The sequence below is a fragment of the Punica granatum genome, chromosome 8, assembly GCF_007655135.1.
Source record: "Punica granatum isolate Tunisia-2019 chromosome 8, ASM765513v2, whole genome shotgun sequence".
Taxonomy (NCBI): domain Eukaryota; kingdom Viridiplantae; phylum Streptophyta; class Magnoliopsida; order Myrtales; family Lythraceae; genus Punica; species Punica granatum.
In genome coordinates this window covers 24,209,649-24,281,381 of record NC_045134.1, presented here as the reverse complement: position 1 = coordinate 24,281,381, position 71,733 = coordinate 24,209,649, and the positions used below count along the sequence as shown (strand labels likewise).

Below are 71,733 nucleotides of genomic sequence, written 5' to 3'. Positions count from 1 at the left end.
AGCCCAAGGCATGGTCGATGACATCCTTGTATGGCTCAATATCTCTCTTTCTTGGTTTACCGGGTAAGTCTATCAGAACAAATGAATTTGACATCGCTATATCGACTCATTTGGGTATGCATACACTTTTAGACTTAACCACCAAGTGGCCGTGAGATATCACTCCCGTTATGTAGGAGGGACAAATTCTATCTTGATCACTCACATTCCTCTCCATGCTCTGTGGTATACCCAATAACTGTCTTTATAACCATCCTGTTACGGTAGCGTTTGACAGTATCAAAGTATATGACATTACATGTAGGAATTCATGGTGACCTCAAGTCAAAGGATCATTACACTATAGTCACTTTGAGATACGCTAATGACAGTCACGTAACAACCCATGTAGCAATCTCATGGCGGGTCAGTCCAATATACATTACTCTTAATGTATACATGTGGTGTGATTTGATATCTCCATATCCATGACCTATGAGATTTAGTCATCAATCAACACCCACACTAGTCTAACCGTATTATCGTTGTCCTAATTAACGATAATACTTTGACTAGGGACATTTAAGAATAATGTTCAGTAATTATAGGATCTCACAATCAAGTCACACTTGATGCCTATTGAACCTACTATTCCAAGGACATTATTGTGTAAAATCATATTTAGCGCAATCTACACAATAACAGAAATGCCTCGTTTTATAATGAAATAAATATCATATTACAAAACTGATTATAGATTGCCTCTAGGGCATACATCAATTCCCAACAATCTCCCACTTGCACTAGAGCCAATCTGGCATCTGTCTAATGCCAATAGATCTAGTGTGAGCCTCGTGCTTGCGCTGCACAAGAGGCTTCGTAAGTGGATCTGCGAGATTCTCATCTGTTGGTATTCTGCATATCTTCACATCTCCTCTGTCGATGATCTCGCGAATGAGATGGAAGCGTCTGAGTATATGTTTGGATCGCTGGTGAGACCTGGGTTCCTTAGCTTGCGCAATGGCTCCATTGTTGTCACAATAGAGATCCACTGGGTCTGCGATGCTAGGAACCACAACAAGTTCTGTCACGAACTTCTTGATCCAAACGGCCTCTTTTGCAGCGTTAGAGGCAGCAATATACTCGGCCTCTGTGGTAGAATCGGCTACTGTCTCCTGTTTGGAACTCTTCCAACTCACAGCACCTCCATTCAGGCAGAACACATACCCTGACTGCGATCTACTGTCGTCCTTATCGGTCTGGAAACTAGCATCGGTGTAACCTCTTACAACGAGCTCTTCTTCGCCTCCATATACCAAAAACATCTCCTTAGTCCTTCGTAAGTACTTAAGGATGTTCTTTACTGCAATCCAGTGTCTTTCACCTGGATCTGATTGGTATCGACTCGTCATACTCAAAGCATACGAGACATCGGATCGAGTGCATAACATGGCATACATGATGGATCCAATAGCTGACGCATATGGAATCCTATTCATGCGGTCCCTCTCCTCTCGAGTAGAAGGACTCTGAGCCTTCGAAAGGCTTATGCCATGTAACATAGGCAGCGACCCTTTCTTAGAATCATGCATGCTAAAACGCCGAAGCACTTTATCTATGTATGCACTCTGACTTAGGCCAAGCAGTCTCCTGAATCTATCTCTATAGATCTTGATACCTAGCACATAGGTAGCTTCGCCTAAGTCCTTCATAGAGAAACACCTTCCCAACCAAGTCTTCACAGACTGTAAGGAAGGAATGTCATTTCCGATCAGAAGTATGTCGTCTACATACAACACCAGGAAGATCACTACGCTCCCACTAACCTTCTTGTAAACACAGGGTTCATCTTCATTCTTAATGAAACCAAATTCTTTGATTGCATCATCAAAACGAAGATTCCAGCTCCTAGAAGCTTGCTTCAGCCCATAAATAGACCGTTGTAGCTTACAAACCTTTCCGGCACTATGTGGATCGACAAAACCCTCAGGTTGTGTCATATACACATCCTCGAGGAGCTTCCCGTTCAGGAAAGCAGTTTTGACATCCATTTGCCAGATCTCATAATCATAATAAGCTGCAATTGCAAGCAAGATCCTTATGGATTTAAGCATAGCTACCGGGGAAAAGGTTTCGTCATAGTCAACACCATGAACTTGTCTGAAACCTTTTGCCACAAGTCGGCCCTTAAAGGTAATCACATTACCGTCCATGTCAGTCTTCTTCTTGAAGACCCACTTACACCCAATGGGTTTTGCCCCTTCAGGTGGATCAACCAAAGTCCATACTTGGTTAGTGTACATGGACTCCATCTCAGATCTCATGGCCTCCAGCCATTTCTCAGAGTCTGGGCCTATTACGGCTTCCGCATAGGTTGTAGGCTCATCATTATCTATGAGCAATACGTCATTGTCTTGAGTCACGAGAAATCCATATCTCTCGGGCTCATGACGTATCCTACTAGACCTACGAGGCTCCTGTGTCATCTGTGTAGAAGATTGTGCCACAACAACTTGTGATACTTGTTCTGCAACATTGCCCGTCGATTGGTCAATGTCATTTTGTGGTAGAACTTCCCCAAGTTCTAATTTCCTCCCACTAGTTCCTTTGAAGAGAAACTCTTTCTCAAGGAATACCGCAGTTCGAGCGACAAACACTTTGCCCTCGATGGGATTATAGAAATAGTATCCTCGAGTTTCCTTAGGATACCCCACAAAGTAACATTTGTCCGATTTAGGGCCAAGCTTATCCGAAGATAATCTCTTCACATAAGCTTCGCAACCCCATATCTTTAGAAAAGACATCTTGGGACGCTTCCCATACCACATCTCATATGGTGTCCTTTCAACTGATTTCGACGGAGCATTGTTTAATATGAGAGCAGCTGTCTGTAGAGCATATCCCCAGAAGGAGTCAGGTAAGTTTGCATGACTCATCAAAGATCGAACCATATCTAATAAAGTTCGATTCCTCCTCTCAGCTACACCATTCCATTGTGGTGTTCCAGGTGGAGTCAGTTGAGATAAAATCCCACACTGTTTAAGATAGTCAGCGAACTCATAGCTCAAATATTCACCTCCTCGATCTGATCGAAGAACTTTAATGCTCCTACCCAACTGATTCTCCACTTCATTCTTAAATTCTTTGAACTTTTCAAAGGATTCAGATTTGTGTTTCATCAAATACACATATCCAAATCTACTGAAATCATCAGTAAATGTAATGAAGTAGAGATACCCACCTCTAGCAAGCTTGTTCACTGGTCCACATACATCAGTATGTATGAGAGCCAGATGATCACTAGCTCGCTCACCTTTTCCAGTAAAAGGGGCCTTAGTCATTTTCCCCATTAAGCAAGGTTCGCATGTCTCGATCGATTCTAAATCAAACGAGTCCAGTAATCCATCTTTATGGAGTCTAGAGATGCGATGCTCGCTAATATGGCCTAAACGACAATGCCAGAGGTAAGTCGGGTTCGAATCATTAGATTTGAGCCGTTTGGTTTCCACATTATAAATAGGCGTATCTAGATCAAGAACATACAGACCATTACTTAAATGTGCACTGCCATAATATACATCATTCATGTACATAGAACAACACTTGTTCTTGATAGTGAAACAAAATCCCTTCTTGTCCAAACAAGAAACAGATATTATGTTTCTACTAATAGCAGGTACATAATAACAGTCGTTAAGATCTAATACAAGCCCAGTAGGCAAAACTAGGTGATAAGTCCCTACAGTTAATGTAGCAACTCTTGCTCCATTTCCAACTCGTAGGTCCACCTCGCCCTTTGTCAACGATCTACTGTCCTTTAGGTCCTGCATATTTCCACAAATATGAGCACCACATCCGGTATCTAATACCCAAGATGTAGAAGTAGTAGATACATTAATCTCTATAACATGGATACCTGAAGTGGAAGTCTCACTTCCCTTCTTCTTCTTCAACTCTTCCAGGTATATCTTACAATTCCGCTTCCAATGTCCAGTGTTGCCACAATGGAAGCAGTAATCATTCTTCGCCACCTTGGCTTTAGGCTTCAACGCACCCAAGTCAAAATTGGATGCACCTTTAGCCTTCTTGCCTTTACTCTTGCTCTTGCCCTTTCTTTTGGTCCCTTGGACCATTAGAACGGATGTCCCCTTGCTGATATCATGCTCAGCTGTTCTCAACATGCTAAGCAGTTCAGGCAATGGTTTATTGTAGTCATTCATATTATAGCTCATAATGAACTGACTATAACTGCTGGGCAGCGACTGTAGGACTAAATCTGTGGCCAACTCTTGACCAAGAGGAAATCCCAGTCTTCCCAGAGTCTCGACGTACCCAATCATCTTGAGTACATGAGGACCTACCGGGCTACCCTCAGTCAACCTTGCTTGAAAAAGTGCTTTAGAGATCTCGAATCTCTCATGTCAGGCCTGCTCTTGATAGAGCTGCCTGAGATGCACGATCATATCGTACGCCTTCATGTTCTCGTGTTGCTTCTGAAGCTCCGAGTCCATGGTGACTAACATGAGACATCCGACGTTTACGGCATCATCATGATGCTTACTATAAGCATCTTTCTCAGCTTGGGGGGCATCGTCAGGCGGTGGCGCAAGAAGAGGTTGCTCTAAGACATATAGCTTTTTTTCTTGGGTGAGAACAATTCTCAAGTTTCGATACCAACCTAGGAAATTATTCCCTGACAGTTTGTCCTTATCAAGGACGGATCGCAAACAGAAAGTACTAGAAGTGCTCCCTGCCATGGTAACTACCATAGAAATATACAAAATAAGTATTATGACACAACAATATTTAATGAGGACTTTATAAATATTGCTCCCACTATTTATATCAAATCAATGACCCTCAACATTGATTCAGAGAATATCATTCTCATAGTAGCTCAAGATCCATATCTCACCAAGCTCTGAGTCAGCGAGGGCTGATTCACCCAGAACTGGCTATTTAGGTAGGGAACTCACTTTCCCAATTGCATCACATGCAACTCTTGATTAGTTGAGTGAATAACTCCTTATTCAAATCTATCTTATAGATCGATGCCCAACTACATGCCTCTGAACTCCTAATCCTATTAGGCTTGCTCAGTTAAGTCCGACCCACTGGTAAACACAACGTCTTACTAGGATAGATAAGGGCATCCTGCGAAGGCAAGGTCTACACACTCATCGATCTTGGTCTTGACGAGCGTTACACGGTGGAAGGATATGGACTTAATATTTTGAGGGATTTGATTAACATTTAATCGATCTCACTATACACTATTATGTAACTATTACATAATAGTCCACATGTATAACTATTATACTAACACAATTAGGACATAGTCCATGTCTAACAGTCATGCACCGCAAATATCAAACATAATCATACCAGTACCAAGCATAAAATCATATTTTATGCTATTATCTACTCAGATTCTAACTAGCTAGTCTCTGATACCAATTGCTAGTTCCACGGGGCGCAGCGAAAGCGAAAAAGGAACAGAAATTCAAAATTTCCTACCCGTGAAACTAATTCCAAGACCTACTAGAAGAATAAGAGTAAATAAAAACGTACCTGGAATATTTAAAGTTGTCGACCGAGCGTCCCACGCGTGACGCCTCTACTGGAATCCACACCGACTTTATCGACGAGTCTTCGAGATCGGCGGTGCTAGCGACCAACACTCGAAAGAAAACACTAATGCGACACCCGAAATTTTTCAGACTAATGGACCTAATTTGGATTGAACAATTCAACCCAAATTATTATATACATACACATATGCACGCACTATATATATCTGAGCACTTATATGAGTGCGTTTTATATATATATATATAAGCACTTATATGAGTGCGTTTTATATATATCTATATATATACTTATGCATACATATATATCACATATATATGCATACCCTGTTACCCATACTTACTGCCATATATATACACATATATATAGGCTTGAGAATGGGGCAATTTGCTTGTCCCACCGATGTGGGATAAGAGAAATTAAGAATTTCAAGAGCCAAGTGCATGGCTAAGTGTCATTATACAATTGGCCCATGTGTTACCATATAATAGACTCCAAGTGGTTCAATAAAAAATAGCCACTTAGCACACTATTAAATCAAATAAATCGGGTCTAATTAATCGGTAAATTTAATCTCATTAAATATCCGATTAATTGGTCGCACCTAAATCATCTAATCTCTATTAGACGATTTTATTTGTTTCAAAATATCTCGTCAATTTAGTCGTAGTGTGTGACCCTGTAGGTTCCCAATTACGTTGATAGTAATATCGAAATCTCTATTTTTAATATTACAAACAGCGAGCGGCATCTAGCAATGCATCACTATTACTCAAGTAATCGGAAAGTTAATTTCTCAACGAACCTTGTGACCTATATTACCGTGTAATATAATCCATTTGTCCTCTATATCTCTATTGAGCCCAAGGCATGGTCGATGACATCCTTGTATGGCTCAATATCTCTCTTTCTTGGTTTACCGGGTAAGTCTATCAGAACAAATGAATTCGATATCGCTATATCGACTCATTTGGGTATGCATACACTTTTAGACTTAACCACCAAGTGGCCGTGAGATATCACTCCCGTTATGTAGGAGGGACAAATTCTATCTTGATCACTCACATTCCTCTCCATGCTCTGTGGTATACCCAATAACTGTCTTTATAACCATCCTGTTACGGTAGCGTTTGACAGTATCAAAGTATATGACATTACATGTAGGAATTCATGGTGACCTCAAGTCAAAGGATCATTACACTATAGTCACTTTGAGATACGCTAATGACAGTCACGTAACAACCCATGTAGCAATCTCATGGCGGGTCAGTCCAATATACATTACTCTTAATGTATACATGTGGTGTGATTTGATATCTCCATATCCATGACCTATGAGATTTAGTCATCAATCAACACCCACACTAGTCTAACTGTATTATCGTTGTCCTAATTAACGATAATACTTTGACTAGGGACATTTAAGAATAATGTTCAGTAATTATAGGATCTCACAATCAAGTCACACTTGATGCCTATTGAACCTACTATTCCAAGGACATTATTGTATAAAATCATATTTAGCGCAATCTACACAATAACAGAAATGCCTCGTTTTATAATGAAATAAATATCATATTACAAAACTGATTATAGATTGCCTCTAGGGCATACATCAATTCCCAACATTATTGTTGTTATCCTCTCTATCAGAGTCCTATGAGAGCTTTGTCAACACCATGCTCTACGGAAGGACAAGCATCACCTTGAAAGACGTCAATGCATCGTTGAACTTGAAAGAGTTGCAGAAGAATGTGATCGGTTACCAGGGTAACGATGGTGAGGGACTTATCCCAACAGGCAAATCGACTAAAGAATGGTCTCATTGCGGGTGCAAGTCAAGGCACCAGAAAAGGACTTGCTGGATATGCGACAAGGAATGCCATCTCAAGCGGGACCGTCAAAGGCGAAAAGTCAAGGCATTGACGAATATAGAGGTGACGGAGCGCAGCAGTGAAGGAGGAGACATTCTCTCGGTTGCAGCGGATAGAGGGACAAGGTCTCTCACAACATCGGGTCGGCCAAGTACACCATGGGTTCTTGATTCGAGTAACTTTTACCATATTTGTCATGCTAGAGAGTTGTTTACCGCTTATCGGTCGATAGAGGGGGGTAGAATTTCATAGCGGATAGTCAGACATATAATATTTTCAGGGTGGGTAAAGTTAGAATTGAGATATATAATGGTATGGAGATAATTTTGTCAGATGTTATGCCTCGGGTATAAGAAAAAACTTGATTTCGTTAGGAAGTCTTGATATTCTTGGTTACAAGTACATGGGTGGGCCAAGTGGAGTTTTGAAGGTCTCAAAGGGAGCTCTCTTGGTAATGAAGTGGGTGTTGCGGGATATGTTATATGTTATGTAAGGTAAAGTTAGTACTATGACAACATTCAAGAGGTCAACTCCAAAAGAAAAATACTTGGGTGATCTCGGCCTTGGCAAGGTGGATGGGTGCAGGTCATTGCACTCGATCAGTGAGTCCTCAAAATTCCTTGTCAATTGAGTTAATGCTTTTGATAAAGTTGCTTTGGTGGAGCAGTGCAGGAGCGGGAGCCGAGGACGGGTGGAGAAACCTGTGAAGAAGGTGGAGTTCGTGGTGAAAGACCCGGAGACTCTTAAAACTCAGCCTATAAAGGTAGATGACGTTCATATGTGAAGGTCTGATGGGAGACAACATTCTCTACAAAATAGTTCGCGAACAAGAAACGCGTAAAGGGAGCATGTGAGACAGCGGGAATGTTTCGGGCTTGCGGAATTAATGGTCTCAGGCAATGTTGAAGTTGGGGATATGAGTCATAGACGAATCAGCTTTGGAGTGTGCACAAAAGGAAAGCTGGGGAAGCTCAAGGGTGGCTTGGACTGGAGCAGGAAACCTGTAAGGTGAGGTGGAGCTCCGTAGGGGCTGTGACAAAGTAGTCAAGTTGGAGGTTAATCACGCTTAACTGAATGCGAGCTAAGGTGGAGATTTGTTGAAGGTGCCCCACATTAAGCCCGAACGATCCAAAGAATCGAAGACTCGATAGGCGGCGACGAGATCAGTCGAAAAGAGGAATGAGCGATATATTTCCTATTTTCTAGGAATTTTGTTGCATCTTTTAAATACTAGAAGAGTGAGCTATTATTAGGGATATTTCTAAGATATATTTTGATTATTTGAAAGGGAAAATATATATATCCCAAAGGGAAGAATTTTCTAGAGAAATTTATGATATCTTTGAGATACGAAGGGTATTGTATCTATATATAGGGAGTGAGTCTTGTACTCAAGTATACCACGTTGTGAGGGATGGTGAGTGTTGGGTGAGATCTTTTCAGAATTCTCTCGAGAATATTTTATCTGTAACTCAATGGTTTTAGAATGAGAAAGGTGAGAGAATTACGAGGTCAGAAAAGACTCTTCTAGTGAGGTTTGGATCGGTAAGGGGACTTGTGAAAAATAAGTAATATCTCGGTTGTAATCTCCAATTTTTTGGTCTAGGGGATACTCCTACTTTGTCCGTGGATGTTTCTCTCCGTTTGAGGGTTTTACAGCGTATATTTGGTGTTATCATTTTTCAATTTTTCATGATTCTAATCCTATTTGGGCGTCTTTGGAACAAGTGGTATCAGAGCTCAGGTGCTGAAATCGAATCCCAAAGATGTCAATTGCGAGATTTGAGGTTGAGAAGGTTGATGGATAAAATAGCAACGAATTTTGCAGATCAAGTGGAAGGTATTGTTAGTGCAACATGGCCTTAATGGAGCACTAAGCGGAGAAGCCCTGACGGTTGTAATCCAAGCAACAACAAATGAGATGGAGCCCTTGAGCGCTGTAGCAAAGCAGGAAGCGCATGGATGTGTCCACATATTTTGAGGCGAATAAGGTTCAAGGTGGAGACTCGGAGACTAGGAGATCCAACAAAAAGGTCGTGACCGCGAGAAGATTGATTGTTGCGATGCTTTGCTGAATGCAAGCCAATGTGGAGAATTGTTATGTGTGTCTTGTAGTAAACCGCAATCTCAAAGACCCGGTAAATGAGGAAGAAATCATGAAAATTATTATTTTCTATATATCTTGTAATCTTAGAATATATTCAAAGGGGAAATATCATTGAAAAGATATTATGATACCTTTATGATATATCTTTTGGATATTATAAATGGAGTATTATACCACTTATAAAATAAGTTTAAGTTGTAAAATCTTTTGAATATCTGGTGTCCAATCTTATTTTCTCTATTATCTCATCACGTATTACAGAAATCTTGTCACAACTGTATATATAGATTAACTGCAGAGGAAATCTGCGAACCCAATATCATATAATTTCTGGGAAGGATTTTCAACATAGCATACAATCTGTGCATTTTCATGAATTCAAGGGACTCGGACGGAGGAAAATGCACGCGAATGATGGCTGCTAATGCAAGGAAAGGCAAATGTTCCCCTCTTTTGCCAATGCGCTCTCTTCGTCGCCAATAAGAGCCAACACTAGAGCTTTTTCCTAAAGCGTCTGTTCCTTCGGGGGACGGATCCAGGAATTCAGTTTAAAACGGGCGAAACTCATAGGTAAGAAACTATAACATCGTAAAATTAAGGGAGGTGAAAAGAAATAATTTCATGAAAAAAAAGAGAATAAATTCGATATTATATATGAATAATTGTAGAATCTTTTTCCGATTTCAAGGGAGGTTTGATGGCAATGTGCGCTCCCGTTAATTCATCCCCGGTGCCTCCCTCCTCCAAAGTCATTTATTTCATTTCCCCCCCAGCCAAACCCCATGTGCCTAGATATGCCGCAACAGTAAGCTGATGGCATATCCTGGAGTATACTCAAACATGAGGGGCAATGTTCTCGTCACTCGTATTCGATACCTTCTCGGAGCATTATTTTCGAAAGGGAAAAAAATTGTTTTCTTCTCAATGAGTTCATGAAAAATTTCTGCCGTCCATTGCTTGGAAAAGGTTCCGTAAGGCGTTCTATCTGTTCGGTCGGCTCGAGACCCACTCTCAGATGTTAATCCAAGAGGCATGGAGGCATAGATCTACCATCCATAAGTTGGATGTTAGATTTTTTTTTTTCTAACCCGAGGTGTTCAGGTTTCGTCCGACTAATTTTCGGGACTCCGTGAACCCCCGGCTACGCACGGAGCGGGTAATCACATCAAATGCGCTCCGGTGGCTCCAAGGGATTTCGAACTCGGAATCGGGTGGATACTGGAGCTCATCCTTAACCACTAGATCAAACCCCTTGGAATTAGTTGGATGTTAGAATTGGTAATGGATCACTGGTGATAGAATAGTAGTACAGCACAATACAAACTAATGAACCTGAACTCATAACAAGGACCAGGCACACACACACTAGCATACATCTACCTCAAACTCAAGATGGTGCATAGGAAAGGAGAAATCGATTACCGGTTAGGTCGACGTGTGCTGTATATGTTAGAAAAGAGTTAAATAAAGGATTATAAATAGTTCCATTAACGAGAATTGATATTAAAATATTTTAATTTTTAGACAACGCAGATAATATATTTTATGTTACATAGCATTTCGTTTATTTTAGATAACATAAGTAAAAATACACGGAATGATGAATCGAGACTTATAAAAGAACTATATACACTGACAAGGTAGGATTGGTGGAACTTGTTGGAACACTTTCACGATATATATATATCTATTTTATCTTCTTCTTCTTCTTCTTTGTGATTAATTCCCACTTCTCCAATAAAAGCGACCCTACACCATTTGGAGACAAGAGCCATCATTCAATTCATAGCCTTATCTGATTAATTCCCTCCCTGTCCTTTTTAAAATAACTTATCCAAAAAATCGTCTTTTTTTTTTTAATTTTCTTTTTATTGCCAACTTTAGGTTTCTTCTTTTTCATGTGACTATGCCACGGGTCAGACGCCACCTGCCCTCTTGTGTTTGGGACTTCTTCAATCTTTTAATCTTTTTCTGTAAAAAACAGGAAAAAAATAAATTTGATTTCAGACAGTACGGACAAGTTCTCTGCCATCACCCGTCACATCAACATCTTACATGTTTCTCATCCTCTTCCCCTTCCCCACCAAACAACACTTCACGTCAACCTCTCCACGTCAACCCCCCAATCCACTCAACCTCTCCAGTCCTCGAGGCTATTGGATCAATGCGTGATTTATCTCTAACAGCTTAATTGAATTACGAAAACTTACGAAGGTGAAAAATTAATATATGAATATGCGCAAAATTTCTCCATATTCCATCATTTCGTGACCCTTTATAATTCACGGTCCAAATTTGGGGTATGCACAGGTATCAAGTATATTCAAAATCGATCGGAACTTATCTTTTAGGATAGAGCTCGAATAGCTCGTATTAAAAATAGAGTATGGTTTAAAATAAAGAACCGATTTTCAGTTCCGATTCATGTATACATAGTATTCAGAATCGAAACCGAAACCGGTATCTTGACCTTGTTAATAGTTACCAACTACAAAAAACCAGAAAAGAAAATGTAAAGTTATTGACCTATGAGCTGCTCCTAGCCCTCCTCTTCCTCTTCCCTTCCTCCTCTCTTATCTCCCTCACCTCTGATGAGTCCACCAGAAGCCTCTTCGCCGCCCTCTTTCCCGTAATTCGCCAATTTGCCACCGTCCATGAAGACGCTGCCTCCATCTTGCTTGCCTCGAGGAAGTGGAAGAAGGCCGCCCGAGTGCACGAACCTGATCTTGGCGGTCATGCTTTCCTCGCAGGGGGCAGAGATCTCTTAGACCCCAATCAGAGTGTCGACTCGTGCATCAACTTTTTCAACATGACGGCCTCCACCTTCGAGTGGCTATTTGGCCTACTCAATCCCCTTCTTGATTATCGGGACCCCCACGGAGTTCCAATTAGGAATTAAGCTCTTCCAATTGGCCATAGCCCACAGGTAGTAGCTGCAGTAACATTTCTTGGCTCTGTAGACCAACTGGCAAGCACCGGATACCCGGAACAAAATAAAAATTACATGTTCCACCGGGTATACGGAACATGTGGTATAACATAAGTTCCGAGTAGATTCCGATTTCATGATTCAATAAGGTAGGATCCGGTTTCAAAATCTTAGAACATGTCCCTTATATAGTAGAATCCGAGTATCATGAAAAAAAAACAAAGTATCTGGAATAGATCACCCATAGTCCAAATAAGTTACGGGTATCGTTTCGCTGTTTCGAATAGCGGAGTCAATTTAAAATTTGAATAGAGTGGAAAATAAAAATGAAAGTTATTCGAGTAAAAGACATAATGAGTAATCTATAAAGATTAAATAAAGTATCACGTAAAATTCATTAGAACATCAAAATTTTTAAGGTGCGGTTTTCCCCTCAACCACATCCTTAGTTCGTTATTCATGTATCCAACATTATTAGTCTACAGTGTTCCAAAGAAGAATGGATAATAATCCTTTTTTCATTTCCAAGATCTTTCGCCTTTCTATTAATTATTAAACTCTTACGAAAATAAGAAAAATGAGATTTGATACAATAGTACCAAAAAATTTTGAATTAGATTCTGGGACTTTTCATAGTATTTTTCCTTTTCTATCTATCCTCTCTTAAATTCATAAATTTCGTTTGATGCTCTAAAAAAATAATATGAAGTCTTGCAGAAATCACATCTTCTTAAACGAGATAGAAAAAATATATTTTATCCCTGAACAACCTATGATCTACCACATACCAAAATATGATCTACTAGTTGGATTAGAGTTTGGAACACTATTCTTGACACTACAATTGGTTGATGCACGCTCGTGTTACAAATGAAGATTTGACACCCGATCGCAGATCTTCATGTTCCAATTTTAATCTCATCGAAAGAATAATGCGAAAAAATTTGAGAAAAAACGTCGACTGTGATCAGTACTTATATTAGGGCACAACGGTCACACTAGCTTCCGCGTCACACGTGATCGGGCCCTTACTGTCCGCCGCCAACACCCCCCGACCCGACGTTCATTTGCCGCGTAAAAGCACTACTCTATTGTATATAATCCTATCTCATTATTTTTATTTACAAAAGAGCCCCCAGATCTATTAATAATTCAAAACAAATCCCGAAAAGATTTTCGGATAAGTTATCTTATTTTTTATGTTTAGCCCACCGGCTCCGCGTTTTATCTCGTTCGTACGGACATGGGGCCGTTGATCGCGTCGTCGAAGCCGACCGCCCGGCACTTGACGGAAGACACCGCTGGTGTCAAGGAACCCGCAGGGGTTGGGTTCACCGTCCGGCGGTACGGGCCGAGCCACTTGTTCTGCATGTACCGGTTCTTCTTCCAGGGCGGGAGGGAGAGGCCCCGGCTCTTGAGCGACCGCTTGGCGGCAGCGGACATCGCCCGCGCTATCCGCTTCAGGTCGTCGCCCCGTCCGACGAAGACCCTAGGTAGGAGGTTTAGGAGCTTGGAGTACTGATCCGTCGGCCGGGCGACCTCGAACTCGCCGGCGAAGTCCACGTCGACCAGGTACCGGATCTGCTCCTGCTCCAGCTGCCGCGGAAGCCCGGACGGCCATCCGGCGGGTTGGATCACGTCGACGAACTCGTGGTTGCCGGCGTTGAGTCCGCCGGAGGCGGACCACCTCGTCTTGCAGATCGCCGCATTGTGTCCGATCTCCCGCAGGGCGATCATAACCCTCCGCCGGAAGAGAGCCTTGTCCGATCTCAGGCACTTGAACGCCTCCGCCGCCGCCAGCACGTGCCCGTGGAGCAGCCTCCCGTAGGAGTCCACATTGCCGGATAAGGCCTGCCGGACGACGCCCTCGACCTCGTCCGTACAGTCGGCGACCAAGTCGGCCCGGTCAGAGTCCGAGTCGTAGTCCGGGGACGCCCCGGCCCCTGACGCCGAGTCATCGTCGTCCTCGAGGAAGCCGTACACGAGCTCGGACAGGCACGGGGAGTCGCACTCGGCCTCGTGCTCGCTCCCGCTGCTGGCGTAGCTGAGGTGGCGGGGATCGCGGCCCCCTCCACCTCCGACAAGCCGGGCCTTTGCCTCGCTGCCGAACAGGTCACTGACTCTCCTCGCCCTAACGTTGACAGCCATTTCGGAATCGGCCTATCGGAAAGCGCTTCTGCGCCACTGCTTTACTATGCCGTTGTCGCCTTCGTATAAGAGCGGAGAGGAGAGGTGTGATGTGGAGAATGGGGAAGGATAGGAGAGAGGCTTATAAAGGATAATAATTCAAGGGGGCGTTTGGGGAGACGGGAAAGTGAAGGGGGAATTATTTTGGGAATATTCGGGAAAGTGGTTTTTGAAAAAAAAGAAAATTGATTATGATGGAGGAGATTATTTTAATATATAAAATGGAAGGGAGAGCGGATCGGGATTGTGGGAGAGGATATGCTGGCGGGATCCGCCTCATGGGAGGGTGGTTGGGGCGGGACGTACCTGGTTTATTCGAGAAGTTGTACTCCCTTTATCAACAAATTATGGAATATAATGTGACATTTGTTGTCGGGCGGCCGTTCACTGCCCGTGAGGCGAGACATATCATGGTTTAACAGGTTAATTTCGAGTATCATTCTCAGTATATAATCGAAACAAATTGCAGTACTTTTATACTTTAATTTAATGTTACAGAGGGATGTCAGATGCCTGTTATGGCGCAGCGACATAAGATGTTTCGCGGAAACCATTTGTATAGATTTCTGGAGCGATAGTCGGGACGTAGCGCATATGCTAAAGATACTTCGGTTACGACATCAAATTAATATAAGTTAATGTAAGGGTCAAGGTGCATGGTCATCTAATATTGGTGTGGAAATCCGACTATAAGTTAATATAAGGGTCCTAAACTTACTTATCCCCAAAAAAAAAAAAACCTAAACTCTAAAGTAATTTGTGATCACATCTGTATGAGTAATTTTATAATATTTATCGAAAAATTACCGATTACACCATTATTAAAGTCCTTTTTTTGTAATATAATAAGCTCATACCTATGAGCTCAATATAAAGAAATAAAATCCATAATAAATGAGCTTATATAAATTTTTCTTAATATTTAAATTTAAAATTTTTAAATTATCACGTGAGAGGGTGCATCATTTATACTTGACCTTTTATCAAAGTCTTTTCTTCATAGAATATAATATAAACCAAACTGACTAGATTATAGAAATTCGAATTTGCTGTCTATCTTTCCACAATCAAGCACATAAAGCAAAAGTTCAAAGAGGATGATTTCCTTTTCATCTTTTTCGTTCTACGGCGTGTGAGCAAGGAAAGACAATGGACGGATAAGGCCGAAAACGCACCATTAATATAAAATACCAAACGTACAACGAATGAGACCGGCGAGCGAGCTGATGAATAGCGCTTACTTGACTTCAATGACTAATAGGAGCTCACAATTTCTAAAAATCCTTTGATAGCATATGATGTCCCTCTTCTTGACATAAACGATAAACCACTGTATCAATGACAAATTAAAGCGAGATAAAAAAGCTGATCCAACGGCTTATGGAAGGGGCAGATGTCTCGACCATAGAAGCTCCCCGCGATCACAGTCAAGGATGAATTTTCTTGTAGTTGCAGTATTGATCACGATCGTTGCAGTACTGATGACCATAAACGATAAATCATCAATGACAAATTAAAGCAAGATAAAGAAGCTGATCCAACGGCTTATGGAAGGGGCAGATGCCTCGACCATAGAAGCTCCCCTCGATCACGGTTGAGGATGAATTCTATTTCTTGTAGTTGCAGTATCGATGGCAAACTACCGTATCGATCACGATCGTTGCAGTATCGATGATCATAAACGATAAATCACCGTATCGATGACAAATTAAAGCAAGATAAAGAAGCTGATCCAACAGCTTACGGAAGGGGTAGATGCCTTGACCATAGAAGCTCCCCGCGATCACAGTCGAGGATGAATTTTCTTGTAGTTGCAGTATCGATGGCAAACCACCGTATCGATTACGGTCGTTGCAGTATTGATGACCATAAACGATAAATCACCATATCGATGACAAATTAAAGCAAGATAAAGAAGCTGATCCAACGGCTTACGGAAGGGGTAGATGCCTCGACCATAAAAGCTCCCCTCGATCACGGTTGAGGATGAATTCTATTTCTTGTAGTTGCAGTATCAATGGCAAACTACTGTATCGATCACGGTTATTGCAGTATCAATGATCATAAACGATAAATCACCGTATCGATGACAAATTAAAGCGAGATAAAGAAGCTGATCCAACGGCTTACGGAAGGGGCAGATGCCTTGACCATAGAAGCTCCCCGCGATCACAGTCGAGGATGAATTTTCTTGTAGTTGCAGTATCGATGACCATAAACGATAAATCACCATATCGATGACAAATTAAAGCAAGATAAAGAAGCTGATCCAACGGCTTATGGAAGGGGCAGATGCCTCGACCATAGAAGCTCCCCTCGATCACGGTCGAGGATGAATTCTATTTCTTGTAGTTGCAGTATTGATGGCAAATTATCGTATCGATCACGGTCGTTGGAGTATCGATGATCATAAACGATAAATCACCGTATCCATGACAAATTAAAGCGAGATAAAGAAGCTGATCCAACGGCTTACAGAAGGGGCAAATGCCTCGACCATAGAAGGTCCCCGCGATCACAGTCGATGATGAATTTTTTCTTGTAGTTGATGTACTTAGTACTTCTTTTGACGTGGATTAAGGCGATTTGCCTGATAACGTGGGACCACGGCCACGTGGCAACTCTAAGGGTCAATTTTTGGGGGGCCCAGCGGCTTATTGGATAGGAGGAGATTTATTCATTACATTATAGTATATTTTTGTGGGGTTGCCTCTTGGAGCCGGGGAAGGGTGAGGGATATGATAGAGGGAATATCATCGATTTCTTATCATTAATAATTGTCATTAATTTTTTTGCTCGAAATTAATTATTATTATGTTGACCAGAGAAAGTATAAATGTGGATTGTACTACCCCGATCTCAAATGTACAAATTGGATAACCTCATAATTAATTAAACCATGTCCTAGTATAGAGATTAATATATGGGATAATTAATTAAACCACGTCTTAGTATAGAGATTAAAATTTGGGGAGGCCGTAATCCATATCAACGTTTTCCTAGTGCCCGAGAATTAAAATATTCATCCTAGGAGAGCATGATTCCGGATATTTTCACCTATCATCGACTAGATAAGATATATTGGATGATGAATGAGACATCAAGCCGGGTTTTAAAACGTGCGTTGAAAAAGCATATGAACGTAAGGCGTGATTCTCATCATATCTTGATTTGTTAAGAAATTTCAATTGGTAATTTAATTTATTAATAGGTTCATGACAGTGATTTAACCTCGGCCTCTTTTCATATTGGTAGGATAATGAATCATAACCGCCAATAATCGCATATCTTAAGAAGAAAATTTACCACGAATAGTGTAGTGAAAAAAATGTACTACAGCTAATGCTAGTGTCCAAAAAACACGATATCGCATGATATACAATATTAAATACCGTTTGATTCCAAATCGGAGAGGCTAAAATAATGTTATTATGTTAAGTCCCATGGGGCCACTCTAGATCTTTATGGTGAATGATAAAGATACGGCACATCTCAATAAAAATTAATCTTTTATTTTGTTTTCACTTTATCTTTTTCATTTCTTCATTTTTTTTAAAATTACAACTTTTCCCTCAATTTTCCTGCATTTTTTGCCATACAACACCTTATATTTGAAAGTTCAATTAACTCACTACTAATGAGTAAATTTTTACCGATCATCATGAATTTTTGACATTATTTTATCAATTATTTTTATTTTTTATTAAATATTTATATTCGATAAATTTTAGTTCAGTTTCTTTGGCTGCTGTGATGAGTTGTAAAGCTGGCTCTGGGACGACTCCCATACGGGCGGCCCTTCCAATCTGGGGCAATCAGCGACTCCCTTCTTTTGTCAATGGAGGCTTTCCCCTTTTGGTATGTCCGATCAGCCAACTCTTGTCAGGCGTGCCTGCGTGCCTGCCCTAAACTTGGTCGCATCAACTTGGCCACTTTGCTCACTTTAATAGATAGATAGATAGATGGTGCTCTGCATGCCTGTCTTCAATTCCCGTGGATCCCTCCGATCAGGAGCGGAGCCAGCTCATTAACAGGGGGGCAAGAAGCCTCCATCGGCTAAGTCGGGCCGAACTAGCAAATAATCGCATTTACGACAGTAGATACAACTGATGATTAAGGTGTTTAAACGTGCTGAAATCAAGTCTCTTGAGCGATTGTATACCTCAAAGTATACTTGGTCGTGTCTGCATCACATATTCAGATAGAATAACGCAAGTTGTCGGATGAAACTTTCATCTATAGATAACGAGTTTTAATGTGCATATCTTTCAAACTTACCTTTTCTTTTTTATAATTAAAATTAGTATGTTGCTGATTGTGCCCCACGGGCATGCAACATTATTTTTCCAATTCATATATGGGCTTTATATTCTCTATTTTTTTATCTCGTTAATTTACTAATGAAATTTTATGTTGTAATTTCTAAAAGATATTTGTTATTTTCTTATATAGAATATGACAGATTAAAAAAAATAAATGTTACGGTAAATTACTTAAAAAAATCAAAACTTTCAGTCTTGTCTCGATCTATCACGTTCTATTATTCATTTTTTTTAATAAGAAAGGTAATGATGGGATCAAACACAAAATGTAAAGATAATAGGACCGATCATTTTGATTTCCTTTTTTACGGAAAATAATATATTTATTTTTAATTTTTACATTGTCTAATAAAATAAAATACATGTACAAATAAAAATAAATTATCGAAATAATGTAAAATTAAATTTTTTTGCAAAAGTACGAAAAGCTTTCGTATCGATAGCCATTATGCTCCTCAAAAGTATGCAAAGTTTTATTGTGCGTTTGGTTTCAGAATTAAAAATAACTTTGATTTTGATTGTGGAAAAAGACAAATGATTGTGTAATATGTTGAGTTAAAGTTAAAGTTAAAATTTTTGTGATTTTAACTGCGAAACCAAATGGAGCATTATGTTCTTATAGATTATTTTTCTTAGTTTTAGATCAGTAAGGAAACTTGTTCCTCTCTAAAAAATCTTGGGCTCAAACCTTGTCGGAGATTATCGGAGTAACTCGCATGAATTTGGCTGGCCCGATGCATACGACGTGATTGGATCAGCTCAGGACAGCCCCGTGCAGAGGGGTTAACCATTCAATTGTTCTTCAATACAGCGCTACCGCCATGGCGGCCATCACTTGGCCCATAATAGAGTCGGGACCATGGTGGTTGGCTCTATCACGAGTTTCGCAGACGCAACTTGGAACTGACCTGGCACGGCCGACCGAAGTCGAAACAGTCCATCCCGACTCGATTCCAACCCGAATCAGGTCGTTTCAAAATCTTGGACATTCTCAAAGCCTCTCTCCTGGGCTTTGATTTAGCCTCGAGGCCAGTCTCAGTTGGCCATTGGTTCCTCTAAATGGCTTTTTAATAAAAATTGAGATGGGCCTGATGGGTTGGGCTCAGCCTGGCATCTGTTTACCAGCCCAAGATATGTCACGAATTATCCCCTCCAGTCCCTGTTTTCGTGTGTTACAGGACGGCCCATGGGCCTCGCAGATGACCAAGGAAGGAGAAATAATTGGGTCCAAAGAAATGCCATTGCTAAGAATCAAACTAAAATCTTTTCAGTTATCAATGTATGTAGCGCTGTGGTGCAAGCCACCGTTCCAGGTTCGATATTCGTTGGAATTACCGGTACTCCTCTATTAACATCTTAGTAAAGTCAGTTGAACGAGAAACATGAATAACTTGTTTGGTTTTACAACATGATTTTAACTTTACTTCACTTTAACTCCACTTATTTTCAATTCAACAACACAATTATTACTTTTCTATTTTTTTTTCAAATTTTTAATCATTTAATTCAAATTTTAATACTAAATTCTCTTAACTATTCATTACTTTTTCTACAATTCAACAATATAATTATTACTTTATCTCTACTATTCATTACTTCCACTTTTTCACATAATTAAACAACAAAATCATTAAAAATCTCAATAATGAAAATCAAATTCTCTGTCCAAAGTAAAGCCCCAATTCACCTGAAAAAGAAAAACAAAAAGTACGGACCCTGCACGACTTCACAGAAACTCTTTCATAATCGGAATAAATTTTGTTTCACGGATTGTGAGGGAAGTCTTAATTATTCGAATAAAAAAAATCTTGTATGGAGGGTTCTGATACTTCAGAGGTTTAATATCAAATTCACATCGAATTATGCGAGTCGAAAAATAGAAAGCATTTCTTAATCGTGGGATGTGAAACTGTGAGAGAAAAAAAGAATGTCAGATATGAAACTGTTTGAATTTCCTGCGCGGCATTTCCTTCTTCTTCTTTCTTTTACCCTCGTTTGCAATGATATGATTCGATAATTTCTTGTTATCTTTTGAATGAATTTGATAATAATGCTTCATTCTTGCTCGAACCTCATAATTATGTCTAGTCAACTTAGAAGTCTATAATTGGCGTCTGATTATATTATTATGTCTAAAGCAGCAATATCTTATAAACATATAATGTAATTATTGTGTAACTTAAGAATATAATGATATAATACGAGTTAAATCATTGTAATCTCTTTATTTCCTCTCATCACTTCGAAGCGATTTAGGTTGTTAAGGAGTGATGATATGTACTTTAATTAATTCGATTATAGTTCGAATGATATGTATATATATATATATATATGTATAGTACAATAATGACTAATGGGATGCATGCATAAACGAATCATGTACTATATGGTGATTATAATTAGTTATCATCACATTTGATATGTTATAATTGAAATTTGGACATTACACGAATTGTTTTGCAATCCAAATGTGTGGTAATTGACTAAGGACGATAGAATATATGATTAAAAAACAGTGCCCCTTGTTAATTGGATTGGGGCATTGTCAAACTTCATTTTATTTCCTTTCTATAAATAATTAATTATAATTGCACCAAATTTATATTTCTTTTTTTTTCCCGCCTAGTTGTATGGCCAAGAAAACATGTATTGTTCAAACTTGATTTTATTTCCTTTTTATAAATAATTAATTATAATTGCACCAAATTTATATTTCTTCTTTTTACCGCCTAGTTGCATCCCCAAGAAAACATGTATAGTATTCAGCTAAAAAAAAAAGCCACATATATATAGTACCCATAGTACTATGGTCAGCTAAAACAAATTAAGATCACTCCTTTTGGACAACCAAATTATAACACATTTGAAAATCTTGCACCTTAGTACTATTTATTAGTTTTTTTTTCTTTTTTTTAGGTGTAAACGATCAGGTTCCCCGAGTTAAGAGCTCAACTTGGCTCTCCTCATACTGGTTCAATCAAGTCATCTATGCTGAGTTTATTTTTTTATGAGAAAATTGCACAATATATCACAACATTTACATGTTATCTTAGTTTTATTCTAAAGTCGATCTTTTTTCTGAGGTATTATAATGTTAGTGATTTGGTGTCAAATCTATCCCGCCGTAAGCATTCTGTCCATTTTTAACGGAAAACGCTGACGTGACGCGTTAATTGCTCAACGTATCCCAACTTAATATTTTCTAAATTTTATCCCAACTTTTTTTTATTTTTTCTCAAATTTATCCCAATCTTTTCATAATTTCTCAAATTTGTCCAAACATGTTGGGATAATATTGAGAAAACAGTAAAAAATTGGGATAAAACTGAGAAACTATCGAAATGTTAGGATAAAATTGAGAGAGCATCAAAAAGTTACGATAAAACTGAGAAGTAACAAAAATGTTGGAATATATGGTGTAATTTTTCCTTTATATCGGTACCCACACGCTCTCCAAGTAAACATTTTCTGTCAAAAATGGATGGAAGTTTTATGATGGGATGGATTTGAAACCAAACTATTAACGTTATGATATCTTAGAAAAAAATCGATATTGGGATAAAACTAAGATAATATGTAAATGTTGTGATATATGACGTTATTTTTCCTTTTTTATTTATAAAAGAGTCTAATATTATAACAAAAATTATTCACCATAGTCTTTGAAAATTTGATTTCGAGATTGTATGGAGATGAACTCACTCTTACTATATCCGAATCAACCTCTTGTTGGTTACCGTATATTAGATTTGTTGGACGGCTGATGAACACCACAAAATACGGCAAAATGAGTGAGCAACCGAACTCCCTTGCAATATTTAAATCTAACTGAGTTTTATGTAGCAGTGGAAAGTGAAATCGAATAATTCTTTTGTGACCAAATACATCCTCAATGATCTGAGCGGAATCGATCCCATATAGAGCTAGATGATCCGAGTCCGAACCGATTCAGGTTAGAGACTTCTAACTGTGGAGTATAGAGCGTGCCATATGATTGATTAAATTTGCTTCCGTACGTAGCTTTCACTCACCGGAGGAATGGCTGTGACTTGCAAAATTTTAACCTAAACAATAATTTATTGATGAATAAAATAAATTAAAATATTTTAATGTTATATCGGTTTTATATTGTCTGGCGCCGCTGATTAAAGAAACCCCTCTGGTTTTGGGGACAAACCCACCGACCATTTGCCTTAAATAATCCGAAAATAATCTCTTAAGAAATTCAATAAATATTTTTTTTTAAAAAAAAGCAAAAACCGTAGAAGATATTGTTTTTTGGTCATATTTTATTGGGGAAAAAAAACAAAGGCGGAAACCTACGGAAACAATTCACCTCTTACGGATTAGAGCTTCTCTAAAATTCAAGTTCACTAACATTTATGCATTGATTAAATTTTATTAATAAAAATTATTGTGGACAGCAGGTGGTCACTTTTTTTTTTAATAAAAATTACAATTGCACCAACTGTAGATCGAAACATTTTCAATTGTATAAAAGAGCCATGTCGATCGGGCACAACGATTTAACAATTTTATAAAACATAATTCCACTGTTTTGTCCCCTGCAGCACGTAAATATCTTCTTAATTTTAAGTTTTAATTTATTTATAAAGATAAATTGCAAAATGTATGTCTGAGTATTTCGTACTTTTTGTCAGGAGTATTTATTCTTGAATTTTATTCAGATGATAGTTTATAATGTAGTGTTCCTCGTAGTTCATTTGGGATCAAGAAGTAATTGGTTCGGCTTTCATCAATGACGTTTACTGTGTCCCATTTCCTTTCTAACAGAAAGAATGAGCTAATTCTCGGACAAGTTATCTGAATATAAGTATAATTGAAGTAACCCCAGTTGAATAATAATAATAATAAAGCTAATCTACAGTCATTACCGGCCCGGAGGTATCAATATAATGCAAATTATGTGATCAAAATCATCCTAAAATGATTATACGAGCGAGATATGCATAAGCGTATAATTAACCCAATCCATCAGAAGTACACATCAAGGAAAAAGAAATCTCGATCATCAGATAGGTTAATAAATTATGAATCGCTGTCGATCGACATAATTGCAAGAAAACAAAAGGCATTTGTTTGATTTACAATTTAAAAACTTGTGATGATGCTTATCAAGCAAAATATTTTTTTTGCTAGGTCTTATCCAGCAAAATATTAGGATGATGTTTAGATTGCTTCCTCGCTGTCGTGCCAAGTACAGGACTGGGTCTTACACAATTAAGATGTAAAACCCAAATTAAACGCATAAATAATGCAAATATTAATGTCAAATTATGATTTAATCATAAAAAATAAACATGGGTTTTGGTCTTTTTCTTGTTGCATTAAAATTTAATGACACGAGGGATGTCACGCAATTGGCCAGCCTATATGTAACCTGATATGTTGGAACTGTTGTCTTATACAAAACAAAATTATATACATACATATAAATTTAAATTAAGGTTCTTTTTTCCTTTTCGTGTTATTCCTGTCGCATGATCATTTGTTCTGATCTAGCTTTATTAAAAATTAATTAACGAAATCCAAAGGGAGTGTAGTGCAGTGATACACTTGGTGACTAAAAGGTTTCAGGTTCGATATCAAGTAGGACTATCTGTGCCCATTTATTAGTTATTAGGATTTCTGATTCATTGTACTAGATCAACAGGCCTCTATTGTAACCGGAAAAAATTAATTCAGGGAATGAATTAAAAATTAAGAAAACGATACATAATTGGGGGCACCTATTTAAAGTGAGCTAATTTTCATGTAGTTCCACTCCACCTTCCGTCGATTACTGTAATTAATTGTTTTCGCAAAATGAACAACAAATAGAGAAAAAGCATATTTTTTCGTTCTTAAAGTTGCTGATGATCTGTCCTATACATGTTCCTCATGATAATTAAATTCTTCGTGTGTAAGATCTAATACCTGATTAATAGTAAATACGCTCTAAAATGGTAATACATAAGAAAATGCAATAAAAGAAGAGAGAGGGTTATATATATATATATATATATATATATATATATATGTGGAGTCTATCTTTTGTATATCATATTCATAACTCGACCATGTAGCAGAACGGGATAAAGATACTATTAACGTATCGGTAGAACGCCGGATGTTGATTTGACTCTCGTTTGTTGGACTTGTCCTTTACTAGTAAGAGGATCCTTATAAAAGATAAAGGTACATATGCCGAGCTTAATAAACTGTGGTGAGATAATAAGACTGATTTTTATTAAGAGAGCTAAAACCGTGAATGAGTTATTACATTTAATCAAGGGATGCATGTCACACGGATTCCTTTTTTGGTTTGAGCGGTTCGACGCTTATTCTGCTTAAATAAGGTATCGAGTTCGAGTCCTTATGAATGCAGAAAATCCACGATAAAAGTACTTTACCTTTTAGTAGGCCTATTTGATTCGCCTAAATTAGTCGGGATCTGATTGGGCTTCTGAATACCAGGTTCACGCCGAAAGAAAATCAAGGAAATATGAGATACTCCAAGCCAGCCTATACTTAACGTGATATGTTGAAACTGTTGTCATACAGATATACAGCCATTCTACATATATAAATATACATAAATATAAATCTATGTAGATTTCAATATATTATGGTGTCCACCAGAAAACAAAAGAAAATGTTCAGAATAGCAAGGTTCTTTTTTTAGTTTTTATTATTACGTGTCGCATGATCACTTGTTCTGATCTAGTTTACTAAAAAATTAATCAAGGGAATGCATTAAAAATTAAGAAATTGATATATAATTGGGGGCAGCTATTTAAAGTGATCAGTGTCTTCATAGGGTAGTTCGACTTTCCACCGATTACTGTTATTTTTGCAAAATGAACAGAAGAATAGAGACAAAAGCATCTTTTTTCGTCCGTAAAGTTGCTGATGATCTTTCCTATATATGTTCTTCATGATAATTAAATTCTTCTTGTGTGTATACGTTGATCTAATACCAGATAAACAGTAAATACGTTCTAAAAGAATAGTTCATAAGAACTAATATAAATTGATTCAAACGATTCGACATTTGTTCCGCTTAAACAAAGTCACAAGTTTGAGCCCTTGTCAATGCAGAAAATTCATGTTGGGAAAGTTTTATCTCTGAGTCGGCCGATCCGGCTCGATTTAATTAGTTGGGGTCCAATTGGATTTATGAATATCAAGGTTCATATCGAATAGTTCATAAGAAAATGCAATAGAGAAAGGAGAAGGGAGGGGTGTTATATATATATATATTCTTTCTCATGTATATGGTAACTCGACGACGACGTAGTAATTGTCAAAATGTCCTATCTTGAGGTCTTAGTTTGGACATGATAAAGATACATGTATCACTAGACCATTAGATGTTGAATTTTTCCTTTTTTTCTTCAATAGAAAAATTAACGTGTCAGATCAGTTCAATAAAATATCGCATTATCCAAATCAAGGAAATATGTGATACTCCAAGCGGACAAGTATTTAGTTACGTTAAACCAGTGGCTTCATTGAAAATTGAAACTGTGTCCGATTGATCTGCTCCCATACGTCCATCCCTGTATATGTACATTTTTTTTTTGATAGTTCCTGTATGTATACACCTAGCTATATGTATATACTTACTAGCCAAATATTATTAGATAATGATAGGTGCGCTGCAGAAGATTGAATACAACAGTGAAAGTTACGTGGCAGTAATTAACTGGCACAATGATTGCTCATGATTGCTCAGAAAAACAAACATCAATACCTCTGCAATGGAATCCGATAAAAGGACAAAACACGACATCGTGCTCACGGCCGGCCGGCCTTTGCAATTTGCAAGCCTGATGAACAGTGTAGCCATATAGCCCATAGATACATACTTTTTCTAAAATTAATTAATGGAATATATGTTAAATCAAAACGTGTCAAATAATTAGAAGAAGAACTGATCAGCCATAAACGACAAAAGTAAATCATGAGGTATTAGAAAGAGGATGATGCAAAGAAATTTCAGGATCAATTTTAATAATGAAACTATTAATTTCTTTTTAGGGAAATATAGCACTGTATAACAAGTTTTTTATTTTTATTTTTTTATACTGCAGAATAAATTCAAAGCATTTTCCCATACAGCACGAAAATTTTATTTTTTTCACAGCATAACATTCCGTGCTAATTCCGTCAAAAAAATGACGGGAATGGACGAAATGCTGATGTGATAGCTTGTTTGGGGGAAATTTTGTAACTAATAAGACCTTAGGAACAAAAATAAAAAAAATAAAATTTGAAAATTTAAAAAGAAAAGGCAAAATTCGGTCACTGGAGGATGCGGTGGGGATGGCCTCGCCGGCAACCTGATCACACCTACGGCCCCAATCGAGGGGTGGGAGGTCAGCGAGGGCGCCCCCAAGCCTTTCCTCTCTTTTTTTTTTTCAATTTTAGTTTGTATTTTCTTTGTTTATGCCCTTAAATTCTTATTTGTTGCAAAACTGCCCCCAAATAAGTTGCCCATCAACATTCCCGCCATTTTCTTGACGGAATATGGACTACATGTTGTGCGGTGAACTTTTTTTTTAGTGTTGTACAAGGAAATGATTTGATTTTGTGTTGCAGCATAAAAAAAAGTGTTGTACGGTGCTAGTTTTCATTTATTTTTATTAGTTATTAAGATTATTATTTCATTGCACCAGACTCATGAATACTAATTGTAATTGGAGAAAAAAAATTCATGAGGTGTAGTGTAATCGACCAACTGCATCGCAAGCATTCAAAATTCATTGAAAATTTGGAAGCACTTCTTGTTCAAGGCAAGTCGCACACAACCAATTGAAAATTAGTGTCGGTCTATATATAGGTTGTGGATGCTGCTTAATTTGATCGAAAATGACACAAGCGAACTCTCCTAGTGCCGGGTCAGCCGTGAAATTTGAACAATATATATTCAGTTGATCTTTGACTGCCCAATATTTATTTTTTTATTTTATTTCTAAAATAAAAAGAACTATATATGGAATGAATTTTGCCATCTTCCCCAATAAAATTCCATTCCCATATCAAGAAAAAAAGAAATTCTTTTCTACACCCAAAAGGCACACCAGCCGCTTCCCTTTCTTGGTAATGGAATAAAGAAATAAAACACAAAATAGTAAGCATATACACAATATGTGGTCATTTTTTAGTTGACTTACAAATTGTCTTAGTTTTATATTAATCTCAAGTAGTAATTAAATTTTGCAATTTGCAATCAGATTCACTCATTTGGCTGCCAAAGTGCTCAACTGATGAGTTGTTCAGGGCTAACATGATTGGGTATTAGGTTACATAGGTCAAAATTTTCTTTTATAGGAAATAAAAAATAAGATGGAAGATCTTCGAACAAATCTCTCTTTTTTTTTTCCTTTGTTTTTCTTTCTCTCCCTTGAACGGGTTAAATTAAGAACCGCATGGTCTCGAGCTACTTGGGTTAATGTAAACTTGTTCTGCAGATCATCCGCCAATGATTAAATGGCTTGGTCATTAACAAGATTATTTAAGAATCCTTGAGCAACAAGAGATGCCTTTGATTTCTTCAAAGTAGCCCAAGTTGCTTGTTTAAGGTAATATTACATGGAGATTAAGCTTCATTATGTTAATACAACCCAATGAACAAGAAATAGGCATTACTTCCTTGGTATACGCAGACCTTTGAGGGGCGTCATCCTTATGGGACTCTTACATGGCCCGCGAATGCTTCGCATGCGATCTGTCCAGCAAAGCTTTTCATCGAGATCAATGTCTAGTTATCCCTTTTAGAATTATGTAGGTAACTCAAGTGTGTATATACTATATAGTTTCATAAAAAAGAAAAAGAAAAAAAGAGAGTGTGGTGGAGGTCTGCACTAGAATATAGTCTATTATATGTGTATAGTCGGACTTATTTGTCCCATATTTTTTTTTCCGTGTTTATCCTGACATCCGAAAGTATCGAGCCCCGGTATTAATTTGGTTTGAGTTAGGTAGGCCCACTAAACGATAAAGTTATCACAGCATGAATTTTCTCTATTTACAAGACTCAAATCCAGAATCTTACAGAAAATAAACGCCGAACCGTTTGAATCAACCCACAGTTGATCATTTTCTTTTAACCACATAGATGCAGACCTTTGAGATCTCCATCGGGTATAATATATCTGGATACCCGGCCTCCACATTGTAAAATATATCATACAAATCATTAAAGGTCGAATTAAGTGGTTCCATGTTTGTTTCCATTAAATAAGATGTCGATTTCGAATTTTATGAATGAAGAAAATCCTTAATTGGGATATAAAATTTACCCCTTAACCCGGACCAAACTAGATTAGTCAGAGTCCATTAGATTTTTTGATAACGAGGGTATGAACCGAAAATATATCATACAATTAATTTATAGAAAATCTTATATTTTTTAACTTAATTTTTTTGGCAAAGATTTTTTTTTCTTAATTTTATCATTCACCTTCCTAGCAATATCTCCCCAATAATTGCTTTCTGGTTGCTCCACTCTCTGTCAGTCTATGATCTCTTCAGTATAACATAGATTTCCTCAATAAATGCTGAATTTAAATTTTAGCTGAGAAGCTGCAGATCTTTTCTGACTTCCCTTTTTTTCTTTCAGTGTCTTCTCACACTTCACTGCCTCCCCGATCGAATCATCTAATCGCACCGTCCATATTTGCATTATCGTCCAGTTTATTTCTTCGTACTCTCCCAACCTATATGTACGCGAACCTTTCATGGACGTACGCTCCCGTGCGCCTTCTCAATCACATTATATATATAACACGCTTATATTATTTGCATCATGACGTACGCACGAGTTTCACATTTTGATTTGGGGATCTGCAACTCTAGGAGACAATGCTGACAAGTGCAACGAATGAATCAACGTCTTGTTTACTAGCCTACTATAAGAAATCTCAGCTGATCTAATTTTATGAGACGAATGAACACAACATCTATCAGATACACTGATACAATGAATTACTTATTCGCCTTCGAATTTATAAATTATCATCCTCTTTTTATAGAAAATTCTAGCCTTGACCAATTTGAAAGATCATTTGATTTCTTTTCCCAGATAGGAGTTTTGTGGGGACCGTCATATCTCAAAGATTTATAGCTGGCCATCCTAGCTTTGACTGTGGCGGTTGGAATTGGAATTGGAATGTATTTCTAGAGAGGGATGAGGCCCCAAATAAATTGATAAGATAATATGCATGTACATTTCTTATATATATATATATATATATTTACATATAGTCGGTCTTAAGGGAGGTTTTTAAGTCTGGGCCTATAAAATCTCACCGATAAAGATCGAAATCATGATTTTTTGGTCTGAGTCAATGGCTTATACCATGAACTCAGATCCATCCTAAAAAATTATTTGTACCAAAAGAGGAAAAAAACTATTAATTTGTGGATTCACATTTTGAAGGCTCAAACCGATGAAACCTCCAAACGGATCGTGTTTTGCGTTGTGCTATAAATTGTGGATAGTACACATGCATGGAAAATGCCTACGAAAACAAACATACACACAAACATATGTACTTTTGGCCCGAGAAGAAAAGGCATAAAAATAAACATCTTGCCAGTAAATGCTGTCGTATTATTGAAAAACAGCTAGCAATTAGTAGAAAATTCATTAATATTTCCGTACAAATTAGCCCAATAAATAAGGTATAAGAAAAATAAGAAAAAAAAAATAGAGAAGTGGCTCATTAGTTGGCTAAGAGTTTGCAGCCAATCAGTAGTTTCTTATTAAAAGAATGTATTTTTGGGTCTTTTTTTTTTCCTTTTCTTTTCTTGGGGGTTTTACTGTACATATCTCCGTGGCCATGACGGTGGAGCTTACATCAACACTTGCATGTATCTTTTCATAATATTAAATTTCCATAACATTTCACGTAATTTAATAATAGGACCATGGTGCTGCATACGACTTCGTATTATGAGATTTAAGTCGATTTTGACATGAATGCATCAAAGAATATTCGGCGATGAAGCAATCCTCTACTCATTTTTTTTTCTAGTAGTCTGGCCCTTCTTAACCGTTATCCATCAGATCTCATAATTTCAATGGTGCGATAACAAGCGGTGTCATGAGAAGAAAGAATAATTAAACATTCAACGGTGCCTTAACGCGAGGAGACAGCTAATTGGAATAATTTTAGAAAATTATTTATTAAAATGCTTCTGGTAAATTTCTTTCGTACAAACATAGATTAAAAATTTGATGGACGGTTCAACAATCGGTTATGTGAACCCGACCAAGGGCCGGTTAAGCCGGGAGCCAGGAAATTAATGATGATCGACCAACCCCCCAAGGACCTGTTGAAATCTCTATTTTATTTGTTTTTATCATCCGAATTTTTTGGGGGGAAGTGAAGAATTTCTCTAAAAAGATACGAGTTTAATCAACTTATTTAAGAAATGACTTTACTTAACCGGTTGAGAAAATATATATTTTATTTTATTTTGACTTTTTATTTTATTTTTTTACTGGGATTAAATTAATTATCCGGCTGCCTGTAGCTTCACTCCAATCATTGGAAATATAATATTGGTCCCATTTAAATATATTTACGTTGCCGCTATCTTTACTATTTTTTTATATTTTATTGGAATAATAATTAAATCAAGGAGGAAGGACTTTTTTCATTATTTTTTGATATTTTCAGAGGGATATTTTATGTTTTTAATTTGATTGTTGCATCGGAGGACGTGAGATAAGATTAAAATTTAGGAAATTTGAGAAGCAAGAGAGGGGAAGAATTCCGATAAATTATTAATCCCATAGTCGTCATTGAAATGCGCGAAGAAGTAGGTTATTACGGTTGTAATTAACGCCTTCTGCAAATAGATTACTTTCTCGACATCCTAACAAAATTAAAATTAAAATGATGATTAGTTTCTTGTTATTATATTAATTAAGTGAAAAAAGCCTCATTGGCCCAATATTTTTAATCACAAACGTAAAATAGAAAAAAAAAATAAAGAAGGAAAAACGCTTTGTAATCTTAATAACCCAAAGCTTGAGATCACACGAAACTCAAAGATCGAAATCTCGATTTCGATGTAATCAGTAGTATTGACTTAAACACAATCTATTAAATATATCAGTCAAAGGAAAAAAGGTGAGACAATACCTTATAAGATAAACTTGATGAAACGATGAGATGGGTCGTTAAGCTTTTTATCAAGCTAAAAAAACCACTTAATCAAGTTCAAATAATGCTCGGTTTGATCTTGAAACGACATCAAACGATAGATAGGAGCTCGAAGAATGCAGATGGAATGAAAAATCAAACCGTCCAAATATGTCTATTACTACTAACAAAAGTGTTGGTTGAGTGGTAAGCAGTTCATCCCCATAAGGAGAAGAGGAGAATACAAGTTCGAATATCGGGAATCGTACTTGTTAGGAGGGAGAATAATATTTATTACTCGATCTCCCGACTGGATTAGTCAGATCACATTGAACTTGTAGATACCGGGTACGCACCGAAAAAATATGTCTATTACCACCATGACCTGTCCGAAAATAATTAATTAATTTATTTTTATATTCAATAAGAATGGGAAAAAAATAGAAAAACAAATTTGGTATAGAAGCCCCATGTCTGCGGGATGGAGCTTCATTCATTCATGCAAACCTTGGGAAGTGGAGAGTCGCCTTGCTCTCTTCTCTTCGTACGTACATACAATCCATTTAATTCATAATATATATATATATATATAATATCCACATATTAATAAATAAATGTTGTAATTTTGTGGCCACTTGTTAATAGTGCCTATCAATAATTCCTCCAAATTGACGTACGGAAGATTTTACCGATTTATTATTCGATTATTTAAAAATATGTATATTATCTCTCATCTATTTGCGAAAAGACAAGATCCTGATTTCTATTTTATCTGTACTGTCCAGGTGATGTTCACAAAGGGTTAACATTTCAGGCTAAGCTCATCTTCTATTTTCCAGTAACATATTATAACTACGAGCTAAACTTGTTATATTATCTTAGCTCAAGCCGTGTAACTACGCGGCAGCACTTCGATGTTATGGTCAATCTCTATAGATTTTTTTGCAAGGATAATGAACGGTTGATTTGTCACCTTACCTCTTTTTTTTCCCCTTTTACGATACTGGTCCAGGTATCTCAAGTTCAAGCACTAGACTATGTTCCTTCCAGGTCTGGTCCAACTAGACATGTACATCAACGTGCTGCGTTCAAGGTAATTATTTCCCACGATCTCACTGCGCCCAGGATTCAAATGAAAAATTATAACAAAGGATGGGCATATCAATACTTTCACAGTTCCAATCAACCGCTTTATAATCAATATATATAATAGATAATAGCAAAATAGAGAGGGAAGATTATTGTCGTCGCTCCAATCTTCAAACCATTAGTTCCTCATGGCCTGACCCTTCACATATCCCATGACATTAATTAAACGCTTACATTAATTACACGGTTGATATTTATCAACCCACTACGCTAATTAGACCACCACATTAATTAAACATTGAAAATTCTCAAAAAGTTGCACCGAAAAAAAAAAATCTCAAAAAGAAAAAAATAAAACATTAATAATCCATATTAATTTATTTTATACACAATATAGTGAAATTATTATATAATAATCTACGTATAAAATAATATAAAATTTATAGTTGAATAATAATTTCGTGCAACACGCGGATGAAACAATCTGTACTAATTAACAGCCCATCAATCCCAATATATATATATATATATATATATATATATTAAGTTGAATACAAAAATACATTAAATGGTGGCGCAATTGTAAACATATATATAATTAATTCACATTAATAAAATTTTAATCAAATAAATAAATATAAAATAATAAAATAAATATATATGTTCTGAAAAAAATATATATATATATATACAAGCACTTTGGTAATTATTTTTTTGGTGAACTACAAGGTCGCACCCTATTATTTTTAATAATCATTGGTACAAGTGATCGTATTATTTGTTTTGAACATATATACGTAGCCATTAAGATTATCTAAGTATATAAATTCTAAAACATAAAGTAAAAAAAATCATTATCCAATTCGAAATTGACGTGAATTAATTATGAATAGTCTAAATGGAGAATTTATGGGCAATTTGACAATAGCTTTATATAACAGTATAAGAGTTTACATATGTACAAAGTTATCCTTAAATCTCAGGGTTACTACTATTTGACTGAATCGAAAAAATGATAATCATGAAAAAAGTTATGCTAGTATCATCCTTCTCCAGTATAGTAGTAATATATGAATTAATCGTAATTCTTTAAAACATTCTTATATAATTATTACATGCTATACAAAAAAGAGAAATCGTTTGAGAAATTTTTGAAATTTAACTAAAAATAAATAAGTTTAAATTAAATAAATATATTTATATTTGTAATAAAAATCATGTGCATCACACGGGTCAAAAACTAATAAGTTATAAACCATATCATTTTTTTTTTGCGGACCATTTGTCAAGCCATATCAAATATATGGCTAATTAGAGCCAATATAACGTTGTTATCATAGTGAAAAATTTTAAGACAACGTTTCGAATTTAACCATATATGTTCGTCTTCATAATTTATTTATATGAAATGAAGTCTGGAGGCTCTGAAAACCTTGGGCCAGAATAAATAGTTTCCGTGAGCTCATTGCCCGTCGCAAAAAACGGCAGATAAAGACGCGCCCACCTTATTGTATGGGACATATGTCTCACATTTTTATTTCTCATTACAATGAAAACATATATTTTTTTTTGGGTCATTAGAGTGGAAAGATACAAAAAAGAAAAGGAAGAGAGCACGGTAGAATTTTCTAAAACTAGTGGGTGCGTTTGGTTTTAGAGTTTGATTTTGATTTTGATTTTGATTGTGGAAAAGGACAAATGAGATTGTATTATAAATTTGACTTGGGAAACGCGTGTTTTTGTTATGTAGTGGGTAGAGTTAAAATCAAAATCATAATTCTAAAATCAAACTTTGTTTCCAAACGGAGATAAGTGCCTCCTCTCCTAATGCTCAACTGTAAAACAATATCTAACACCTTGACGTGCAAGGCCCGGCAAAACTTTTCTCCACCTTTCAAGGTGGGGTTTAATGTTTACCTCGTGAGAGAAGAATTAACGGGAGTTTTCTCTGATTCCTTTAAAGAATGTTCGATTCTCTATAAGTGTATCAGATTATTATTATTATTATTATTATTATTTTGGGTGGGATTCGCGTAGTAAAATGTTGATATGATGAGATACAAACACAAGACACAAGGGATAATTCCTAAAAGGATCCATAATTTTTTAGAAGTAAATTGGATTAGATCACTATCCGAGTAATAGTTCGTATATATGGAGAAGAACCAAAAAAAAAAAAACAGAAATGGTCTCACAATTTTATATGAAAATGTTTTATTCCAAAGTGAATTGGTAAAGGTGATCCCACGTTTTTTCTCTTAAAATAAGATTTCGAGTTTAAGTCAAGTTAATGGAAAAAATTCATGATTGAGAGAGTTTTACCACTCAGTCTGACAAGGGTTTGAATTTGAATTAAGTTGGGACTCATATGACTAATGCATATAAGATGGTGCAAACCGGGAAGAAAAGAATTTATCTTTCGATTGTATTGTGTGACAACGCACATTTAAAATGATGAGCGGATTGCGTTCCTTCTTTTGCAGTTCACCATTGGGGCGTGCGTCGACCTAGCAGCCATACCACAGCGATACGTTTTCAATATGTCGATACAAAATCACTAATCATAAAAAACATACCAAAACATGAATAGCTGCGAGTTCACTTTTTGACTTATATCAGCGTGCGCTGAAGCAGTTACCTTAACCAAACAAAAAAAAAATCCCAAATGTACTCGGATAGGACTTCAATCACGACATTTCACTCTCCTAGGAAAAAGAAGTTTTTAAAGTAGTATGATGATGATGATGATGATAATAATAATAATAATAATAATAATAATAATAATAATAATAATAATAATAGGCGAAAAAAGATAAAAAGATAATGACAATATAATAATTATCACATATAAGTAAAATTTATGAAAGATTTAAGATGCAACTATTTTAATAATGGTTGTACCATATGTATAAGTAAATTACTTAAATTGTAGTAAAATAACCTACACATTTTAAATAAATTACAAGTTTTTTCAAATAAGTTACACATATTTTTAAAATTAATGAGGATAGTTTACTTTAAATTCATGGTAAATTATACTCATTTTGAACCATTTTCAAACTATAAGATCTTCTCTATAAATTGATGACCCCTCAACCTCCTCTCTTCCCCTTTTTACCCTTTTCCTCTTCCCTTCTTTCTGTTTCCTCTGCTTTTTGCTCACTTCCTCCCTCTCTTTTCTGACACCAAACTCATTTCTCTTTTCTTCTCCCCAGTGATCAATAAAGAAGTCACACATTCAACTAAATGAACAGCTCATAGCACCCAAAATTTTTCACCTTCCATTTCCCCAATTTAATTCGATTCGATTCGATTCGATTCAATACTGGCATGACCACATAGGACTACTGGCCTCCAATCTAGAAAGGGTCTACTAGGCATCACATAGTTTCGAAAAATTTGTTATCCGGAAAACCTCCGTCGAGAATTTTGCCCGATTTCGTGCTCGAAACGATGGAGAATGAGTTCTTCATGAGCGCGGGAATCCAACCGTGGCGGGCGATGGAGCTGAACTGCGCGTCTAACCCGTCGAACCAATGCGCCTTCTACACCCCGGACATTAACAACTGGGAGGCCTCGTTGGATCAGTCCCACAACAACGGCGTCCAATTCGACTCCGCTATCAGCTCGATGGTCTCTTCCCCCGCGGCATCGAACTCGAACAATGCCTCCGAGAACGCCCTCATGATCAGGGAGCTGATAGGGAAGCTGGGCAGGATCGGGAACGGGAATTCGAATGCGAGCTTGGCCGAGATCCCCCCTCATTCTTCCCGTCCCGTGATGCCGAGCCCGGCCGGATTCAGCAGTGCCAACACTTCATGCTACATCACGCCTCTGAGCTCCCCGCCGAAGGTGAGCTTACCAACGATGGGATTGAATTCGAGTGTGGCAGACTTCTCGGCCGACCCGGGATTCGCCGAGCGGGCCGCAAAGTTCTCGTGCTTCGGAAGCAGGAGCTTCAATGGGCGTACGAATCCAATCGGCATAACTAATCCCGAGACATCGCCTTATGGATTGACTTCCTCGACTAGGTTTCCCCGTGTTTCGAGCAGCCCTTCTTTGAAGGCTCTCGGGCCTGGTGCTCGTTTCCCAGCTCAGCCTACCAAGAATAACCTGCAGCAGCAGCCGGTGGATCGTTCCGAAATGGCGAGCTCCCAGGAGGAGTCATCGGTTTCGGATCAAAGGGAGAACGGCCCAAAAGGTTCGAGCGATATGAATTCGCGGAAGAGGAAGGCGGCCTTGAAGGGCAAAGCCAAGGAATCTACTAATGCAGCAAAGGTACATAAATAGAATGTCAGCAGATTCCAAACATTCGTAGAATCGATCACATCCAACGTGCCGCCTGTAACCCGGGAATTTGTTCATTTTCTGTTTCCCCTATAGGTGGCTGAGGCTAATGAGGACTCGAACGCAAAGCGATGCAAGCAGAACGAAAGTAATGGCAAAGAAAATGAGACGGTTAAAGCCGAGGAAGACGAGAAGAAGACTAAAAACGATGCGAAGAAGCCGCCCGAACCTCCAAAGGACTATATCCATGTCAGAGCGAGGAGGGGTCAGGCCACTGATAGTCATAGTCTTGCCGAAAGAGTAAGGATCAGGACCGAAACTCGGCACGGGGTTTTGTTCGCGTGCGGCTTTTCCAAACTCAAAATTGAGTGAGTTTTTGCTGTTTTCCATTTAGGTGCGGAGGGAGAAGATCAGCGAGCGGATGAAGCTGCTCCAGGACCTCGTCCCGGGCTGCAATAAGGTACGTGAAATTCCCGAACTAAAAGGAGAAAACAGAGATGTCGAGTCTTCGGTTCAGACGCGATTCTAATATGGAATATTTGCGCGATTCAGGTCATCGGGAAGGCATTGATGCTGGACGAGATTATTAACTACGTGCAGTCTCTGCAGCGCCAAGTCGAGGTAAGCTGAAATTCATAGACTGGAGATCTTCCAACCCCGAATACAAATTTTTCCAGAGCTTATTTATCCGACCGCTAATGTGAATTTCGGGTTTCTTTCTGCAGTTCCTCTCCATGAAGCTGGCTTCTGTCAACACATCCATGGATCTCAGCATGGATAAGGATGTAAGTTTACTTTTTACCAGTGAATTCCTTTCTTGGAAGATAATGTTGCCCCGGACGGTCCGACCCCGGGACCATAAAATTTCCCATATTACATTAATTTCTCGAAATTAAGAAGAATAAATAAGACCATAACAAATTTTTTTAATATATTCGGGTGTGTCAAATCAGATGTTCCAATCGAACAATTCAATGGCAAATCCTCCAATGTTCCCTATGGATTCCTCAGCATTCCATGGGCTAAATATCTCTGATGGGACAGTGAGCCATTGCTCTGCGGACCCATTGAGCATGGGAGGAGCATGTAGAAGCCTCGATGCCCATTTACCTTCCCCTAACGATCTCCAGGTATTATATTATGTTATATTATCCTCCAAGTTATTTATTTATTTATTTTAATATATTTAATTACTTCGGGAAAAAAAAAGAAGATAATGAATTGATTGAATTTTTGTGTCTTTTCAATAATGTGCAGTACCAGAACTTCTGTGGAGGTGACCTCCAGACGATTGTGCAGATGGGTTTTGGTCAGAACTCCCACCAAGATTCAGCGTACTCCCTCCAACCTTTCCACGGTGAGGAAGTCATGTACAAAACATCTCGATGCATCGAAAAGGATTGGATTAGTATATTTCAACATGGACCGAACTTTACATGGACGCGTCTTTTAAAAAAAAAAAAATCGCACTTGGAAGTCTTCATGCACATATCATAAGAAGTGTCTAGTTCGAACTGTACCCTATTTGAACTTGATATGCAAAGACGAGGCCTAGAATATATAATGACCATGCGAAGTGTTAGCATCATTTCCCATTAGAATGTATGCATAATCCAAGTTACACTCATACTGAAGAAGCTTTGGTACATTGATTTCAGGTCGGGGGCAGACTTCGCAGATGAAAGTCGAGCTATAAATCATCATTGCCATGGTTCTGATCGATTTCTCTAGGGCAGAGGTCGGAGTACATACAAGAGACGTGCGATTATGTCACCCTCATGAAAGAAAATAACCGAGCAAGTAATATATATTTTAGGTCTAATATTGAGGAGAGCAATTTTTTTCCTCTCTTATTGATTTTTTTTTTGTCTGTAGCATTAATTTTTTGAGGGGTTTCTTATTAGTTGGTTGTTGATTACAACTATATGTATGACCCCAGTGAAAATTCCAAGTACGTTACCATATCTTGTAATATAATGTCAAAATCTAGATAAAGTGAGATTTTCCATTGTCCAAGCTTTCATTTTCATATCTTATGGACATTATTTCACAATCAGAGGGAAAAAAAAATCAAAGACATCAATTCATCATAAGATTTATTTTGACCAAGAAATCACAGATTATCCCCACTTTTTTAATTATTAATTATTTAAAATTAGTGGTTAAATGAAATTAAAAAAACCGCGTAATCTCGACAAATGATAATGTTGTAACCAGCTGGATGTGTTGGGGAAAACACCGCTTTATTAATATTTCTCTGTCATTCAAAGTCTGATCTAATAATGATTAGGACAATTTTAAGGTTTTAATCTCTGTGCACATTGAAGGTCAACCCCCATGATTTGTGGCATATGCCAAGGGCTCCTAAATCCCCATTGGCTTGCCCAAAACATTAAAACCACCCCGTTCACCTGATAAAAATGTATGTCAGTTCACGGCTTTTTTAACTTCAAAATTCTCATTATTTCATTCGGTACGTAGGATCTGATTGCGAGCCAGAAGTCGTTACTGCAGATCATGTCCCTATCAAGGAGAATATGAAAATCGAAAAGTGCGCGGCACGGGCAGTAAAGGGAAAATGTAACCACCAATAAAAAGTGAAAGCCGAACTTTATCTTTGAATATTGTGGGGGAACATATAATTATAATTATAATGATTATTATTATGAGATAGGTTAATAATTAAATAAAATATGAGGATACAAAAGAATCCCAGGTTGGCAGTGTATTGATATTCTGACTAGGCCCAATGGATCGAAGCCCTTTAATCACATCAACTTTGTAAAATATTGTCAATAGATAGGAAAAAAGGGGACTAAGTTAGTGGGGTTCAGGTATATGAAAGATGACCTTGTAAATACAAAATTAGACTCGAACTATCTTTTTGTTTTTGTTTTTGTTTTTTTTATCCTTTCACTATTGCATCATCGTGAAAGTGAAAGTGCATTTACAAATCCGTCTGACGCTTAGTGAGCGATAAAATGTAAAATTCGTGCTATTCGGAATCTTTAGAAACATAAGAGTTTGGGAGGAGATATTCATGTATCGGTCATTTTTACGCAATTCCTTAATAGATAAATCCTTCCATATCGATACCAATGACCATAAACTCATACAAATTATTTTGGTCAATGTTCTTATAATTGAACAAATACAAGAAAATAAGCAAATTGACCTATAGTTTCGCCAATAAAGTTTTTGTTAAAATACGTCGAAAGATATTGGAAAAATTTCTCTGTCTTTTTATTCAGATGATTCTTATAAGCTGTCGGATCAGTACTGACCTCCACCCCTACTACTCTTCTATTGGATCCTTTTAGGTGCTAATTATATAAATTGTGATGATTTTGATCAAGACTGTCTGGAGAAGGAATGTGAGAAGTCGTCCATGACCGGATGAGTTGATATCCTTTGTATTGGGTTCTGCAAAAGATTTCTGACAGAGGGCAGTAGTATTTTAATGAGAGGCCTATTATTGTTTCTGCAGGCGATTTGATTACTGTTATAAATTATTTAATTTAATTTAACAGAAAAAAAAATTTAGAAGATGCTCTGAATGTGGCTGTTGGGCGCACAAACTTTACATAGAAACGTGGTTTTATTATACTCATGGAAAAATTGTTAGGTGACGGTCTTGTCCACACAAAAAGTTAAAAAGGAAAAAAAAAAAAAAGAATTAAAGACCCCCCTAATCATATTGCTATACTCCATATGATGATGATGCTATGTATATTAAAACCCACGATTACTCCAAAATTACACCGAAACCAATCACTGTCCGTGAAAATTACAGCATATGCACACGCTGCATGCGTAACCGGTTTAATTGGGACCTTAGAGTATGAGGTTGTGCTACGGTCAAGTCACGGGGAAGGCGACGGCTCGGATGAGATGTTTAGAATACTGTAATTCCGATTTCAGCACGTAATTGAAGATGCACTGTGGAATTTTGCTTTTCCTTGACTGCTTTTCTCTTCTTGTTGGACAGCGATCTTGTGAGTTGGGTTTCCGTAAGACTTCCGCGGATTGGACAGGCAACTACACTAAAATCTTTTGATGACCCTTGATAGTGGTATTCATACGAATTCTAATTGGAAAAGGAGAGGGAAAGGTGAAAACGAAATTGTGGACTTCAAAATTTTATGGTCAATTAATTATGAAAATTGGGTAATTTGCAGCGATGATACGCTTTCTCTAAAAGTCCTGAAATTGGAGGGAAATACTGTGCATTACAGTGAATCACGTTGTTGTATATATGAATAAAAATGTTTTAGGTTCAATTTTTGTCGATAGAGTTTACGTGATGTTTTATTTTTCATTTTTTTTTCGATAATGGATCTCTTTTTCCTTGCAAACAAATAAATAAATAAATAAATAAAATTTGAGAAATGAGATTTAACACAATGCATTCACTTTATACTCATAATCAAGAAGTCTCGAATTTAATTCTCAATAGCGGGATTCCATGCTAGTTTATTTCCCATCCTTCATCTCCTATTAGATCAAATTACCTTATATCTCAAAAAAAAAAAAATGAAATTTTGGATTCTTTTTTAAAACGAAATTACCCTGCCCTCTCTCCTATACTATTCTTCCATGAGTTTCAGTTTAAAGTGTAGCAATCTTTATCTTAATGGAGCTCCTTTTTTCTTTTGTATACCCGCTCGAATTCGAAATATCCCCATTCTACAGATGACGTCAATTACACATATTTGTCTATTAACGTGGCAATTAATCATATATAGCCCGTGATATTGCTCTTTTTTAAAGCTATTTATTGATGGGGGAGATTATTGTAGGTCAATTGTCCCAATCAAGTCCTCAAATCCATGTGTCAAGTGTTAGCGAATGGACTTCCACACTGATTTTTCACCCAGAAAAAATGAGTGGGAGGACCCTACACAAAAGAGAAAGAACAGCGTGTGTCCTCTCCGAAGGGTTGAAATCACTAATGGAGTTTGGTTGTAGGGTACCCCAAGGGTATTATCATTAGGGTAGGTACCCCATTTGAGTTTTAACTTAAGTAAGTTGGCATTGTTCTATCACACCCTTCCATTAGGGGCCCCTTCTCTAAGGCTTTTCCTCTCACATATTGAAGCTTCTGTTGGGGTCATTTTGCCCTTCCTTGAGAAGGGAGAAACTTAAGAAATCATCATTTATCCTACCAACCATTGCATTATTTTATGTCCTTTGCATTGTCATGTATCATCTTTCGCATATTTAACGATGTAAGAAATACTGGTCCATTTAAAAAAGGAGTTAAAAAGTTTAATTTAACTTCACTTTAATCATTATTTTTATAATCTTTTCTTCGTTTAAATAATAAATTCGCTCTTATACTTTTTTTAAATCTATTATTATAATTAATTTTTTAATACTAAATTCTCCCAACTATTAATTACTTTTCCTTCAATTCAACAATACGATTATTACTTTTTTACATTCTTCTTCAATTTAATAATAAATTTGTCAAATTACATTTGTCTTTATCCCGTGAAATCAAATAAAATCATAATCATACGCCGTTACCAAATGCACTAGTAGATATTATACCTGAAATTTTATAGTCTCCTCTATCGATTAAGTTTAAATGTATACGTTCCATTAGCTGAGAAAGCAGTTGATTCTCTATGTGGTTAGCCTCCTAACTTAAGTCACTTAACTAGGACTAGCAAAAAATCGCTACCCGATCTTCTACTAGTTTTATGTATGTATCGAGCGGTGATGGACATAAGAGTTTGGTCATTAATAGTCATGTTTGCAAGTAGTTTTCCCCTTTCGCTTTACTTTAGGGAACGAGGAAAGGGCATATGCATATATGTAATACTCCCGTCCCATCCGATATTTTGATGATGCGTTATATAGCAAAGTAAAAACTTAATGGGATCATCTATCTTTCACAATTCATTGACTCTTGGCCCAAACCATTCGCATTATAAAAGCAATAATAGCTTTCTATGAAAAAAGCCAACAATATAATTTATTAATTAAGCCTCGCCTCAAGTGACCTGCCTAGATCAGCCCATAGACGACAATTAGATTGGGCTTTTAAGTTCAGGACATCTAAATCTCGACGAACTTGGGCTCATCGTAAACTATGAAATGGGCCGAGTTTCTCTTCCCTTATAATGGGCCGACAGCTTACAATTGGGCCCATCTTAAGTTTGTACAGAACATCCTAGCCTGTCTCCGGCCCATTGAGCGACAGCGGGCCTCCGTGAGGCTCGGCAAGGTGACGGAAACTGTTAAGCGCCGACCAAAGGTCTCAGTCGCCTCAACTTCCCTGGAACCCGCCACGCGGCGTCTCGTAAGTAGCGCGTGGGTTTCAGAGCCCAACGAAATCTCTCTCAGCGTCTCATTCCGCTGCCCTTCTCGTCAGTACGTGCGCGTGGGCTTCACTCGCACATGGACCTGCGCCTGCCTCTCCCGGCAAAAAAATATTAATAAAAAGGTAAAAAGGGGTTTCCATTTATTATTTTATTGTAAAAAAAAATGTGCAGAAAAATCGAAAATCAATCGATATCCATACGTGAGACGGAGGAGGAGACGGGAGACTTGCCATTTACAGCGTACAGGCGTCGGAGCTCCATCGCCGGATCTCGCGCTCCCTCACTGAAACTGAGGATCCCAAGCTCACCCTCCGATCACCGAGCTCATTGCAGCAGCAGCGAAGAGATCACCGACAGCAGCAGTGTTCCTCCGGCGAGCTCCGCCTCTGCATTTTTATGTCTCGAGCACCAAACCATGAGTTCCAGGAATGGTGGAACAAGCAGCGGGAGCGAAACCACGACCTCTTCTCCTACTCCTCCGACGACGATCCCTCCACCAGTGGCAATGCCAGCGGCAGCGGCAGCTTCGGTAACGGCGTCGGCGGGGGAGGATACGGCTACCACGCTGTCGAGATCCGCGGACACTCCTCCGATCCGACGGTGGAGAAGTCCCGCGCCCGGAGCGCCCGCCAGATCCGATTCTTCTGCTTCCTCAAGCTCCAGCAGATCGCTTCGTCCTTCGCGTCTCTCGCCGGCGCTTCCGTCTCCGTCCTCCGGACGGCGAACCGCCGGATCGTCGCCTCGCCGGCAGACTCGTCATCGTCGAGGCTGTACCGGATCATTAGGTTCTTCCTGATCCTTGTCATTGTGTTGCTCGGGTTTGAGCTGCTGGCCTACTATAAAGGCTGGCATTTCAGGCCCCCGCGGCCGCCGCACGTTGGATCGAAGGAGTTGTTGGATTGGTTAGGGCTTGTCTATGCGTGGTGGCTTGACATTAGAGCAAAGTATTTGGCACCGCCATTGCAGAGCTTAGCAAATATCTGTATCATTCTGTTCTTGATACAGTCGGTGGATCGCTTGGTGCTGGTGCTGGGTTGTTTCTGGATTAAGTTTAGGGGGATAAAGCCGGTGGCGAATGTGGAGTATGGGAAGGAGGGCTTGGAAAATGGGAATGCGGAGGAGTATCCCATGGTGATGGTCCAGATTCCTATGTGCAATGAGAAGGAGGTTAGAACCACTAAAATTAATAGTGTCCTGTGGCAAAAGTTCATCTTTTTACTATCATCAGTTCCGGAATGTGTTGCCCTGTTGGTATGAAGTCATACATTTTTTAATGTAGTTCTCTTTGTAAGGCCCTTCGTTGTGTTTGTGAGCTTCTATAATCTTTTCTAGCATCACTGACTAGAATTCCAGAACTTTTAGAATTTTTTTGGATTGGAAGTTTGAAACTTATGCTTTTTTGGTTCATCGTGACTGGTTAGAACACTCAGAATAGTTTAGGAATTGTCTAATAACTACCTTGTGTCCACTGTCCAGCACAAGTGTCTTTCCACTTAATTCCATTGATTTGCTGTAACGACTTGGGTCGATTTGTTGTGGCACCTGAGAGCAATACATGGAACTCCAATCATATTGCTACCGGATGTAGGGCCCTGTAGGTGTTGTGGCTACATGTCCAATCATGTTGCACAATGCTGACGTCTTTGTTACCATTATTCTGTCTGTTGAATAGATAGTTAATAAAGAAATGACAAAATTTCTCATGACTGTTCAGTGTATAAAAAGTCATGTCATCGTCCAGGGCATGCTGGATGGAATCCAAGATCTGTTCATCTATCTTATCCATAATGGACATACATCTTGTTGGATCATTTAAGAATTATTGACACATCAAAAAACGGAAACAATCCGTAGAGCATGAGTTGATGCAGAAAACAATTGTTTCTGTTTCTAATTGATCAATTTTCTTTTGCCAACTAGAGATCAAGAGGTAATGGGTACACCATTGTTGCTCAAGGGGACCTAGAAAAATTTTAAATTGGCAAGTATTGGTTGGTTATATGGCTCCGGAATATGGAATTACTATTTTTATAGTTGCAATGACTAGTTTTGCACCATTATCAACAAATAGTGCTTGTATGCTTTGAACTTTCAGGCTTATTTATACATGCTTATAATATCCGATTGTGGTCTTTGCCAACCTGCTTAAAGTGGTATAAGTATCATGAAGGTCTTTTGAGATCTGAAAGTATTGCAGTGTTAGTTCAAGTGGGATGTATTGACAAATAGTTGTAGTCGCATCTGGTTCCTGATTCGACATGAGAACTAGGAGAAGGTGGCTAGGGACCCAAAGTCATGTGGCGTGAGAAGACCACTGAATCCATTCAGGTTGTGAATTGCGATGTGTTTCGGCAAAGGTTTTGTTAAAATTATCACTATTGTCATGTGTAGTGGAATGGGTCTTAGATGTGCAATGATAAAAACTTGTTCATGAGATATCCATGTGTTGATAATTTATTTAGTATTGATTACTGTGAATTGTTTGTCGGAACAGAATTATTCCTCATATATATTTCCATAACTTTTTGTACCATTTGTGATGGGATGCTCCATGTACACAGGTATACCAACAATCTATCGCAGCAGTCTGCATCCTGGACTGGCCAAGGGAGAAGATGCTTGTTCAGATTCTAGATGATTCTGATGATTTAGAAGTTCAACAACTTATTAAGGCTGAAGTACAGAAATGGCAGCAAAGAGGTGTTAGGATAGTGTACAGACATCGACTTATACGCACTGGATATAAGGCGGGGAATCTCAAATCTGCCATGGGATGTGATTATGTAAAAGACTATGAATTTGTGGCTATATTTGATGCAGATTTTCAGCCTGCACCAGATTTCTTGAAGAAAACTATACCATACTTTAAGGTAATTCATTATTATTTTAGGTAAGATTCCGTAGCATGCTTAAAATCGACTAGCTTATTTTGTTCAGCTCTCCAGAACCCTGACTTTGACCCCCGTGAAATTGTGTTCATTGTAATCAAGGATATAATAAATTCAGATCAATGGCTTCTTTCAAATTGTGGTTGCTTGAACGAGTACATTGACCCTCATGAAATCAAGACCTTTTACTGATTTTAGAGATTTTTCCTTGCTTCGCTTGCCTTACTCAAAGCTGTTTTTAATTATCTTCCAGGGAAATGATGATCTGGCCCTAGTTCAGACGAGGTGGGCCTTCGTCAACAAGGATGAGAACTTGCTCACGAGATTGCAGAACATAAATTTATCATTCCACTTTGAAGTTGAGCAGCAAGTTAATGGAGTATTTATTAACTTCTTTGGCTTCAATGGAACTGCCGGTGTGTGGAGAATCAAAGCCCTTGAGGACTGTGGTGGCTGGTTGGAGCGAACAACTGTTGAAGACATGGACATTGCTGTTCGTGCTCACCTCTGTGGATGGAAGTTCATATATCTGAATGATGTGAAGGTCTGATGTGCATCGCTAAGTGCAGATTTTCCGTGCTAATCATCATACCTTATACTAAAGGTTTTTTTATTCTGCTTCTTCAGTGTCTCTGTGAACTTCCAGAGTCATACGAAGCATACAAGAAACAGCAACACCGTTGGCATTCTGGACCTATGCAGCTTTTCCGATTATGCTTCTTTGACGTAATAAAATCTAAGGTAAGCCAGAAACTTACTGATTATTTTGCTTTTCCAACTGTTTAGTACAACATAGTCCACCAGGAAATAATATATTCCCGGTAATAATGATGGATAAGCTTTCAATCTAGGATATTTTGTGTAATTTTTCCCGGAGATGAGTTGAATCTCAGGGTAATTATGATGGATAGGCTTTCAAACCATATACGGGGAAGATGTGTCAGCATCTAATTTCATATCGTGCTTCTGTGATTCTGAATTGCAGGTCAGTGTTGCAAAGAAAGCTAACCTGATATTCCTGTTCTTCCTCCTCCGGAAACTTATTCTGCCTTTCTACTCATTCACACTCTTCTGCATTATTCTGCCACTCACCATGTTCCTGCCCGAAGCTCAGCTACCCGCTTGGGTTGTCTGTTATGTTCCCGGAATTATGTCCATCCTAAATATTCTCCCAGCCCCTCGTTCATTTCCCTTTATTGTCCCGTACCTCCTTTTTGAGAACACCATGTCAGTCACCAAATTCAATGCCATGATATCTGGACTTTTTAAGTTTGGTAGCTCTTATGAGTGGATAGTGACAAAGAAGCTGGGAAGGTCATCGGAGGCTGACCTGGTCTCCTATGCAGAGAAAGAAACTGACCCTATGTTACAGTCTGGGAATCTCCAGCGTTCGTCATCAGAACCAGGCATTGCAGAGTTGACCAAACCGGTTCCGAACAAAACCGGGAAATCCAGGAGGAACCGGCTGTACAGGAAAGAACTCGCGCTCGCATTTATTCTGTTGACTGCTGCAGTGAGGAGCTTGCTGTCTGCACAAGGGATTCACTTCTACTTTCTTCTGTTTCAAGGGGTAAGTTTCTTAGTCGTCGGCCTTGATTTGATAGGAGAGCAGGTGAGCTAGCTGGTGTGGTGATCCCACCTTAGAAATCCTCCAAATTGCACCTCATCTTACTCGACATAAGTTAAATCTTCATTGGGTGATCAGGACCATTCCATCACATGTTTATATATATAATTCTTTGTGCTGCAATTGCATCATTGTCTTGTCTACCCGTTCCATCACGCCGCATGGCATAGAGTTCATATTGAGCTCGACCCCACTTGGCAGATGGCGTGCGTAGCCTTGGAAAAGAGTGTAGAAACGGGTGGTGGGATGAAATACTCATTCACCCGATCGATTGTTTTTGGTGTAATAGCATATGTATTATGATACATGTTGTACACTTGCTGGCCACGAGAAGGTCAAGGCAGAAATTCGTTTTAGAGATTCGTTTTTCATTTATATTCTTTTCATTTGGTAGATCGTGTGGTTTAGATTGTGAACCACACAGTTGATTTCATTCCCAGAGAACTCATATTGGTGTAATGCAGATTGCAGAATTAGATTTTTTTTTTTTCGACTGCCTTGTTTCAGTTTCCCTGCATTTGTCCTCTGCTCATGCGCCGCGGCCTCTGGGTCGATCAAAAGCGAAGAGCACATTCAATTGCTCGATTCTTCAATTGCCCAGAACCAGGACTGGATGGGCGGTTCGAGGACTCCATCCTTAAACAAGAGTTCGATCTCATATTGGTGTCTGCATTGCATTTCATTCTCAGAGAACTCTGTTTCACATGCTCGATAATCTTTTTCGGGGAGAATGAAATGCGATAACCAATATGAGTTCTCTGTTTAACAAGCTTGGCAACCTTTTCGAGGGGATTAAAACCTATGAGCTCAAGCAAATCAAAAACCAAAGAATTATATGAGCCTCCACAAATACATCTCAGTTTTCTCAGGGTTGAGCTTGAGAACATTTTAGGATCACCAAAATGGAATGTCATTACTAAATAACCAAAAGGCAAGACCATCACTTCACTAAAATTACTAAATAATATTAAATGAACCGGCATCAATCATTATCCCATAAACCCAATTTGTTAGATCACATCTCGGTTCACCTCTCAACATATAACATATGTACCATTCGTCGAACCGATACATACAAAAAAAAAAAATCTTTCAAATTCGTTTAACTTAAATTAATAGATACATGAATATATCGGGTACCTGAATCTTTTATTAGAAATATAATTTTATGGGTAGGCGAAGCGGCAATTCACCATGACGTAAGGGCTATCAAATGAGATGATCCGAGCCATTCTCATCGTTTAATCAAGAGCTGAAGGTTCTCGAATGGAATTCCCATGTTCTGCTCTTTAGATTTTATATATTATATAAAGACAGTTACATTTTTCTAAGGCCAAATATTTATAAGTGAGAATCTGTGGGCCCATTGTGAAGTTAGTCTCCCGCTTTTTTGCATTTTAATTAGGTGTTACATATCCAAGTGAATGAGTAATACCCACCAGATATTTGCTTATGTTAAGAAGCCAAGTCCTTGTATTTTGCAATTTTTTTTAACGAAATGGGCTCAAACTTGTATTTGGAGAAACGAATATATACAACAATTCAAATTTAGATTTACATTTCTTTTTTCAATCCAACTAAAAAAAAATTCATTCCAACTTCTTTTGGCAATACCTTATAATTTGGTTAAACCCTATCTTCTTTCTAATTAATTACTTGGGTATTCCTTGTTTTATAATTTGAGCCAATTGATGTCGATATGGATTTTTTTTAAAGAACATAAAATTTTTTAACCCTAGGAGTAGTTTCGGCTAAAAGATCGAGATACTCATAATCTTATCGAAAAAAGAAAAGTCCATTACTGCAACTAAAAGCTATATATTCTAGTGCAAGATTGTTTGCTTGAGGCTACGTACTCTTGTGGAGGAAAAAAAGAAGAAGAAAAAGATGACATTTTTCTTCTGCAAATTAAATCAAACATTGAACTTTTTACGAAGCTTTCCTGAGGCAAAACACTGTGATTCTTACATTAACTTCAGAAAAAATAAACAGAAGAACAGAAGAGACCGAGGGAAGAAAGGAGAGCTTCTGCAAGTCACAGTGGAGAGAATATATCGTCTCTGTGCAGATTTTCTGAGTCTGGACTCTCCAATGCTCTGAGTTGTGTGAAGAAGCATGTAATGTACAGCTCTATCAGTTAACGAGCTCTCTCCGTTAATTCCATCTTCGTTCCAAGAATCATCCACAGCAGGGCAGGAAGTTGGTAATCATGGGGTTTCAAAGCCAAAGCGAAGTCCGGAAGAGTTGGTGCAGTCTCGGCGATCCATCCTACCACCAAAGAATAAAAGACAATCCAATCAACCAACCCTTGTTAGAATTATTCGAGGTATCCGGGAATAATAAAGGCGCGCCTGCCTGGTGAGGCAATTGTAAATGTATATCGTGTAGTGTAGCGGGAGTTTACCTATCGCAAGAGTCGAGGTCACGGTTTATATAATGAAATTAAATAAAAATAAAAATTATTTGACGAAAGAGTAAGAGCAAATGAGACGGATGAGAGAGAGGAGAGAGAGAATAAAGGGAGGAGGGAAAGAGAGTTGGGAGTTGGGGAGAAAAAATGGGTTAGTTATTCGAACAATAAAGTTACTTATTTGCCATTTTAGCTCTCTCTAAACCTAATAATTTTTAGTTTATTTGGAATGGGCCTTTTTTTTTTTTGGATATAGAAAGTTGCTCTATTCCCTTTTGTAATATAGAAGTTATAGATGTACTAGAGGTGACCAACACTACGTGCATAATCATTAAAAAAAAGTTTTCATTCATTAAAAAATAAATGGACATACGCTACTTCTAATTAATTAGACAATTTAAATTACCATATAATGAAAATGATGAAATTATAATTACATGTAAGTAATCTCAGGTACTTTGAAGCCCGAGGGAGGGAGAGGAGAGAGATAAAGGAGAGAAAAAGTAGGGATATGAGTGTGAATGGGTAGTTTTTTAAGTTATTTTACTATATTAACATTAAATGAATAACTCTTATTAATTTGAATATATTCGGTGTGGGTAAAATTGATAACTCTAGGATTTAGAGTATTTAGCAACTTGTTTAGTCATAATTTATGTTTAGCTTGTCAAGTTTAGTTCACTTATAGTCCTTTTTAAGTTGATTTTCATGTTTTAGTTAGATTCTAGGATTTTATAACGTTTTTAGTTGCTTTTAGTTAAATTTTGGTATTTATTTTGTTTTATTTTTCTATTTATTCGGGATGTTCGGAGATTTTCTTGAAAGGAAATATGATGTGAAATACCTCGAAGACCAAGTTTTCTTTTAATAATTTACTCTATTACTCTATATCTGGTGTTGAGATATGTTACTATTTGGCCAAAGCATTTCACCCCCTTCCTGCGATTTGTTTAAAAATTAACCACAGAGATGGAACACCCCCTCTCCCTTGCTCTTCTCCTGATCTGCCTTGAAAGTCCTACTAGTCTCCGCCGATGCCCAATAATCAAAGACCTACTAATCTCCATTGGTATTCTGTACTTTCTTGTTCGATTTCTTGGAGGAGTTTAAGAAAACGCCCTTATTTTGGTTTGATTAGGAGTAGAAGGACAGACGAATTTATATTTTAGGATCTTCCTATGCAGTTGCTCGGAGGGTTTGATGGATTTTTTCTTTGTACTTTTCAATAAGTTGTTTTTGTTCCATTTCTGTGAGTTCCAACTTGTCCCTTGAAAAATGCATTATTTCAAAAGCATATTATTTGAGTAAAATTTTTGAATATTTTTTTTTCGATTTTTTGAGTTTTTTAGATAAAATTTAAAATATTTAAAAAATAAATAAAGCTTTTGTGGGACACTCATTGTTTTCTAAATTTTTTAAGTTTTCTCTGAAAGAGAATTTTAATTTTTTTTAGTTTTTTTCAAAAGATATAAATATAGATTTAGGTAAGTTTACTAATCACTGTTCTCAACAATTTATAACACATATTTTAAATTAGCGAAAAAATCACGTTATGTCCCCTGAAATCCACGGACTCCACGTCTAATATAATATAAAGCGGAGTCGCAGTGGATTTGATCAAATGGTCTTAGACTGCGCGGATTGATGAATGAAATTTTCTCGAACTTTTAAGTTCTTTTATTTTTATATTAATTTTGTAATAAAAAGGATTTTGTTATAATTTTTTAAAAATATACGGTATGATAAAATCCAATTTTTAAATCTTTTATAGATATAATGATGATTGCTACTCCTAAATTGTGGTACATTATATTATATATATAAATTTTAGAAGCAAACAGTGTACACCTGTCTACAAACGGAGGAGCCCATGGTCTCCCAACAGAATGAAAAATCCCAAGAACAAAGGCATTAGTAAATAACTGAGTAGAACAAATCAAGGTAATGACTGCATAGACTCCTCAGTCCATCCATCAGCATTTACTTTTTTGATTAATATATAGTTTTTTCGTAATTTTTTTTATTTATGTATTGTTTTTTCTCTTTGGTTTTTCAAAGATTCATGGAAGATAAAAGTTAGAGTGATTAAATTATGGGACGTAGTGAACACAAAGAACAATGACTTTAATCAATATCGATACGGTTCTTTTTGATGAAGTGCAAAATAATTTATTAATTATTGCAATATCTATATTAATGAATATGATAAATAAACTATTAGGCCCAAACTAATATTTTCATGAATTTTAGCTTTCTTTTATTTTTTTAGTTTTTTAATTTTTAAAGCAAAATAATTTGTGAGAGCAGTTGTTATTTTCTTGATTTTTAGCATCTTTCAAAAATAAATTATTTGTTTATTTTAAATTTGTAATATATATATATATATAAATTTGTGCTACCTGTCATTATTTTTTCGATTATCTTTACTTTCTATAAGAAAGAATTATTTTTTTAATTTAAATATATTTAAATCAGCATAATTTTTAAGAACACTTCTATTTTCTCAATCTTTTCAGCATTTTTTTAAAAACGAATTTCTGACTAAATTTATAAATTTATAGATTTGCGGGACCTATCATTATCCTTTTCATTTTAACTTTATTTAAAAATAATTTTGTATGTTTTAATATTTTTTATAACTAAATAATTTGTGGGATTGATTGTTATTGTCTCGATTTTTTCAACATTTTTTAGAAAACGAATTTTTTATTTTTAAAATTTTCAAAATATATAGATATAGATTTGTACGATCTATTAGAAATATAGATATTTAATATAAGATGTTAAAGATGTGATATGTTATATATTTTGTATGATTCCATTAATCGTAAGTCACAAAAAACTATTATGTATATTAAATTTGGGTAGGATTTTATCTATAAAAGTAGATCAATTCTATGCTGTCAAAGATCTATCATCATGTGTTTTTCAAAAGAATAAATCAAATCATAATTTTTATATATGATTTGTTATCATATTTTTCAATAAAAATGGAAAATGTGTTTTTTTACCATGTCACCCATATAAAGTTTTTTTACCATGCCACCCATAATAATAATAATAATAATAATAAAAGCATAAAACTCGAAAACTCGAATGCATACGATCTTGTGCAACGCACATGCTCTACGACTAACAATATATCATAGCAAAATATGTGTGGATTATAGATGATATTTCATATGTAGAGAGTGTCACGTTAAAGAAAAAAATGAAATAAAGAGGACAACTACCATTTTTGAATCTAGGAGAGAGAAAGTGAAATAGATAATGAAACTACATTTTAAGGTTTAGACAATGCAACTACCATTTAAGGTTTAAACAACGCAACTACCATTCATGCTCGTTCTCTTTTATATGACATTTTCTATCTCCTAGACCCTAAATAATGGATATGCTATCTATTTCGCTTTTTCTATTTAACATGGCACTCTCTCTCATAATCCATAAATGATAATTACCTTCCTTTTCTCTTACATACCATTTTCTCATTTCTAAACAATGAATGGCGGTTCCAGTTTAACTCTTAATGACATTTTATCTCTCATAAATCCTAAATGATAATTTCGCTCTCTATTTCACTCTCTTTCTAACATTAGACTTTCTCTCTCGTTAACCCTAAATTGTAATTTTGTTCTGTCTTTCGTAACACTTTCTCTCTTAACCTAAATGTTGATACCGCTCTCGTCTATCCCATGCATTGTACTGATTTCATTTTATCTCTTCTAAATCCTAAATGATAGTTTCGCTCTCTATTTCACTCTCTTTCTAACATTAGACTTTTTTTCTCGTTAACCCTAAATTGTAATTTTGCTCTGTCTTTCGTGACACTTTCTCTCTCTTAACCTAAATGTTAATACCGCTCTCGTCTATCCCATGCAGTGTACTGATTTCATGATAAATTTGCACTATAGGGATGATTAGTAGCAGGATGAACAGGAAGGTTAATTCAATTGTGATTAATCCGGCACTTCAGAAGTGTAAGGCGAACATGAGGAAGGGTTTTAGCATCCATTCATGCCCAAGATCTTATACTTCATTAATTTCAGGGGACATCATAATACTCAACACACTTTTGATGACATCGTAATAATCGACCCTGTCTCCAGTTATCCCCCTTACTTGTCGACTTATGCTTTCTAGAAATCTCCTCACCAGCAAGCATTAATCCCACCACAGAATCTTACAGAAATCCAATCTCGGTTTTGGGCAGTAGCTTTATAGAAAGGCCTTCCCAGGCCAATGAGAGCTCCATCCGACTTCACTGGTTTCTGGGACATCGGAAACGAACAGCTTAAGACCTATTGATGTTCTGACGAATGTTCTGATATATGTTGAAGACCCTCACTTAGCCGGATATTGAACCTCCTCGGAGGACCTAAAGAAGCATAGCCGACCAGCTCTATCCAAGCAGGTCCCAATATATGGGGCTGGCACCACGCCCAGCACAGCCAGGCATGGAAGCAGCTGGATTGCAAACAGAACCACGCCCAGGGCACATATTCATCGACAAAGGACCGAAAACGTCGAACCCCACGGAACTGGAAAACATCAAAAGCCTAAAATACAGCACAAACACGATTCACACAGGTCTCAAATGTCATTCCATTATCCAGCAACAAAGATTAATTGCAAATCCAGATAACGCAAGTCCATGCTGGAAATTTGACGAATCCATCACAACCCGTATCTTCCTCATAATTATGATAGACCAATTAAAAAAAAAAAAAAAACCCAAAGGGTAGGCAATGGGGCGCCCTCTCTTCTTATGCCTTGCTGTCTACGCTCATTGGTTCACTCTCCTTGGCCGCTGCCTCCTGCAAATAAAAATAAATAAATGAGAAGGTTGTTCACTATCAGAACTTGAAATACAGCAGCTACACACTAAAGAACGAGGAAACCACCTTAGACTCTAGAGGATCTAACTTGCTCATCTTGGCAAACATGTTTCCGTAGAATTTAGCGTCCTTCTTGTTGTACTCTTTAACCTTCTCCTTCAGCACCTTGTATTCCAGCTTGACTTCCCTGTCAGTTTGAACACAAAAGAGCCCACAAATCTTGTAAGCAAAACATCACTGAAGAATTGAAATTATAAAATAAACTAACTTATCTGACGAAGATCTCAACAAAATTACCGGTTGTCTGGATCAATCTCCAAGGCCTTCTTGATGTCGAACTCGGCCAAGTCCAGATCAGCGAGATTGATATATGCCTGTGCTCTCCGGTAGAGGGCCTTCACATTCCTGCTGTCAAGCTCCAACACCTGAAATATGGATGACGTGATATTAAAAACTGCACACTCCACTGAACCAGATGCAGCATAAAAGTTACTTACAGAAACAAATACCAACCTTGGTGCAGAGTTTCTCTGCTTCCTTGTAATCCTTCAACTTGAGCTTACATGCAGCATCGTTCAGATTGCAGGCGACTTTCAGGGCCTTGGCCTGTTTCTTCTCTTCCTCACTGAATGTGGAATCGTAATCTATGTACTTAACAGCCTGCAAAATGCCAGAACATATTATCACCAATCATAATCAGGGATGCTCTGGTAAAATAATCCCGTCACTCCAAGGATTCATTACATCCATAGAGTACAGAATATGCCATGCATTAGTCTATAATTCCTCTATCTTCAGCTTGGGACTCTTCCAGGTTACGAATGTGTATATCAACAGGAGCTGACCTTTTCATATCTCTTGGATGCTCTTGCATATTTCCCAGCCTTGAAGAGAGCATTCCCTTCTTCTTTCTTCTTTCCTGCAGCCTCAATTTTCTCAGGAGTATTCATGTCCCATGACTCCTTCTCCTGAAGATAATAAAAGATAAGTTAATTAACTGTAGCTAAATATTAATGTGCATGGATGACAGCTTTATAAATCCTCCACTTCATATACCTTGTCAAAAGATACCATCTCCACCTCATAGTGCACAGTAGAATTAGGAGGGACCACAGCTAAGTCCTGCTTGGACTCGGAAGATCCAAAGGCATACTCGGGTGCAACAGTCAGCAGAGCCACCTCTCCCTTCTTCATATTCCTCACAGCTCTATCTAGACCATCAATTACTTGTTCTGCACATAGGATTCACTCATAAGCAAGGTTCCGAAGATGGCCAATCAATGTAAACTGATCACATAAAAAACTTCATATACCTTCATCAGTCTTGAATTCGAGCAACTCCTCTCCATCATCATGACCCCTTTTCACGAAAACTGTGCCATCCTCCAACTTGCCAATCAATTTCACTGTGGAATGCAGAAGACAAACTAATTAGGAACAATGCACATGCACAATATTCGAAAAAAGACAATCATCTCACTAGTGCTCATTTATCCCAGGCAGCCAAGCCAAGATACCTAAAGAGGGCATTAAGCTATGAATTAGAAGAACAAGTCAGGATAGCCTCCAAGCAAATAATAACTTTACCTCTAACTATAGCTCCTTCATTTGGTCGCTCATATCCCTCCCCTTCTTTTAGGATCTTCTTAATAACTTTCTTATCATCAGTAACTTCAGACACAGTCTTCCAAGATACCAACTCCAAAGTAATGTTAAGAACAGCATTCGGGGGAACTCCATGCTTCGGCTCTCCTTTCTCACCAAATCCATCTGCAAAAATAGATGAATTAATGGAAGGTCCTCAACAAGAATGTTTATAATCCGAAACATAAACTGGAACTCAGCTCACATTGTGGCTTCACTGTCAACAGCACTTTCTCTCCCTTTTTCATTGTCTTCACAGCCTTTAACAATGCTGGGCAGAAGTGACCTATTTGGATAAATAATCAAAAGAAACGTATCAGCCATGCATTATTGCCACCACTACAAGCCATAAAACAGGTTAACAAAATACAGTTTCTTGTAGATCATAGAGTCTCCCATGTAATCTGCCTCACCTTCCTTAACTGTAAACTCCACTCCATCAGACTTCGCAACAACTGTGCCATCCTCCAGTTGAGCCTCATACTTAACTGCAGAACAGGCATATAGCTCCGTGAGTGACACCAATTATGCAGCATCTGCAGGTAACAAAATTAAAGGAATGACAAAAGTACCTAGCACTTCATCAAGATCTTTAGGGTTTTCCCATTTCTCGCCCTCAGTCAGAATCTTCTTGAAGATGCCTCCATCCTTACAAATGTCCTTGACGCTTGTCCAGGACAGCAATTCAACATCAAACTGCAGGGTGGCATTGGGGGGAATGGTTGGAGGCGACCCAGACTCGCCATAGGCGAGCTCAGGAGGAATGGTGAAAAGGGCATTCTCCCCTTTCTTCATTGTCTTAATACCTTGATCCCATCCTTTAATAACTTGCCCTGAATGCACAACATAACAAGATTAGTTCCATACACAGAGCGGAAGAGTTATCCACGAATGGAACAGATCTCATAAAGATCACATTATCTACTAGCGGAACATGACACTTTCCAGTCCATCCCAACACTAACTTGATATTTACAAGTCAAATGGGAAAAGCTTCCACACGGTAGAGATTTTCTAAAAAGATCGTCCCAGAGCAACCTCCATTTCATTTCAATTTCGGACACCAAATGTAAAATCATAGGACATATTGCAAAGATTTTCCATCAGGTATTCAAAAGAGTCCAGCGAAATCCGGGGCCAATCTCACCAAAACATAAGGTCATGTATAGGGGCTTCAATCTAGAAGGTATAATCGCAATTATAAAATCTTAAGAGAAGAAGACAAGCACTGGAGATATCAATTCTGGGAATGAGAAAACAAGCGGGGGCATGACTAGAGGAGGCAAAAGATATCATTTCCAAGTAACACGGTCTAGTGATACCGAACAGACTCGCCCGAATCTACGCAACTGATGATTTAATTTTAAGCCCCAAAAGTACAGACCCCGCTGAGGCCGTGAAACTTGTTACAGTTCAAAGACAATTTGTTCGACTTGCCACTCAAATGTAAGCAAAGAATCCAAATGCCACTTTAATCCAATGACTGAAACCGTTGCAGCCGAAGCTGAAAGCTATCCATAAATCATGCATTTCCACGAGCAGAGATCACAATGCGTGTAATATCACAAAGGCATTCATTATCCAAATTCAATTACTCCATTAATATAGCTCACAAGGACTCTACACAGATACGTTACCTTGGCCGAGAGTGAACTTGAACGGCGTCCCCCGATCCCGGCTCGAGTCAAACTGAGTCCCGTCCAAGAGAGTGCCGGTGTAGTGAACTAAATCAAACACGAAACTGCAATCAGAATCCAAACCCGAGGCAGCAGAACAACAACAACAACAATTTGGAGTGCAAAGAGAAGCCAATGAGAGGACTGCTGGAGCTAACCTTCGACCTCGTCGCCATTCTCGGGGTAGTCCCAGCCCTCGCCTTCCTTCAGGAGCTTCTTCTTGAGGCCTTGCTTGCCGATCTCCTTCTCCTCGCCAACCTTGAGGGCGGGGCCTTCGTCAGGGATCCCGAGCTCGTCGTCCATCATCTCGTCGGCCGGCGGCATGTCGAAGTCCTCGTCCATTTCCGTCCTTCCTTACCTCAACTCAGACCGCAAAGAAGAGTCTAGAGAGAGAGAGAGAGCTCACAAAGCAGAACAGTTTGAAGGTAGAGAGAGAGACAGAGATATGGATGGAAGCTACTAAAAATGGCGTGAGTGAGGAAGGTGCCGAGGTTCTAGAGAGTTCGAATCGGACTCGAGGGTTTTCCCGAAAGAAGGAGAAGAAGAAGATGGCGAAGACGAGAGTAAAAGGGCACAATGGTAAAAATGGGCCACGGAGATGGTTCTAGAGAGAGAGGCGTGGTGGCTCACTGGCTCAGGCTCGCTCGTGCGGAGTTACTTAGGTGAGTGAGTTTTATTATTATTAAATTAAATGTAAAAAGAAAGACTTTGCAGACCGTTGACTCTGGCGGGGCGGACCCAGAGTTCCATCGCTTGCCTTTGGTGTTGGAGTTCAATAATAATCCAATTTAATTTAATTTTATGCCATGATTGCAAACGTTAATAAATATATTGATATATGAGTATATATGTATATATAAATATTGAAAGTAAAAGAATAATTTATTGAAAAATTATATATATATAGACGTGAAAGTAAGTTAATTATAAAAATAATTAAAAAAAAGTATATGAAAAAATTTATTATTAAATTAGAGAAAACGATATAAAGGTAATTCATTTCACCCACAAAAGCTAGCTGTCATGGAGAGGGCTCATAATCTCTTTATACTCGCACAGGTCTACCACGCTCTGCACATGTTCTTTTAGGAGGACGACTCTCATATTGATTTCATGAATTTCGAACCCATGACCTATCAACCATTCATAGGCCCTTATACTATTTCACCCACGAAAGCTAGCTATCATGGAGAGGGCATAAAATCCATTTATATTCGCACAAAAATAAAATTGAATTGAATAAGATTACGATTTCAAATACAAATGAAGTCACGCCTCCGGTTACGGGGCATGTGAACGGTACAATGGCCATTGGCCAATTTAGATTTACTTTCCTATTTTACCCTCCCTGACTTACTCTGCGCAATGAGAATGTTTCCCACTTTCCCGATTGCTAGGGGATGGCCTCGTCGATGGCGGCCAGTTTCTTACTCTTAATTCGTCTCGAGTAAGTGTGAGATTATACTTTTAACCCAATATTTTCAAACGCATTTTGTTTTAGTCCATTTCTATTTTTCAAGTCCTTTTAATTTAAAAATTTTGCTTAATTTTTCTATTTTAATCCCTTTACTTTTTTCTTTTGTTAGTCTTGTCATGTACTTTTTGTTACTTTTTTGTTTTCAACCTTTAATCAAATTTCTCATTTTGGAAGTGTTAAATTTTGGTCCCCAAATTTTTTTCTCTTTTATATATCCAAATTCTCTCTCTTAATCCCTTTTTTGGGACTTAAACATTTCATTCTTTAGTCTTATTGTGTCTAATTATCTTGCAACAATGTAATCAATGAAAAATATTTAAAAATGAAAAAGGAGAAAATGGACAATAGAGGGCAAAAGTCCGACACCAGAGTGCAAGTGAGGTGGTTGATGACCTTCTGTTATGTCCGTGTTTTTCTCTTTGTAAAGAGAGGATGAAGAGAGATCAAAGTAATAGGGGCCAAAATTGGTTACCATCGGTAGAGTGATGTCGTCAAGGACATCATTTGGTGCAATGGTGGCCGCCACATCCCCTGTGACATGATTATTCTTAGATTTATGACTCTCTTTCTTTTTAGGTTGAGCCAATGACCAACATTATCGAAGGTGAACTCTTGACAGTCTTGCATTGCACTGTGTTAGCAGGTGTAGAGTCCCACCACCACTTCTCTCTAGCTTCAATATATTTGTTTTAAATTTCTTAATTTCTAAATCATTTTTATCTTCAGCAAAGAGAGAGAAAAAATAATGAAAGGTTGCTAGTGATTCATCTAGTGATGCGATCCACATTAGGGCCTGCACCCCTCTCTCCCTCTTCAGCTTTCATCATCTTTTTTCTAAATACTAGTTTGATTTTTGATAATTTTTTATTTAATAAAATGTCATATTAGGATTTATGATCGAAAATTTAAAGTAGACCAAGACATGTAACGTAAAGAATGTAATTGAAAGGAAAAATGAGAACTTAGACGAAATTAAAAATTAATTAAAATTGAGGGCCGAGATTTGACTTTTCTCTAGTAAAAAATTTGAATAAAGGGATGCAAATGGAAAAATAACCGAAGGCATAGTACGAAAATGAAAAAGGAAAAAGAAAATGAGCTAAAACACAAAAATCAACGAAGTTACTAGATGAAAACGAAGGGGAAAAGAAAAGGCAGAGAAAAGAAAAGTGGAGTAAAGCAGAAAAGTGACCTGGGCAGTTTGGTTTCATAATTAAATTTTAAAATCATGATTTTAATTTTAATTCTACCCACTATATAATAAAAATACACGTTTTCTAAGTCAAATTTATAATACAATCTCATTTGTCATTTTTCACAATCAAAATCAAAATCAAAATCAAAATTACTTCAACTCTGAAACCAAACGCACTCTTAGTGCAGCTGAAAGTATTTTTCTCCTTTTTTTCTCTCCTCCTTTTCTTTTTGAGTGGCCGCAGAGGGGTTGTAAAATCTCATGCATTGGTCAAGAAATACTTCAATCCGGTTAATCTAAGTTGCCGAACTGCTACTATTGCTATGGTAGCTCGGCGAGGCCCTCACCCTGACTGTCGGAAATGAGCAAGAGGAGTCACGATCTGGATTGGACTTGCTTTGAATGGTTCAATTTGAGCATCCGTAGGTTAAATTAACCGCGACTGGTCATAGAAAGGCGGAGAGAAATTTTAATGGGAAATGACACGTTTAAATGAGAAATTTTCCCATGTCATAACTTGGTACATAATCAAAAGCAGGTCGCATGTAAATTCATATTACGATACAAGGGTGCCCCAGTTATGAAATCTTCCAAGAAATACTTCAATCTTTTCGATAAGGTCTGCTTTGAGTGATACTAACCAATTTAGATGGTTCAATGTCTTTCCGGCATTGACAGCAAGCCGATGTATTTCAGAGAGGAGCCGGTATAATCTTATGTGAACTGCAATTCGACAAGTTATATATGCGAATTCTGTACGAGGTATATCAGTACAGCATCAAAGGGACTTGCAAACGAAAAGAAACACCATTGTAAGGATAATACTTGTCGACGTAGTTTCAGCTGATGACATGTAAGATGTATCAGTCTGTCGGGCGCAACCCAAAAATTTCTGAAGAACTAATTCTGATCAGCAATCTATTTCTTATAGCTCCCACAATTTACTGCTACTGTCACCATCTTCCGTTTGTTCTCCCTTCCACCTGTTTTTCCATTTTAATTCGATGAGGTCCATAAGCCATGGTTTCCATCTGTATTCAGAAAGCCGGTAAGCCTTCCCTGTCAAGATGAGGCGTAGATGGACCAATGACCATCAGTTAGGATATGATTCCGAGCTATCGCTTGGAACATGGAAGTGACTTAGAGCAACAAGCAAATATCGAGAATATTGAACATGGCTGCAATAATTCTGCCCATATCGAGAAGGCACACGAAACAGATTGTATGAGTTGCACAAAGTAGTCCCATTTCCAATTTGCTCTGGCCCGTATAATGGAAAAGTCTTAGGCAAATAAACGTAGCACCTTTTAGCATTAAGCTGAATAGCAGAGCTGATCAGATTGATTAGCACTTCGGTAATAACAGCCAACACTGCCAAGAACATACAAGAGATGTCGAGCGAGAGAAAATGGAGAGAAAGCTGTTAATTGAAAGTATCATGTGAAACTCGATCCAATTAAACAAGTACCTGTTCATTCTCATTCGAACATAAAAGTCATCACAGCTTATAATTGCGCTAACATACCAAATTGCTACCCTGCAGGCTCAAGATAAACGATGAACTTTAACTCTGGATTCATGAGAATGTCCATTCGTGAAGTTATCATTCAGCCATTAATGCCATCATTTAAACAACTTGAAAAACTACTCAAAACTTGTCAAGCAGATGCAGGAAGAAATCTACTGCGAGATGAGCTTTTTTAAATCAAAACCCCCCATATCGCTCGATTTGCTCCAATGTTGGCGTTGATAAACAACTCCGATCACAGCTTTGAATTCCGATTCAATATTTAACTTTACACGTTAGCAGAAGACGGTCCCACTAGCAGGCTTAAATGCCAGACCAAGTTGTTTAAATTTGTAACCTAGAAAGGATTATGCTGTGAATTTCAATGAAATCCTCACTGTCACACAGTACGCATTACATCAACACAAGCAAAGGTCTTGATGCAGTACTCAAGTAACTTTCGGGTTAGAAAACCCGTTGAGTTTTCAAACATGCGATATATTGCTAAGGAAACCCACACCCGTCTCGTGAAACATTGGAACGAAACATATTAAAGATGCTTTTCTCGAAACCGATATAAAGGAAATTATCTTTCTTTAGTCCTGCAAATTATGAGTCAAAACTAGGGACTGCAAGTTGCACATTTTAACAGCATTGTTTTATCAAAAGATACTACCGACTGGCATTATTATAATTTCACCTGGAGACCTCATGCCTATGTTCTTGTCTTCTTCCCCTCCTCATCATCCCATCTTCAGATTTATAACTCTATATGCATATATTTATGTATATTTTTTTCATTTCTGGGTCAAGATCTCACCTTGATTCTGGAGATTCATAAACTATCTTCCATAGTGCTTCACAACCATTAATCTGCAGACCCAAGTAGCAAATATTAAACTGTCATTGACAATGGAAGTATGGAACTTCAACCCGGTAACTTAACACGGGCGCGAAAATCCGCCCTTACCATCATAAAAAAGGGCAGTGCTTTACGTGATTTCTGCATTGCAGTCCATGGTATCGCAAAAACTCCGCAAATCCATGCAGAATCTAAATGGAAGAAAGCTTTAAAAATTAACACCACGTGCTTAATTATCTGCAAAACTACTAAAATCTTATCAAACCCAGAATTACATACAAATATGCATAATTACATGTATTATACCCACACACACATATATATGATGGATTCAGTCAGCAACAGGACTCACATCTCAGGTCTGAAGCAATGGTCTCGGAGATGATGAACAAAAAAATGGGTTGTCTTCTTCTTCATCTTCATCTGCTCATCCTCTCCTGCTTCCTTTCTTCTTCCAGTAAGTTCCATTTCTCCCTGAGAATCTTTGTCTTCCATTTTCTTCACGGCTTGATGAGTTGGGTTTTAACAATCAGGGGCGGAGCTCAAGAGCGGGGTGGGGATAAACTACGGGCAGCTCGGCAACAACCTCCCGCAGCCGCCGCACGCGGTGGAGCTCATCCAGCACACCCTGAAAGCTTCCCGCGTGAAGATCTACGATGCGAACCCCGACATCCTCCGGGCGCTGGGAGGAACGGGGCTGGAGGTGTCGATGCAGCTCCCGAACGAGCTCATCGCCGCTGCAGCCTCCAACCAGAGCTTCTCCGACGAGTGGGTTCGTTCCAACGTCGCCCTGTTCTACCCGAAGACCCGTATCCGGTACATCCTCATCGGCAACGAGGTCCTCAGCAACCAGGACATCATCCGGGTCTGGCCCGACGTTGTGCCCGCCATGGAACGGGTCCAGCGCTCGCTCAAGGCCCAGAAGATCACGGCCGTTAAAGTAACGACCTCGCTCGGGATCGACGTACTGGAGTCGTCGCTCGTGTTCCCGCCCTCGAACGCTACTTTCCGGGCCGATATATCGGGTCGGATCATTAAGCCCATGCTGGAGTTCCTGAGGCGGACCGGATCGGTTGTCTTCCTCGATGTGTACCCGTTTTTCCACTGGGTGAAGGACCCGAAAGGGATCAGCCTCGACTACGTGCTGTTCAGGGGAAGGGCCTGAGGTATAAGGATCCAGGTTCGGGCCTGGTTTACGAGAACTTCTTTGACCAGATGGTTGATTCTGTCTACTTTGCCATGGAGAAGCTCGGGTACCCGAAGACTCGAATATTTATCGCCGAGACGGGCTGGCCCAATGGTGGTGACTTTGACCAGATTGGTGCGAACATCTATAATGCCGCCACCTACAACCGGAACGTTGTCAAGAAGTTGACTGCCCTCCCCCCGGTTGGGACCCCAGCCCGTCCGGGGCGGGTCCTACCGGGCCTTATTTTTGCCCTCTTCAATGAGAATCAGAAGGCCGGCCCGGGGACAGAGCGCCACTTTGGGCTGTTGTACCCCAACGGGTCCAGGGTCTATGGGATAGACCTGAGTGGGAAGACGCCAGCAACAGCATACGGGCCACTCCCAAAGCCGGATAACAACATGCCATACAAGGGGAAGATATGGTGCGTGGTGGCCAAGGGGGCGAACATTAGCGGGGCTCTATCGGAGACGTGCTCAAAGGGGAGCGGGACCTGCGACGAGATCCGACCTGGGAAGTCGTGCTACCGACCCGATTCGATTATCCTCCACACGAGCTACGCCTTCAGCTCGTATTGGGCCAAGGCGAGGAAGCTCGGGGTGAGTTGCTTCTTTAATGGGCTCGCCACTCAGACCATCAAAGATCCAAGTAATGGCCCAAATTTAGCCTTTAGGAGGAATTCTTAATTCTTTATATCTTATTTTCATTTACTATTTTCTATGAAGATTAAATTATCTATGAAGTATGGCATTGAGTTCGACTGATGTGGGATTGCGTTCATGTACCTATGCAGGTTATGGAACTTGCAAGTTTCCGAGCGTCAGTCTCTAACAGCTACGAATCGCGAGAAACGGGCGCGCCGGACTCCTTTTAAATTGTTCTTCGAGCTGTGAAGTAAACAAGTCCTTGAGGGCATTAGTATGTGAATTTATGATTTGCGTTTTTGCCAAGGTGAAATTCTCGGGTGGTTCATCGATGATGATGATGTGTTTAATTTATTTAACCGATGCTTTCTTATGTCCTCGTTTTGAGCTTTTTGGTCCGATATAATAGAATAAGACTTCCACATCCACGAATAAACCTAGGGTTAATGCCCTGGCCCATCATTCGGGAAAACACGACCGTTGTTTCAAGTAACAGAGGTCTCCAAAGCCCGAATCAGTGGTTTTTCCTAATCTAGAACCTATTAGTTTCGTATTAATGTCATTGCATCAGATTTTCTTTCTCCTCATTCAGTATTTTCTGTTTTTCGTCAGGTCCAGTGGTTAAGGTTTCCTAATTTATATAAGTAATAATAATGTGCTTAAAAATTAAAATGCGTACACAAGCTCCAATGGCTTAGGTTAGGTCCAATTTTGAGGTCAGAGATGAGTCTTATTCAGTGGGATCGATCAGGAGAACTGCAGGGGACTGCCCTAATTAATTATGACAAAAAAATAAAGACAAAAATATTTAATGTGAACTTGTAAAGTTGTAAACTGTTTAGTATTTAATTAAAAATAATTTTTCGTTTTCCAGAAAGACCGGTCCGTGGAAGGAAAATGAGCTGACACCTCACAACTCCTGTTGGATTCGACAGACATGAAATAGTTTATGCCGTTTATAATTATAATAACAATTATTATTCTATCGACTTAAATAAATATATATCTTCTTTAATTAAAAACGTGGTAGATCGCTGTCACTGGTCAACAGACAGCAGAAAAAATAAAATTACTCTCAGTCAGCAAAGACAAACTGGGAAAGTTCTCATTGCAACATAATGACCAGTTTTAAATTGGCATTGCCTTTTTTAATGCACAAGTAGAAAGATCATGCCAAATTAACAGTTCCTGCCATCTAACTCCGATCCATCTCCGAGCTAAAAAAAACACCCGATACTCTCGGGAAGCAGCCTGCTACGTCTCAACTTATGACTAATATTTTCTCGACAAGCATTGTACTATTGGACAATGCACTCCGACCAAATCCATTATCGGAGAAAACTTATCATTATCGGAGAAAACTTATGATCGATTGCTCGATGACGATGGAAATACTTGAAAGTAGTCCAAGTGGGAATCAATATGTATGTCTGCTTTTTCTTTTGTATGTGCCGTGTCTTGTTGTTTGCTCTTTTGTACTGTGCAGAGAACAAAACGCCAGGGTAGTCAGTCCCCACAGGAAAACGGCTAGTTTCCGCTTTATGGCTACGGTTTTCACTTCCTCCCTTCTTCCGGGAAACCCCCCAAAAGAGTTTTCCATGTCCCCCCCAACATCCGCTCCCATGAATAGGTTTTGATTGCTCTTCTTGGTGGTTGCATAAATCATCAATTCAAATTCCTAAGAGATATCGAGTACTGCTATATCAATAGCCGAAAAATATAGGATTGTTCCGAGTCAATAGAGAAGTTAATGTGTGCGGTCCTTTCTGGAAGGGTGTCAAGTTATTCATTCGCCGTAAAAGTAACCCCTCTAATTTGTTCAGATTGCGTACTATGAGTAGTTATGAAGGGGTAGTTTATGGATATAATCATCCATAACCCGCAATTCAAATAATCCATTAATGCTATGTTGAGATACTTGGGGTGGACCATGGGACTTTATTATCTCCATACAAACTGGGCAAGGTGCAACATGATCAAGTGGAGAGAATACCTGTACATGGAACACAATTCTTCATATAGACTCTTTTGAAAGTTATATCTCGTAAATGCCGACTTATATTCAACGTGATATCATCAAATGTGTGAATTTAGCGACTACATCATTTATTAAGACTCAATATAATTTATGTACGACTTATCCGGCTGAAAGCTCTTTTAGCTACATTTGTAAATGAATATGTTCGGATTAATTTCATCATTTTCAATATAGTAGTTTGCTTTTTATATCGATTATGTTGTCATGATTAGTGTTATGAGAACCATCTCTATTACAATTTTAGATGATCAAGTGCTACTATGGTTAGTTTGTGCACACCTCGTCTAATCGACCTTATCGAACAAGGCACCGGCACGATGTTCACGCTCCCGGATTCTCATTAGCAATGAAGAGGAAAAAGTAGGAAAAGAGAAAAAATATTTGACCTTTTCCATTTATTCCTTTTTCAGCCCCAAACTTTTTCCAGTTTCCACCCACCACCTTCCCTTCTTCCTCTTTGAACTTTCCCCACCCATCACCTTTGGGGACCCACCCTGGAGCTTCCTGGCCGTCTGATCACGAAAGTCCCTCGAACCATTCACTGATCTGACGGCTGCGAGGAGGCCCCCACATAAAACCCTTCACCGTCACTGTCGTCGTCGTCTTCTTCCTCAAGATTCCTCTGCTTCTCTCGCCCCTTCTCTGCTCGCAGCTCCCTAACGTTGGCTCCCTCCCCCCCATCTCCAACCCCTTTATTAAAAGCTTCCTCTCGGTGAACGCTGCCATGGAATATAATAAAGAAAGCTCCCAATATTCCATAAATCTCTCACCCTCTCAGTAGAAAAAGTCACCAACAGACATACCCCCCCATACACAGTCTTCCATCTCGTTGAACCCCCCAGCTGTTATTTTTTTTAATCGGAATACCCTTTTCGGATTCTCAGCTCGTCCATTAATATCTTCTGTATGCTACTGCAAATCTCGGGATCCAATCACTCTCCTCCATTTCTCATCCTCCTTCCCGGTTTCGCTCGACACCCACAAAGAAATCTTGGATGAGGGGGAGCAGAGCAACTGTGGCAATGGGTCCTCTGCCTCTCTGCTTCTTGGCTCTTTTGCTCGTTTCTTTCTGCAGTAAGTTCTCGCAAAGCTTCTGTTTATGTTTTGTTCTGCAGAAATCCTTCAATGGGAAGATGTCATTTTCTGTTTGCGTTGGTAAAGATTGTGTCTTGTTCAGTGTCTCAATCTTCCGGCTGAGAGAGTTTGTCCCTTCGAGTTCTTCTTCTGCCCTGACCACTTGCCCCTGTTTCCACTGACTGAGTAAAACAGAGTAAAATAACCCATGTAGAAAGCATGAACAAATGAATACAGTAATGTACAGATTACAAAACTTCAATTACATCTCCGGCGAACAAACCGGTTCTGGATTTGCTTACACTGAGCTTTTGATCCATTGAACAGTAGCTGAGAGCGGTTTGGTCCATTTCTGGTTGATTTTCAGGGGCGGAGATGTCAAGCAAGGTGGGAATTAATTACGGCCAGTTAGGGAACAACCTCCCTCCGGCGCACCACTCAGTCTACCTGATCAAGTCCCACCTCAAAGCCAGCCGGGTCAAGATCTATGACACGAACCCGGAGATCCTCGGCACCCTGAAGGACACCGGCATTGCGGTCTCAATCATGCTCCCGAACAACCTCATCACTCCGGTGTCCTCCAACCAGTCCCTTGCCGACTCGTGGGTCGAGTCCAATGTCGCCCCATTCTACCCGGCCACCAAGATCCGCTACCTCCTCGTCGGGAACGAGATCTTATCTGCGCCCGTCAAGTCAGTGTGGTACAACCTCGTCCCCGCAATGCGGAAGGTCAAGAACGCCCTCAAGAGGCACGGGATCAACAAGGTCAAGGTCGGCACATCGATGGCGATGGACGTGCTGGAGTCCTCCTACCCGCCCTCTAATGGGACGTTCAGGTCTGACATTGCGACCCGGGTCGTGAAGCCGATGCTTCAGTTCCTCAACCGGACCAAGTCATTCTACTTCCTTGACGTGTACCCGTATTTCCCGTGGTCCGATAACCCCAAGTCTATTAACCTGGACTACGCCTTGTTTGAATCCCGGAATATCACGGTCACTGATCCGGGCACAGGCCTCGTCTATCACAACCTCTTCGACCAGATGGTGGATGCTAATATATTCGCGATGGCCCGTTTAGGGTACCCAGACATCCGGGTCTGGATAGCAGAAACAGGCTGGCCTAATGGGGGCGACTACGACCAGATCGGAGCAAACATTTACAATGCTGCCACATACAACCGCAACGTGGTGAAGAAGTTCCTCGCCAAACCAACAGTCGGGACTCCAGCCAGGCCTGGTAAGGTCCTCCCATCATTTATATTCGCTCTGTACAACGAGAACCAGAAGCCTGGTCCAGGCACAGAGCGGCACTTTGGGCTACTATACCCGAACGGGACGAGCATATATGAGATCCAGCTTGACGGGGAGGTGCCGAAGTTGGGGTACAAGCCGTTGCCGAAGCCTACAAATAACGAGCCCTACAAGGGGAAGATATGGTGTGTGGTGGCAAAGAGGGCCAATGGGACTGCAGTTGGGGCTGCAATGTCATACGCGTGCTCGCAAGGGAATAAGACCTGTGACTCGATTCAAAAGGGGAAGGAGTGTTACAGGCCGAACTCGCTGGTCAGGCATGCAAGCTATGCATTCAGCTCGTACTGGGCGCAATTCAAGAAGCTCGGTGGGTCTTGTTACTTTGATGGGCTCGCCACTCAAACAATCAAAGACCCAAGTAAGCTCAAAACAGCAGCGACTCTAATGTTTTACTTGTCATCCATGCATGGGAATATTGATATAGATGTTTTTCTTTTTGGTTCTGCTTGCAGGTTATGGATCCTGCAAATTCCCAAGTATTACTCTATGAAGAAGCGCCCTGACAAGGAATGGAACATTGCCACGAATGCTGATTTGAAAAGAAAAAAAGCCGATAATTCGCTTCTTCCAGGACGGTCGTTTGGGCAGCCCCTTTTGATCTTTATATATTAGTGTTACATTTTTGAGTTTCCTAGGATTGAGGTCGGTTTCGAACTTTTCCTGGGATAGTTTGAGACATTGTATGATCGAAATGGAAGCCCAAAGCGCTTGTTTTTTTTTTTTTTTTTTCTCTCCATTTGATTCTGTGATGCTTTTGATGTCACAATTCATTGAGGTCAAAGCAGATTATTGATCAGTGGCTAACTTGAAGCCTGTATGTATGGTGTATTCTCCTGCAGTAACTTGGTGTGGCAGTTGCCGAAATTCCTTTGCTTATCTTTTGTGTCTGTCGAATGGAGAACGTATCTCAGGCACGTAAATATCTTAGCAGCGTTGAGACCCGACAAGATCCCGAAACTATTCTACTATGTCGTGAAGTTGATGGTCATATCTCAGGCACGTAAATATCTTAGCAGCGTTGAGACCCGACAAGATCCCGAAACTATTCTACTATGTTGTGAAATTGATGGTCATATCTGGGTATCTAAAAACTCGCTGAAAAGAATAATGCATTTCGCGGTGCGTAGATGTCCAGATGGAACCGATTTTTTAACTAAACTTTTTGAAGTCAGTATCATTATAGTCTTAAAATCACATGCATAGTGTCTACAGGGTAGGAGCATGATGAGGATGAAGGTTACCAAAAGAATCTCAACTTTGCGAAATCGTGGAACAATGTTATAGATTTTGTGTGGTCCAAAACGACAGTAGCTAGGGCACCCTTCTGAACCCCCTTTGGCAGTGCGTCACTTCTTAATGCCTTCTGGAATTTCGAATTCCTCATCTTGGAGAGCACGATAACTAGATTTTCGGTAACTCAGGTGTATCAGTTGGCCTGCTACGGACATATCTTGCCAATATTTCGACCTGCCCGCAACAGAGAGGCTCCATTCTTTGAGGAGAT

The 71,733-nt window shown here is 38.5% G+C and overlaps 5 protein-coding genes, 1 long non-coding RNA gene and 1 pseudogene across 9 annotated transcripts; 4 read left to right on the top strand and 3 right to left on the bottom strand.

Annotated features, from left to right (window-relative positions):
- Positions 1–13,355: 13,355 nt before the first annotated feature.
- LOC116189639 lies at positions 13,356–14,734 on the bottom strand. Its single transcript, XM_031519394.1, has one exon. It carries the CDS (start codon positions 14,624–14,626, stop codon positions 13,703–13,705), a length of 924 nt encoding a protein of 307 aa, XP_031375254.1. The 5' UTR covers positions 14,627–14,734; the 3' UTR covers positions 13,356–13,702.
- Positions 14,735–36,342: 21,608 nt separating this feature from the next.
- LOC116189565 (transcription factor bHLH62-like) lies at positions 36,343–39,539 on the top strand. The gene is made up of 8 exons (XM_031519277.1): positions 36,343–37,514; positions 37,620–37,823; positions 37,918–37,983; positions 38,076–38,144; positions 38,249–38,308; positions 38,477–38,653; positions 38,781–38,880; positions 39,182–39,539. Exons 1-8 carry the CDS (start codon positions 36,690–36,692, stop codon positions 39,217–39,219), a joined length of 1,539 nt encoding a protein of 512 aa, XP_031375137.1. The 5' UTR covers positions 36,343–36,689; the 3' UTR covers positions 39,220–39,539.
- Positions 39,540–44,009: 4,470 nt separating this feature from the next.
- On the top strand, positions 44,010–48,861 carry LOC116188324 (probable xyloglucan glycosyltransferase 6). Its single transcript, XM_031517604.1, has 5 exons — positions 44,010–45,019; positions 46,414–46,722; positions 46,994–47,284; positions 47,368–47,481; positions 47,726–48,861. Exons 1-5 carry the CDS (start codon positions 44,249–44,251, stop codon positions 48,359–48,361), a joined length of 2,121 nt encoding a protein of 706 aa, XP_031373464.1. The 5' UTR covers positions 44,010–44,248; the 3' UTR covers positions 48,362–48,861.
- Positions 48,862–55,333: 6,472 nt separating this feature from the next.
- LOC116188647 (peptidyl-prolyl cis-trans isomerase FKBP62-like) lies at positions 55,334–59,552 on the bottom strand. The gene is made up of 13 exons (XM_031518134.1): positions 59,094–59,552; positions 58,897–58,983; positions 57,832–58,092; positions 57,673–57,747; positions 57,465–57,545; positions 57,203–57,385; positions 56,929–57,021; positions 56,672–56,847; positions 56,461–56,583; positions 56,129–56,275; positions 55,913–56,040; positions 55,682–55,802; positions 55,334–55,594 (listed from the first exon to the last, which is right to left on the bottom strand). The coding sequence occupies exons 1-13, from the start codon at positions 59,275–59,277 to the stop codon at positions 55,544–55,546; spliced, it is 1,710 nt and encodes a 569-aa protein (XP_031373994.1). The 5' UTR covers positions 59,278–59,552; the 3' UTR covers positions 55,334–55,543.
- A 2,769-nt stretch (positions 59,553–62,321) lies between these two features.
- Positions 62,322–64,470, bottom strand: LOC116189641. Of its 4 annotated transcripts, XR_004152440.1 has the most exons (5): positions 64,329–64,470; positions 64,085–64,167; positions 63,076–63,987; positions 62,912–62,978; positions 62,322–62,666 (listed from the first exon to the last, which is right to left on the bottom strand). It is a non-coding gene; the product is annotated as an uncharacterized LOC116189641 (long non-coding RNA). The 4 variants fall into 4 exon arrangements; XR_004152439.1 differs by having other exon boundaries at positions 62,912–63,987; XR_004152438.1 differs by having other exon boundaries at positions 62,322–62,978.
- Positions 64,471–64,517: 47 nt separating this feature from the next.
- On the top strand, positions 64,518–66,342 carry LOC116189640 (annotated as a pseudogene).
- Positions 66,343–68,485: 2,143 nt separating this feature from the next.
- Positions 68,486–71,103, top strand: LOC116189062 (probable glucan endo-1,3-beta-glucosidase A6). Its single transcript, XM_031518590.1, has 3 exons — positions 68,486–68,918; positions 69,286–70,587; positions 70,682–71,103. The coding sequence occupies exons 1-3, from the start codon at positions 68,840–68,842 to the stop codon at positions 70,717–70,719; spliced, it is 1,419 nt and encodes a 472-aa protein (XP_031374450.1). The 5' UTR covers positions 68,486–68,839; the 3' UTR covers positions 70,720–71,103.
- Positions 71,104–71,733: the final 630 nt, after the last annotated feature.

What these genes read in the sequence shown, in the direction of transcription:
- LOC116189639 (XM_031519394.1), bottom strand. Translation starts at nt 14,626, where the DNA reads ATGGCTGTCAACGTTAGGGCGAGGAGAGTCAGTGACCTGTTCGGCAGC.
- LOC116189565 (XM_031519277.1), top strand. Translation starts at nt 36,690, where the DNA reads ATGGAGAATGAGTTCTTCATGAGCGCGGGAATCCAACCGTGGCGGGCG. An exon ending in ATCTCAGCATGGATAAGGAT is followed by an intron (nt 38,309 to 38,476) that starts GTAAGTTTACTT and finishes GTGTCAAATCAG; the next exon opens with ATGTTCCAATCGAACAATTC. An exon ending in CTCCCTCCAACCTTTCCACG is followed by an intron (nt 38,881 to 39,181) that starts GTGAGGAAGTCA and finishes CATTGATTTCAG; the next exon opens with GTCGGGGGCAGACTTCGCAG.
- LOC116188324 (XM_031517604.1), top strand. Translation starts at nt 44,249, where the DNA reads ATGTCTCGAGCACCAAACCATGAGTTCCAGGAATGGTGGAACAAGCAG. An exon ending in TATATCTGAATGATGTGAAG is followed by an intron (nt 47,285 to 47,367) that starts GTCTGATGTGCA and finishes CTGCTTCTTCAG; the next exon opens with TGTCTCTGTGAACTTCCAGA. An exon ending in TTGACGTAATAAAATCTAAG is followed by an intron (nt 47,482 to 47,725) that starts GTAAGCCAGAAA and finishes TCTGAATTGCAG; the next exon opens with GTCAGTGTTGCAAAGAAAGC.
- LOC116188647 (XM_031518134.1), bottom strand. Translation starts at nt 59,277, where the DNA reads ATGGACGAGGACTTCGACATGCCGCCGGCCGACGAGATGATGGACGAC. An exon ending in AGATGGTATCTTTTGACAAG is followed by an intron (nt 56,584 to 56,671) that starts GTATATGAAGTG and finishes TATTATCTTCAG; the next exon opens with GAGAAGGAGTCATGGGACAT. An exon ending in CATCCAAGAGATATGAAAAG is followed by an intron (nt 56,276 to 56,460) that starts GTCAGCTCCTGT and finishes GGCATTTTGCAG; the next exon opens with GCTGTTAAGTACATAGATTA.
- LOC116189062 (XM_031518590.1), top strand. Translation starts at nt 68,840, where the DNA reads ATGAGGGGGAGCAGAGCAACTGTGGCAATGGGTCCTCTGCCTCTCTGC. An exon ending in TTTGCTCGTTTCTTTCTGCA is followed by an intron (nt 68,919 to 69,285) that starts GTAAGTTCTCGC and finishes GTTGATTTTCAG; the next exon opens with GGGCGGAGATGTCAAGCAAG. An exon ending in TCAAACAATCAAAGACCCAA is followed by an intron (nt 70,588 to 70,681) that starts GTAAGCTCAAAA and finishes TTCTGCTTGCAG; the next exon opens with GTTATGGATCCTGCAAATTC.